Source organism: Hirundo rustica, chromosome 7, assembly GCF_015227805.2.
Source record: "Hirundo rustica isolate bHirRus1 chromosome 7, bHirRus1.pri.v3, whole genome shotgun sequence".
Classification (NCBI taxonomy): domain Eukaryota; kingdom Metazoa; phylum Chordata; class Aves; order Passeriformes; family Hirundinidae; genus Hirundo; species Hirundo rustica.
In genome coordinates this window covers 13443447-13515535 of record NC_053456.1, presented here as the reverse complement: position 1 = coordinate 13515535, position 72089 = coordinate 13443447, and the positions used below count along the sequence as shown (strand labels likewise).

The 72089-nt window shown below is 37.1% G+C and overlaps 1 long non-coding RNA gene across 1 annotated transcript; it reads left to right on the top strand.

Annotated features, from left to right (window-relative positions):
- The first annotated feature begins 12664 nt into the window (after positions 1 to 12664).
- LOC120754840 (uncharacterized) lies at positions 12665 to 51164 on the top strand. The gene is made up of 2 exons (XR_005701592.2): positions 12665 to 12818; positions 50472 to 51164. It is a non-coding gene; the product is annotated as an uncharacterized LOC120754840 (long non-coding RNA).
- The last annotated feature ends 20925 nt before the right edge of the window (positions 51165 to 72089 follow it).

The following is a 72089-nucleotide window of genomic DNA, read 5'->3' as shown; positions in this document are numbered from 1 at the left end:
GAAAATCTCAACTATGATGAGCATTTAGGCACCAATAAAACATTTACAGGAGAATGTCGGTGTTAGTGGTTGATGGCTCAGAAATTCATTGATAGATGGAAAGGAGTAAACACACTTTCTCTTTCTTCAAGGTATGCAAACCTAAAATCTGCCTTCCAGGAGACATTTCTGACTTAGAGGACTGTTTCTCACTTTGGGGAGAAAACAGAAAAAGAAAAGAAAGAAAAAAACCACTCCAACTTTTTTTTTTTTTTTTTTCCTTTCCTTTTTTTAATCACTCTTTGAGTTTCAAAAGTGGAATGGAAGAGGAAGGAAGAGGAGCACATCTGGAGAGGCAATAACTATAAGGAGTCCAAAAATTCTTATTTCTATATAAAATAGAAGCCAACAAGTAAGATGTGAGAAGAAATATCATCCTGTATCTGTTAACAGTCCAATAATACAGACAAGACATGAAGACATTTACAAAATCTTGTAGTGTAAATTTTCATTTTTACAGATTTTTTCTTTTTAAAACCTGAGCAACTTAGTAAAAATAAAATAATTCACTTAATATCTCCAAGTTGCAGAATCTGAGCTGTAAGTTTAATTTTTTCTTAATTTTCTCCACTAAAAATATTTTTCATTTGAAGCCCCATTCCTACAACATCAGCAAAGCAAGGGGAAAAGCCCAGAGTCCTACTTTGACAGTGTGTCTATTTCTTCATTTTGTATTTGGAACAGCTCTGATCTACGAACAGGCTCTGACTCTGTGAGCAGTGAAGATGGGACCTGGGGTAACGTGGGCTCTCTTTCCGTGCCGGCTGATGACAGCAGAGCCAGGTAAATGACAGAACTGGGGCCGGGAGGGTGACAAACACACGGCAGCGGCTGTCACGGGCTCCTCGCTGCCAGTGCATGCAAGGGACTTCAAAAGCGGGAGTTCTCCAGGGATTCCTTGAACTTGTCTTTGCTTTTCCTTTTTTTGTTATTGTTGCTCTTTCCCCATTCTTGACTCTCTGCTTGGCTTTTCTGTGTTGCTGAATTTTCATCTCATCCTTTCTAAGTCAAATTGGGAAGCTGTGAATATCTCCTGGTCTCATTTCTTTAGAGGATATGAATTTTTAGTCATTATTATTATCATCCATAATAATCATTATTTCATTGCATTTATGTAGCGTTGCTGGTCTGGCTGATGGTTTTAGAACACGAGGGAAAGGAAGGTCCTAGCCTAAAGGACTTTACAGTCTATTTGTGAGATGAGCAACATCGCAGTCAGCACAGTCTGGGAGCTGAGGAAAGCACTGGGATAATGAAGCCAGAGGAAAAGAAAGTATCATTTAGAGCATGTTTTCCTCCTAACTTGTCTGTTTATTGACTTGCCTTACCTAGCAACAAAAAACTTCTGCGGGTTTGTCTGGTCAGGCATGAAATTGGCAGCAGAAATGTAGAAAGATAAACACAAAGGCCAAAAAATCCCCAGACAGACTTCATGCACTTAAATTCAACTCAGACTGACACAGTCAGTGCCACCAGCCTTTTTTGAAGGTATTCTCCTTTGGATTTGTAAATTTAGGAAAGCAGAAATTACCAGTCAGGTGTGGAAGTCAGTCCATCTCAGCTAGTACCATGTCTTAGACCACTTGGTTTAGAGATGAGGACATCCCTAGTTGACAGATTTGCAGTTATCTGTCCTAAGAATAGGTCTGGTCTCTAACAGCTTCAGACACACAGGTCACTGCAAACTTTTAAATTGCAAAACACGTATTTTTTCGTGGTACCCATGTATACCTTCTGTCTTGTGACACTAGTGGTTATAGGAAATTGAATCAAACCACTTAGAAAGATATAATTTCCTTGGCTGATAGCCCCAGGACAGTGTCAGCACACACCCTGCTGGCACATGTAATCCACTTAACGTGAGAGTAACTACATTTTTGCAAATGAACGAGTCATTGGAATGAATGCAGGCATCCAGTGGTTGCTGTAAAATAGATGGACTGGAAACAATCAGTGTATTTGCGCTGAACCTTACATGGGAATCTCCTGGTTTGACCAAAGGGACAAGCTGGTCTAGACAGGGACAAGAGCTGCAGAAACATAATGCAATCCAGGAGAAAGTAAAAGTGTCTTCTTTCCTAATATGTTGGTTAGAAATTGAGGAGAGGTGATTTTTTTGGGGTTCTGTCTGAAGATCACGTGCAAATTTCAGCTGAGGAAGGAGATGGCTCTAACTGCTTGATGGAGCTTGGTGCCGTGAACAGATTAAACGCACTTCCATCTGTTTCTGGGTGCAATTCAGCATAATCTAAGGCAGAGCATGATCTTCTGTGTCATTCCCCCTTCCCCACCACACATGCAACTAAGCTCAATGGAGACTTGCAAAGGTTTTGATTTGTTAGAATTTGTGATGGCACTTAGACATTTTCCCAAGTAATGAATTATTTGACTACCACTTCAAGTTAAAATTGTAAAGTACTGATGGAAATCCTGATGGACTTTTTCTTTCCTTACAGAGAAGGCAAAGCTTGTGTACAGCAAGACAAAATAGCTTACAGAACATTTGTGTACAATTTACACAACATTGTGTAAAATTTATTCTGATTTTTTTCCACAAAAGCTTTTAAGAATGCCCCTTTTTGAAAGAATGCTAGGAGAAAAAGGTTTATCTCTGGGTTAGAAAAAAACCCTTGCATATTTGCTGAGTTTTCAAGATGCCCTCTATGTTCATGTTCTCATTCTTTAAATTATATTTCTTCTGACACACTCATTTTCAGTCACAGTAATGAGCAGATAAACAAGGGGTAGCAGTGGATAGCTGCAGAGTGAATAGAATAATTCAGAAGGGGAACTTTTTTCCCTGAAGAGCATGACAGCTCCTAAAAATTTATGCACTTAGCCTTGAGATATGCAAGCCATATGCATAAATAAACAAGCTTTTGAATGCGCACCATAGGTTTTGGCAGTTCTGGAGATACCGGATGGGAAGGAAACCTGAAAAAAAAAATTGATTTTTCCTGACTATTGAAGATGTACAATTATTGGGTGTAGTAATTAGACAATGAAGCTGTCCTTAATAAATCTGTCTTACGGCTCTTGGAACTTCCTTCGGTAACCATGAACATGAGGTTTTTATCAAACGCCTTGCACAGTCTTCTGCTGAGCACATTCTCAGCTTGTGATATTTTGAAGAGGGACATGACCATCCCATAACTTCACCATCAGAGGCAGAAGAGGCAGAAGTTAATGACATTAAGAGATACGTTGCCTTTTCAACAAACTAGATGTGATACATACCCAAATCTTCTAGCAGTGGTACCTTAAGCAGAAAAACTCAGAAGTCTCTTAACCACCAGACTCAATGCAAGGAACTATTTGGGTGCTTTAATTTAGAGATGTGTTTATCTGTTTTGTGGAACAGGGATCTTGAAATATTCTGCAATAGCTCTGGGACAAGATGGGAAGAATGTCTTTGTGGGCTTATGCATGTGAAATCTATTGCACTTTCCAGATTTGAGGCAATTTCTGTTTGGATGAATGTGTGTGGCTGGTGGCTGAGCTGTTGTGGTACTCGTGAACTTGCAATTATATAAGGCATTATCCTGGTTTTGGTACTACTAGTAGGTTTTTGCATGATGTCAAGTCCTGTAGGATTTACTGGCAGGCTGTCAAAATTAGGTGCTGTCTGAGGAGAGCAGTGATGGAGGTATTTGGGCATCTGTTTTGGTGGAAAACTCAACCACTTTCATTACTTTTATTGGAACAACTTCCATTCCTACAAGCCTGGTGTATAGGCATCTGTATTTGAAAAGAAAACTAAATTCACTCTTAATCTGGACTCAATTTTCTCAGCAGCTTTTGAGGGTGATTTCTGAAGATTAGGTATAAATATCCAAAGGATTTAGATTGACAGTAAGAGACTCTGGATTGAAATGAAAACAGGGAAAAATATAAAAAGATAAATTTATGATCTTATAATTCTGTTGAGTCCTAGCAAGCTAGAGCACATAAAATTTTAAATGCTAACATAGGGATTTTAAAAATCAATGGAGTGTTTAATAGAATTCTGTACAATGCATGCAAAATCGGGGAAATGTGGCAGCAGGCATATTTGGAATGAGTGAAACCTTGAATGTGGCTGGTTACATAATTAAAACTAGACAAACAAAGGAAAATGTCAATAATCCAACCGAGAAGTCACACAAATATAGATTGGTGTCTCACTATCAAGGAAAAAAGAAATAACTAATCAAAACAAGCCCACACCTTGGAAAGCAGATGGCATTTTGGGAACCAATAAGAATAAAAAGGATTTTAAGTAAGAGTCATATAAGACTTGCCCAAATTATGCACTGAACTCCCTAGCAGATGATTCAGTTGAGGGAGCACCTGGGATGACCATCCTGATACACACATCACATGTCTGCCCTCAGGGGTGTCCAGCACTAAATGTAATGTTATCCTTCCTAAGAGACTTGGAGCAGGGGATTAAGAAAAAAAAAAGTGAGAAATGCAGACATGATGCTGTCACAGCGAAGGAATTATTTCTTTGGATGACCTTGTCTATGACATAGTTGGGAGGTCTGAGGCTGAGAGGTTGACAAAGATGTCTTAAATTCAAGATATTTACATTTTGGCAAAACAAGAACAAACCCAGCAAGAGCCAACGGACCAAGTCTTTCCATCACAGAATTTATCTTTCCTACAGGAAGAAACATTCTTCAGCTTTTGCTGTAGCTCATGCCCCGATGTGCCTTTCCTAGATGCCTAAATGGGATGGTTTTCCTCTGGACCCTGTCTGGCCCCTATGACAACAGCAGATAGAAAAGTGGAATTTATCAGGTACAATTAGGTCCAGTTGAGGGATTGTCTTGCCATGGAGATACTGCCTCAGTTTCTGATTCAGCTACTGTTGTTATGGGAACAATACTAATGTTCCCAGTTTTTCCTTCTTCCTCTTGTCCTCTCATATGGCAGAGATTCACTCTCGCTGCGATTCAGCAGCACCTTCATCCAGGGGCATCTCACTGGAATAGCAGCTACATTGCAAACCTGTTCTGTGATTACAGTGACAGAAATGTGGCTGATCTTAAAAATTTTAGGAATTAAAATGTACTCTGCAAATAGGAGGTTTGAAGAATAGCTGTTTTCACAGATTATGGGGTACTTTAAAAATAAGTGCTTGGATTAAAGGAGTCTTGGTTGTATTTTAGAAGTCAAAGACATGTCATACCTTTTTAGCAAAATGTGATTAACACAAAATTTTACAGTTGATTCCTAGTAGTAATATGAAAAACCAGGGAAAAGTGGATAAAAATCCATCTGGATATTTTACTTCATCATCTATTAATCCCTCTCTGAAAGAGAGGCATCAGATGCAATTTTCAGGTAGCATCACGTGAGCTGGTATTTAACATTTCTCTTTTCTGACTGAACAGCAGTAGGTCTGCTAAGACTTACTCCAATGAATTTATTTCAGCAGAAGACTCCTAGGAAATGGCCCCAGAGGATTCTGTTTTTCTTGGAATTTGGGTCTCAAAGCATAGCTTCAGTGTGAATTCTTCGATGCCATATGAAGGCTGTATTTACATGGTGACAGTCTTCTGTAAGGTCACCAAGGATATCTACATGGTCCTGGTTCTTTTTGTGGTCCTGGTTCTTTTTACGGTCCTTTCAGAAAGTTGTTACTGTGAGATCTTTAGCTTCTGCCATGTTTGTAGAAAATTGCTCAACAAATCCCAAAGAAGAAATGGGTAAGGGCTGGTACCTCATCCCTACCCCAGACCACTCCAAACACTCTAAAACAGTCACACCTCTTCCTTAAACCAGATGAAAGGTCTGTACACTGTCCATGCTCATAATAAATTTATTTCATACAAGCAGTTTAAACTCCTAAAACAAACCAATTTTCTCTCCTGCCTAAAAATAACATTGTTATGCATCATGGCTAGCACTTCTTTTTTCCTCAAACTGAAAAATAATTAAGAGCTTCATCCTTTCCCTCCATCTCCCTGCCCTCAATCCATTTTTGCATTGCTATTACCAATTTTAATTCATCCATATTAATCCTGTGGTCACCTTCAACAATTTCAGTGCAGTCAGTCCATGAGATGAGCCCATAAGTCTCAGATGATTTGTAGGACATTTTTTGGGTTTTTTTTTCATTGCTGATGTTCTTAAAGAAAAATAGTATTTTGCCCAAAGAAGGATGAAAATACATTTTCCTGACAGGAAGAGAGGGAACATTTTTTTATGATTGAAAAAATCTCAAAAGTTGTGGGGATAAAAAAATGATGAAATTGGGATGCAAAAATAATTGAGAAGAGGTTAGGGGAACTCACTGCATAAGCAAAGTGCCAGTACTCTGGGTCTGTTTCTGCCAGCATGGATGTTTAACAGGGATTTTGCACGGTATGTTTCTGATCTCACTCTCATGCATACTGTAGCATTAACACATCAGAGCTTGTCCTTTAAGGCCCACGAATCACCTGCCACGATTACAGTGCACACAAGGAGAGGGGTGAATACTCATAGGGGGGTCTTTCTGTACCTTAGGGAGTTCACTGCCAGCAGCTGTGGGTAAGACTCTTGAGTAAGTATCCAAAAGATACACTAATAGGGATTCACAGGGGAAAGGGGACAACTCTCACTGTGGTTACTGGGAATTGAGAACACCACAGAATCCTTATGATGCCTCTAATTGAAGGAACAAATTAAAAAGTGGCTTTTTCTACATAAACATGCAAAATTAGACCTTTATTTATCTCCTAATCTAGGTATGAATCAGGAGTTCTGGCTGCACACAACGTTATAGTGTCCTTAAGAACAATGTCCCTTAATAATTATATATATATATATATATATTACATGTAGGGTCACAGAATGCAGTCAGTTACTCTCAGATGTGAGTACTGTTTAACCAGCAGGGATGCCAAAATCTGTCTGCTTATTCTGGCTCTCAATTCATGTTTGATCAAAGCCCCACTGATACATCTATCAAACTCTCTGCTAACTTAATCCCTACTGCTCTCATTTCAAGTGACAGAGTCATTTCCCCCCGTTATGTTCAGCCTGCTGTAAACACCAGCACTTTCTGTAAGTCTCTCTTTTCACCCTGCTGTTTAATAATCTCCCCAGGTTGTGTGGTTTTTTTTTTTTTTTTTTTTTTTTTTTTTTTTTTTTTTTTTTTTTTTTCCCATGAAAAATGTATTCATATTTCTGGAAATTTTCATGCTTATTACTTTTGTCATTTAAGCCCTCCTAGTCTGCTGCCCTCTGTTACTGTCTCTGCTGCATACTTTTGCCCCCATGATGTGAACAAATGCTCATCTCTCCAGATTTTCATGCTTCTTTTTCATACGTGCTTCTACTTACATCCCACAATTTACAAGTTGTCAGTATGAAAAATTATTAGATATAATGACTCTCTGTGATGAATTTTTCCCATTTTTGGGTTTAGACCAAATTTCTTCATCACATAAACATTTATGCTCCTTCATTCTCAATTTACTAAATAATAAGCCTGGTTTAATGTATGGATTCAATTAAGTATTATGTCCCTAGGCAATTTTTAAGGTAAAACTTGACTAATTATTTTCAGAGATGTGTGATACATCCTCAGGCAAAAAATCTGTTTGTATATTTTTTAAACTTCTGGGCCTTCATGCAAAGTTTGAGTGTTGCCCCTTAATCCTCCTCATTTTGCATCTTATTTATTTATGGTTGCCCAATAACTGCTATGTTATAAAACAGATTAAGAGCGGGCAAGAGTATTTTGAAGAACAGTTTAGTTAAAGACAACAAGAAAACCCATAAACCAGGGGTTCAGTTACAGAGATGCATTTATATATATATATATACACACACACACACACACACACACACACACTTATATATATAAATGTAGATTATATTGAATTATATTTAATATATAATGTATTTTATTATTACTGTTCTATTTTATTATTATTTTAGGGAAACAAGTAATCAATCAACACGTACGGTGTTGGGAATATATATAAGCTCCCTACAAAAATGATTGAGATTAAAAACAATTTAAAAACCCAAGAAATATAAATTCATATTATGACAATTGGATTTTGAGAGAAATCTTGTGTATTATTTGTTTTTCTTTCGTATTTGCAATGGCCAGAATGAAAGTCCTCATGATTGATGTTAGCTTTCAATTCTATGACTTGTTCCAGTTTATGTCACAATATTTGACTGATGTAGGAGTGTACTGTTCTTTGTTTGGATTTTTTTTTTACTCAGTGATGCGTGACAGCATCACTTTGAAATCAGTACAGAAGCAGGGCACCATGTCAGCTTGATTTATTTAGTTGTTTTTCTGTTAACACTCCTCATCATGTTGGTAGAATGATCAGGTAGCTGGCACTAATGTCATTATGCAAGGGGTATTTTAATCACTCAACAAATATATATAACATTGCAAAAAACCCCCATCTTTGGGAAGTTGAGTTCTCAGGAAGTTATCCAAGACATATCAATCAGCAAGAGAGTGGATAAGAGCAGCTGGATGAGTTATCTTATCTGATTTGATACCAACCACATATTTCACAAGGAAATACTGATTTCAATAGTAGCCTTTTACACAAAGTGAGTCTTCATTAGTTCTCCTTAGCTGACAGACTCCAGTACATGTAGATTAAAATTTTGTACTGCATTTCTGGCAATTACATTTCCCTGGACATCATGGTATCTGGATTACAAATTATTTACTGATATTACTCAGTAATTTAAATAGGGCAAAGAAAGCAGCACTTGAAGATCACTTCCCTGGTTTGGGTTCTTGTTATCAGTTGTCATTTTACCCAGGTCTGGCTTATATTGGCAGTTTATATTGCCACTGGTGGGCTTATTCTTGACTTCTTTGCACCAGCAATCATAATTTTAATTTTGACAATTTTCAAAACCATTTGATATTTTATGGGTTCTTTTAATCCTTGAATGAAAAATGCCTCCAGTCTTATGAAAGGGTTCATCAACCTTGCTGTATCCAAACAACTGCAGGTAGGATGATCTGTAAGTTTTGTTTGAAAGAAGGGGAAAGCTGTCTGCTCATTGCACTGGGAATATCTCACTAGTGTCACGTCTCCACTGAGTGTAAATTAAACATCAGTCTTTCTGATTAATTTACATAAGTGTCACCAGTTTGTTCAGGTTTTCAATTAATTCCTCCCACCACCTTCCATTCTAATTCCAAATGGCTAGAATTAGAAAACAGAATTTCCTTCTGAGCTGCAAATGCACAGCTCTTTGTCTGAAATGCCCAAGGGGGCAGGTAGAGGTGTCCATTGAGGAGTGTGCACATGAACTGCTCCACTCACTGACAGGAGTGTCCCACATTTCCAAGGAAAACCTTCAGTAATTTAATTTCCCAAACTCTTAAAAGCACAGAAGAAATTAGATGGAGGGTTCCCTTCACTCTTATTATTCTCTCACATAGTTCTTTTTCTTTGATGCTTCTGAGCCCTTATTAATGTTATACTGGGATAATTTGAAAGGATAATTTTTGTCTATTTATATAGAGACAGCATCATCTGATATAGTGCCTTACTACAATGGTATTAAATAAGAATTTTCAAAAAATCTTTTACTCTAAACTTTCCTCTTCTACCAGTGCTATGCAGTTTTTTTCCTTTTATTTATTTATTAAAAAAAAAAAAAAAAAAAAAAAATTCTTGATGGTAAAGTCTTTCCCTTGGGATATGAGAACAATTTTGAGAAAAACAAGAGAAGAATCTGACTTCACCTGTTTATTTTGATCATTTCATCAATCCTGTGGTGCCCTTGAGTAAATATTTTCTTTAAAGTGTTTCATTGCCATCATTCCTCATGTCCTCTGAAGTATGAGTTTTTCAGCTCTCATGAAAGCTTCATATATATTCATCTTAAAGAAGCTCACACTGCACCACTGATCCTTGCTTTGCTCTCACCTATAATTCTTTTACACTTAATAGATTTCATCCATGGACAAGAATTGTTTTAGGCTTTTTGCCAATGTTTAGTCCTGTGAGCCAATTTTCTACACAAAGCAGTTACAGCTGCTCTCTGTGAAGAATATCCTGGCCTTCGCTTATACTGAGAGATCTAAACTATCAGACCTGCATAGGGTAATATGTAGTGTTAAGAAGACACAAATCATTCTTGGACACAAACGAAACACTTTAAATTTTGTAAAGTAGTATTCAAGCTAGAAACTGTTGAGTTTCCACTTTTCTTTACCAAACCACTTTGAGAATGAAGGAAAGAGTCCACGTTTCTCAGACTACTTTGTCCCTCTGGCTGGTGCAGTGTGGACTTGGACATGTCTGTGCCATAGCTTCCTGTTAGTTCCTCACAATGAGTCATAGCCACAGTTCAGTTAACAGCATGGACAAAAGGATGCTGAAACCTACACACTCTGAGACCCTAGATGGATGTCCTTTTTATTCATACATTTATTGTGAGGAAGGATGGGGGGTGGATATTTTTTGTTTGCCTCCTGTCTGTCGTTTCTAAAGCTGATAAACTGAAAAAAAGGAACATGCTATTCCAAGGTGTTCCTCACCTCTCACATTAGTTTAACAGAACCTGAAAAAAACACTTTGTATAGCAGGGGGGGAAAAAAAAATCTAATCCTTAGGATAACCTGAACAACATTTCAATAGACACCGTATCAATAGAGTTGAAAAATATTTGGAAAAGCAAAGCTGCGAGTCATTTCAGAAACAGAGGTGATCAGAAAGCAGTGTCTGTCTGTGTGGATGGGAAGATCATCAGTTCAATCCTTGGTGTCTCTTCATTAGCTCCGGTTATGGGAGACATAACAAATATGGCAGGACGGGGGAAAAAAGGAGAATTATCAGAATTAAAAGGATGTGATATTAATGAAGAGAATTTTCTCTTCATTACTGGTCTACTGAGAAAAAGCAGAGATGTCTGCAAAATTTTTAGACTCAAGTTACTTCAGGCTTCAGAACGTAATGGCCAGGGCTGTTTTATATTTAATTTGCATTTTAAAAAATATTTTTCACATTAAGTACTTTACCAACTCATATGCAAATAATTCATCAGGGAGCTTTATCACTGTCAAGAAAGTAGTTTGATTTGAAGAACTTAAAAGCCCTAGCAAATTCGGAGAAGCCAGGATGGTGAGACCATAGCCAAACGAGTCTAAGCAGAGATTACTGCTCAGAGTTTCTGTGCTGCTTTATGGAGTGAGATGATGTCAGACAATGCCAAGGTCCCTCTTCCTCTTTTTCACCCTGAAAAACATTGATTTGGATTACACCATGCCTACTGTCCCTTGTGCTCCAGTCTGTAAAGATATCAGATAAAAGTCCACAGAGGTGTCTTCTGCTATTTGTAAAGCTACTTTAAATATACCACCTTCACCTATCATATTTGAAAGCAGACTAAGTACAAATTTAGATGAAGAAGAAAAAGAAAAAAATGGTGCAAATAGTTGACTGATATTTCTGTGAGTATGCTGGCACATATAACATGGACCTCAAAAGGGGAAGTTTCCCCATGGTAAAAAAAGAAGAAAACAGAAAAATAAGGCCTGAATTGCATATTCTCTTTCCTCACTGAGTTCTATGAGTTTTTACATCTCTGAATCCATTTCCCAAACTACAAAATGTCACAGATGTCCTCTGTTCGGACTCTGGGAAGAAATGCATCGACTAATACAAGCTATTACGATTTATCCTTTTTTTGTTGAGCTTTAGAACAGTTACGTAGTGATTGTCTCACCTGTTTTCAGGCTGGGTATATGGAGCCTCAGTAACTGGAGAGGGAATATTAAAAGCATGTGGCATTCTGATGGCAGTTATAGAACCAGGAGGCGTTTCTCTGAAGTTTCACTCTTTCCCCTCTAAAATAGTATTTTTGAGAGACAGATAGTAGTTCTATATATTTATATAGATGTTTATGTTTGAGCTAAAGAATACTCTGGATCATATCAATTATGAGAAATATATTAAATGTACTGGTGCCAAATTGATTTATGTCAAGTATTATTGATTTCAGTGAAGTTTCAGCTCGAGATATTTTTGTGGTTTATTTGTTCATTATTTTTACTTGTGGCATTTCTAAAATCTAATTTAGAAAAGGATTAATCTTTATGTCAAATAAAATGGGTTTTTAAAAAACATTTTTAGACTTAAAAACTACAAGTGGAAGACACAAATTGTGGAAAAAAATGCATTAATTATTTTTTCAGTGTTTCATTTCGACAAAATGAAACCAAGTATATGTACAGAATTGTATAGAGTTTTTTAATATAAAAGTGTTGAAAACAGCATGATGTTACAAAATGTTACATTTTCTACTTTCATCTGAAAGGAGGAAAAAATGAAAAGTGGTGGAAAATGTTGTTTCCTACTACCTTTATAGAAATGTGGTTCTCTAATCAAGCTGTTCAGATTCCCAGAACCATGGCAAATAGCAGTTAATTTCAACTCTGTTTAAAATAGGCTCCATATGATCTTTTTTGATCCTAAGAAACTTTTACAAACCTTGACCAAAATCACGACAGACCTGGTAAGTGTTTTTTCTCTTTTAGATTGGAGATGATAATTGACAACTAGAGGGGGAAGACCGGTTGTTATTAGAAAACAAGAATCAGCAGGAAGTTAAGAAAATCAGTAATTGCTTTTTTGTCCCAGAGAAAGTGCCTCCACCTGGTGTAGAAGCATACAAAGCACCATGGGAGAACAACTGTTTTGGAAGATTAGTAGAGACAGAATCCTTTGCACTTTTGGAACACTGGGTGTGCTACAATGCAGGATGTTTTTGGATCCTGACTATGGCTGAGGAATTCTTGGGGTGACAAGGTGAGTATTAATGAGTAGTCAGGGACTTTGGTGCATCAGGAAAAATCTATGGTCTGGCCTCGTGGGACAGACCAGCTGCCTTGGTGACCTGACCAGATGTGGCAGTCTGTGTGGTGGTGAATTCAGCTAGCCTGGTGAGAGGGTTGGGAGCCAGAACAAAGTATGACTTGCATGAGGGGGGAAAAAGTTTTGGAATTTCAGTCTATTTTTTTTTTTTTTTTTAAACTGTTCTTTGTTTTGCTGGCACTACCATGCATACCTAATGGCAAGGATTATTTTTGCTTTAATTCCAGACCAAAATGAATTAACTGTTGTAGCTTCAGTGGGATAGTAGGATATGAGTGAAACTCTTCAGAACTAGATGTGTGGGGTGTGGGGTTTTGTTTGTTTGTTTGTTTGGTTGAGTTTTTTTGTGGTTTGTTTGTTTTGGGGTTTTTTTGGGTTTTTTTTTTCCCTTTTTTATTCCTTTTTTTAAATTATTATTATTATGTAGTAGGTAGAAAAAAAAATGAGATGAACATTTTTCTGCTTGCTTCTAACCAGCTGGATTATTTCTAGTTGACTGGCCACGTCTCCTGCACCTAGTGATATAAATGATGGGCTTAGTTAAAATGGTCTGTGCTTTTTGATTTATTTTCCTTTTTTATTAAGACAATCCAGCAGATGGCTTTATTTTTCTTAACTGCAACAGAAAGAGCATGAGTGAACATGCCTGGACTCCTGGTCCCTGGAGAGAAATCACACATTTGTGCTGACATGCTCCTTGACCCTGTGTCAAAAGGATAATCCTGGAAAAACAGGGCAATGAGGTCTTTCATTTGTGTGTTTTCTGTCTCGTTGCGTTCTCTTTCACCAGGTTTGTGGTGGTGTATTTCTGGGTGCTTTTTCATACAGTCAGGTTGCATCCTCATGCATCTCAATCCTTTATATAAATGTGTGTATTAGCTGCCTCAGTGTACATATATATATATATTATACTAATATTTGAGAGTAATAGCTCCCTACTGCTTTTTATCAGCAACTATGCAAAGCTGAAAAAGGATACAGACCCTAAATTCTGCATCTCTTTCTGTAACAAGCCCTGTTGCAGAGGAGTTGAGTATCTGGCATGCTTGGTGTGGCCAGGTACTTCACAGTTTGGGTTTTGGAGGCTATGATCTAGTCAAAAATTTATCCTGTGTTCAAAATTTTCACAGGCGTGTGCTATATGGAGAATATTTCTCTTTTTGTCCTCCCTTTCTAGTTCCTTCAAAGTACTCCTTCCTAGTTGATTATTTCTCCCCAAACTTGTGTAAAACGAGAAACAAAAATAATATGGGTAAAGCAAGGGGAAGCTCCAAGCTCCTAAACAGTGTGTCAGACGGCAGTCGTAAACTGAAGAAAAATTGCTATAGTGTTGCAGTTTAGTGAAAAGTGTTTTTTGGCACAGAGTAGGAAAGCCAGAGCCTGATCTTCAGGCTTTTTTTCTTTTTTTGTTATTATTATTATTGATAGAAAGTCTTATTAAGAAAATGAAGTTTAAGTTCATGTGTGTGCATGCACATGCCAGTTCTGCCTGATAACTTTCAAACTTGCTGCCCAATTTCAACCAAATTTGATATTGGTAAAGATGTGATTTGACCATTTATGTGGGATTTTATAACTTTTTGGGGTTTGTGGTTGGGAGCATTGAGTTTTTTGAGAGGCGTTGTTTGTATGCTTTTGCGTTTAGATGTTTTATTTTGTGCTTTTCGTTTGTTTTTTTAATGGAATCAATCACTTAAAAAAACCGTGGAGAAGAAGAATAAATGAGTGCTTACCAGGAGAGAATAGCTAGAGGGGTAAACTCATCTGTGGGTTTACACACCAAAGAATCCCTGCTTTTCAAGTTCAGACTGTTCTTTGTCTCAGGAGCGTTCAAATGCTGGGATAATGGAGCCACCTTGTCTCCCTTTTGGGCTATTGTAGAACAGAACTGTGAAAATGGCTGCTTCCCCAGTTAATTGGCAATTTAAGAGCAAATTGTCCAAATTCTACAGCATGATGGTTAATTAAGGTTAAAGCAAATATAAATATATTTTAAAACCCCCTAACCCTTAATAAGTTTCTTACCAAATAATGAAACATAAAGTTGCAAATGAAAAATGAACTATAGTGTTCGGAGATAATTCTTAAGAAACCACCAAAACGATGTTTTTATCTTCAGATAAAAGTGTTGCTATATGAAAAGAATTGCCTGTTCCCAATGGAGGTAGTGGTGCCAGGTTTTGAGGTCAGTTTAACAAAAGTAAAACCACTTCTGATTTGTTTGTACTCTTCACCCCATCATAGGTAATTTTTTTGCTTTTGGAAGCCAGTAAGGAAAAAATCAGTCTTGTGCCTCAGCAATCTCCTAGACTTGACTCAATTTCTTAGTCAGAGCTCTTTCTCCACTCATGCCTTGCCATGAAAGAGCTCGAGGTTTCTTGAAACGCTATTTAAGGATTGGCAAGCAGTGAGGTTTGGGAGCCAGGAATGGTTGAGGAGAGCAGGCTTCGTGCATGGAAGTTACAGGGCTGATCTCTGTGGAAGGAACGCACAGAGATGATCTGTCTCCATTGATTCCAGAGTGTATCTAGAGAGATTAAGAGGTTAACCTGCCTGGTCAGTGCAATTGCTTATAGCTGAGATGTGTGTGCACTGCCCTCGGTATATTAAGTGTGACAGCTGATTACAATGTAAGGACCTGTGGCTTTACACAGCTCATTCTGCAGAGAGCAGGCTCTGAAAAGGCGCTAAACAGGACTTTGCTGCCTTACACTGCCCTGTTTAGGTCCACACTTGGGCACGTTGGAGTGTCCTTGCTGGCATGGATTACTGAGGAGGAGTCGGCAAGCTCTGGGGCTGAGAATAGAAGCTTTTTCTGCTTGCTCTCTCTGTTGGCGCGCTGCCTGCTTTTGCAACCAGCAAGGCAGGGACATCCTCCCCAGCAGCTCAGATCTAAATCCCAGATATGGAGATTGATTTCCAGCACAGCCTGTGCTGCGTATAAATCCTGGATCAAACAGGCTAATCACTGTTAATCACTGCTAATCAGCATGATGGTGCCTGTAGACTTTTGCAGCCCAGTTTACTGCCTAGGGGGGACAAACTGCCAGTAGATGCTAAATCATTAACATTTCTGTTGAATTTAAGTAGCTGGTGGTGTTGAATTTAAGTGACTGGTGCTACTGTCATAGTGAATGTCGTAATGAAATATTCCAGAGCTATGGCATCACTGTGCATTTTTCTCAGCACGGCTGTGAGTCAAGCTGAGAAGTGTTCATCTGCCTCAGCACATGAGCAAACTTAGTGGAAGAACTTCTTCCAAATAAACTATGGAGTGCTGTACTGCTGATTACTTTTGAGGTTTTTTTCATAACTATCATAGGTTATGTTATAGCACTCTGCTACCTGCAGTTTAGCGTTTACACTCCGCTCTTTGGCTGACAGGAAAACTCACACTGGATCTCAGACTCAGCTATCTGTCCCTGTTTACTGTATGGTTTATTCTTGGATAGCTATGGAATCAGGTAAACTTAGGCTACTGTGATTTTCATGTTTTTATTCATACTACACAGGTTTGATTGTCTTTTTTTTTTTTTTTTTTTTTTTTTTTTTTTTTTCTCCTTTTTCTTTCTTTTAATTTGCAAATTGTGTTTCAAAATAGCAAGGAAATGTGGCAGGTTGTATAGTTGGAGAGAATTATGGCCCCTCTCTGGTAGTTAATGTACCCTGAGCTTTTGGCTTAGGTGCCTCATAATGCCACATGAGGCATGTGGAAACTGCTCAGAAACACATTTGTTAGCTGTCATGTCAGTGCTTAATTATATCTTACTTCTGTTTCAGCGCATCATGCATAAGTCTGCTAAATGTTCTGTGTGAATCCAGACCTGATTTATAGGCACAAAAGTACCTTAGAGAATACCAGTGGAATAAAAGAGCTCCCTTTAATGTGCTTTGCTATCTGCAGAGCTCAAATTTAGTGTAACTCTGTTAATCTTTGAATCGGTAAACAATATTGCATACAGTGTGGAGCTTTAATTTAAGCAGATTGCTTACTTATGGTCTTGTTCTCAGGTGTGCCGTGAAAATTAAATTTTCTTTCTTTGCTAGATTGTAGGAAGAGTTGAAAATACGGTGTGTGTGTTTCTAGATTCTCCGCTGCTACAATTGAGGGCAGTTTCAAAGCCCTGACAATACCACTGATTTATACCATCTAGTGTTCAGAATTTGCTGCTACTGGTGATGGGAAACAAAACACTATTTTGAGGCTGCAGCTTTCTCCCTGTAAGTCCCTGAACTAAGGGAATAGGGAGGGCAGAAGGGAGGGGATTGTGCTTAGGTAAAGAAGTGAGGTCTTGCAGCTGTGTGCTGGGGTGTTGCTGCATTCTTCTCAAAAAATTATTTTAGTTCTCAGTTGGTGGCAGCAACTTCAAGATGCCATAAGTGCTTTTGCTCTGAAATGAGATTTACTGAGTGCATGAGCCTGGAGCCTGAGAGCTTTTGGAAGCTGCTGAATGGTTGCTCTCTGCATGAGTGGACTAAGGGCAAAGTAGTATCACAACATTTTGAGAGGGATGTTCTCATGTGTCCTGTGATGCCAAATAAAGAAGTTTTTTTCTATTTACCAGTGAGGATAATGCAATATCTCAATGCCTATCCAAACACTCCTAGGGGCACTGGATGAAGGCATGAGCCTTTTCTGCTTTGAAACTTGTGGGGAGCCTCATGAAGGGTTTCACAGGGAGTCTTGTTGCTTAGATTGTTAATACACAGGGGTTTCTTGCATTGATAGCTGAAGCCTGTGCCTCTTTGCATTCAGTCTTGTCTGATCTAATACATGTGAAAAAAGTAGGCCTGGAGTTTACCAAATACCTGGGAGCCCTAAAAGATACTTCTCAAGGGGCTGGGTGGTAGAACTGAAACGGCCCACCTCAAATTTCTTGGTAAAGGAAGACTATATACTTGATAGATTTTGGGACCAGTGACAATTGTGGAAGTGGGTTAGTGATTTTGGTTGAAATTTTATCAATTTCCTTGTTAGTGTTCTGATAAGAAACTTTTTTGGTTTGTGGATTCCTGCACAGCTTTCTGGTAACTAATTTCTCCATCAAATTCAAAGCATTTGAGAAGGTAAGGAAGACATCCAGAATGGGGATTGTCTTTCCTGAGAAACGGGTCAGCCATGAAAGCCTGTTGGGGTTCCTGTGGAAGGGATCAGGAGTCGGTGGCTCCTCTTGGAGTGGCATCCAGGTGAGCAAGGATATGGGGTGAGGCTCTGTCTGGAAGCAGGCTGTGGGAATACACACCCTCAAAGAAAACAAGAAGATTTCTTTCACACTATGAAAGTGAAGTTTAGACATGATACCAAGAAGTTACTTCCACAAATTAAACTTCATTTAAACCAATAGACTTTTGCAACAGCTCAACTGACCTGGAATTTTATTCCACAGAGCTCATGGCTATCAATGGTTGCAATGGAAGCAAGGGGAAATAGCAGCAAAAGTCAGAAATGGGCTCTTAAATATCAGCTTTGAATTGGAGAAAACTGTGGAGAAGCCAGATATTGCAGTTTCTTAGAACAAAGTTTGAAAACTTTAGATTATGATTGCACAGGCTGTTTTTGGAAGAGAGATGAAATGTGTTTAAAATGTTTTTATACACCTAACATATAAGGTTATGAAGCTTTTTTCCTTTTTTTTTTTCCTTTCATCATGGTTGCTTACCACAGGCATTTCCCTTTTTATACTTCATACTATAAACCCTGGTGCAGCTGCATTGTTGTTCACCTAGGCAAAAGATAAACCAGGGAGGATTTGCATAGCTACAGTTGCTTATCTCTTTGCTGTTTTCTCACCATGCCCAGCAGGCATAGCAGGAATTCATCATTTATGGTGACTTTATACAATCCGTGAAACCCAGAAATTTCACTAGGAGAGGAAGTAGCTGAAATCAGTCTGTATTGTTTGCAAGGCAGTTCCTCAATGATAATACCTGCAAGACTATTTAATGAGGATGCCTAGGTTTGGTTATATAAATACACACATGTAAAAACCCAGATGATGCCCTTTATCTTGTTAGATCATCACATTTGATTTCAGTCTGTGCAGTAAGGAGTGAAACACCATTTAATTATTGAGGAACAGACTGTTTCTGCAAATTAGGTCCTTTTAAAATTTAGAGCGGTTTAGGGCTTACACAAGGGTCTTGGAGTCATAATCTTCATGGCTTTCAAAGCTGCTAGGAGTTGACACAGGAAGAAGGAATCCAAAATTATTGCTGCAGTATGCCATCCAATGAAGTCAGCTGTGCCTAAGGCAGACACAGCTGCTAAAACCCTTGTGCTTGAATTCTGCATAGGCACCTAGAGATTCCAGCTATTTTAGTGCAGACTCAGTTTGAAAAGCAAGGATTTGTTCCCATAGACTCAGCTTCACAAAAGTCTTGATCTGTGTGTGCTGCATTCCCTACTTATAGCAGAGTTTCGATGAACTACCATCAACACATAGAACAGGGTAAATAAATTCAGGTTAAAAAGTGTATCCTGGGGTCTGAACATCTTGAAATTAAGACCTTTGATTCATATGTCTCAGATGAGTTCTACGAAATATTCAGCAGGGTTTTGCTTAGGTAGAATAACACCTCTTCAGGCAGTAGAGTTATTTTGGTGGCAAAATGGTTTAATGGATGCAAAAGACTAACAATGAGAGTAAACAATGCCAGTGTTATTAGAGAATGCCAGGACTTGAGTTCATGATTAAAATAAATCATAACTTAAAAATATTATTTTAAGATCAGCATGGAAAATGGGGATTAGGTTAATCTTTAAGATTGCATTCAGTTTTGTGATTTTTAGGTACCTGAGCTCCTGGAACTAAGGTAAAATTTGAATCTTACCAAAAAATCAGTGATCCACCACTGTGCTTTTTGTTTACCTTTAACAGATAGTATCTTTTTGTTTAAAGTTCAAGTCCGAAAGACAACAACAAGTGTTTTTCTTAAAAGAAATAATAAGTCCTGGGCTATTAAATATAACTGCCAGACATCTAAATGAGAATTTTTTTCTGTTGGATATCTTAAATTTAGACGTCAGGGTGTGTGTGTGAAAGAGGAAACTTTTGCTGCATTCAGTATATTGAGTGAAGGAAGATAATAAGAATGCAGTTGTTCAGGAAGCCTTTGGTCCTAAAATCTGCAACCTCTGTCAAACTCTGATCACCTCTGACAGACTGACCAATTTAGACCATTTCTGTCCCTAAAGAAAAGTTTATGGGAGCTTTGTGTTTCTAATTCACGTTATGTATTTTTGGTGATTGAGGAGAGTTGATGATGATCTTTCAGCAGCAATAGTTTCTGCTTCTTGAAGGACACTACTAAGAGATATTTTCTGCATCATTTTCACATAGCCTCTATGAGCATTCACCATTAGATACATAAATCTGAAATAAAGCTCTCTTGAGGAACATGCAGTGAATTCAGCCCATCTAATGAAAGGGAACAAGATATTCTCCAGATGGGATACTCTAAGGTTGGATTCTCCTCTGGAAGAGAGAGAGAAATTGACCTTTAGGGCATGGTTAGCCCTCGCTGTCTAGTGAAAGAAAAGAAATAAAAGTTGCCTACATAAATACGTTTTTTCTCTTCTTCCTCACAGGGACAGGTTGGGCTTTTCTGTTAGGTTTTTGTTGTTGGAATGTGGCAGATGAAAGAAAAATTGAATGGATAACCTTGGCAAGAAAACTTTGAATATTTAAAATAACTTCATGAGCTATTTACATCCTCTCTTGAATGAAGATATTAAGAAAATACAGGTATCACTGGTACTATGCACAGGAGTTTGTTGAACACTTACTGCATTTCAAGCATACAATTATTTATTGACTGTCCATTTTAGTTGGATTTTTTTAATTGCAAAAAGTTTTTGAGAGATATTTTTAGATTTAAGAAGCTTTCTAAGATAATCCCTTATCTACTTGGGAGACAGAAAGAGCCAAACCCATCAGCTCAGCATTGTCTCTGAGTTTTAATGGGTGCTTTATGATGTTAGAGTGTAATGAAGTTTTCCAGGGAAGGGTTGGATTAATCCTGTCCTGTAGGACAGCTCTGCAAAAATAAATCTATCCATGTGAGCAAATTTTAAATAAATGGGTACATTTGCCAGTCTCTGAACACAGGATTAATTTTTATGCCTGGTTGATTCATGTGGGATCTAAAAAACCATGAGCCTAAAGTGTTGGAAATGTATAGGAAAATTGTCATTTGGCCATAATTCACCTTGACATGAGTGATGGAGAATTCATATGGGTAAGTGAAGCCTTTGAGGGCATGGGCCATAGTTATTAAATCAAGCTTTTCTATGAATACAAGATTTCTTGAGGTTGCACTTGCAACACGCAACCTTTGTATTCAGGCAGACTGGGGAAGAAGTTAATAACTTATTTGTGAACATTTGTTTGCATGTGACATGGTTTCATTTAGTCAGACTTATTTATGGCTTCTCACTTGCCCTGCATAGGGTATGCAGGTAAACTGAATTGTGTTTGCTAATATTCAGACAGGGTTTTCTCTTGTTGCTTTCCAGAGTGTCTCCTAAACACAGATGTACAGCTGTGCTAATATCAGAATAGAAAATTTGTCACTGGTGTCCTTTCTTGATTAAGTTGCTGCTCACCCTCAGTAATAAAAGAATCTAAGCAGAAATTGTGACCTGCTGCATCTTTGATAGACAGAAAATCATTGCAGTGTACCTGCCTACAAAAACAAAGGGTGATTATTATTCATGTAGAGAAAAGTTGTGAATAAAGGAGATGTTTACAGAGATCAGAATGAGTTTGCAAAAGATTGCATGGGAGACTTGTTCCTTTTCTGAGTGCAGAATCTTGATTGTGCAGGAGCTTACTCGGTGACCCAATCATCTATTTAATTATATCTTGGATAAATTTGTTTTACAGTCTCATGCCCAAAATATTTAATTGGTTTAAGTTACAGAAATAGGATCAGTTAGCTGCAGCTCAGTTTTCTAGCTGTTAGCATTTTTACAGTGCCATTTATTGGCATAGAAATGTTGTCCTATATATGCTGCACACTTCTACAAATTATTTAAATTCTTGCTGTCTTTTTGACATATTTGTGACTATTTCAATGTACAATGTCTCTCCATTTCTTCAATTCTTAATCATATACAAAGAACGAGGCTTTCATATTTCTCTCAATATACTGTAAAAAAAAATTGTCCTTCCAGTATGTTTTTGGTTTTTTCTGATAATATGTAAGTGGTGATGAAAGGTAATCAAGTCTATTACTTGCAAAAAATCACACAAAGCTTATGCCTTTAAAAGTTAGGCATCTGACCAAAATAAGTGCATAACTTTGCCTATAGTCTTTGAAGATGAATTTGTCCCTGTGTGAGATAAATTGTGTGTCTGCTACTAGCCTCTAACAGATTCTTATTTTAAGTAAACACTTAAATTTTAGACTTTTTAATAAGTTCTCATAAGCAAATTCTTAATTAAGTTTGTCCCCCCCAATCATCTAATCCAAACTGTGTGGTCAATTGATTCCTACAATCTGTGTTGTATTAATTTTCTTGCTTGATTACAACTGCTCCTTTTTCCTTGGGGTGAAACTCTGGCTACCAGCTGGAGTGTTAGAAGAGACTTGAGTCAGCTCTCTCTGACTGACACAAATAGTCTTCCGATGTCCTTCGGCACTCCAGTGACTATATTGATTTAACTCAGCTGCAAGTCTGGCTCAGTGGCTGTAACCAAACTATTGATAAAATCCAGAAGTTCAACTAATGCAAAGAAATTGACTTTTTAATATACATTTCTATTTGAAGGGTGGTCCTTAGTCGTTCTTTGACTCTGAGTTGTAATCATATTCCTGTTGTTCAGATGATGTACTATGCCTGGGGTTGCAATACGTCATGAAAACCACATTGTGTTGGATAAAAATGCAATCTGCAGTTGAATAGGACTTTTTTTCACTGTTGTCTATCAAAATTTCTATTACTAGCTCAGTCATTCATTAGCAAAAATACAAAGCACTTGTTCTGAATTCTGTACAGGACCATCAATTATTCTAGTCTTGTAAAGAAGTACCGGCATTCATTTTGAACTGGACAGCGGATATTTTTTTCCCTTCTTTTCACAAAGCTATTTTTATTCTTTTTAAGTGGAAGCAAACATCCTAGCTCATCTTCCAGGACATGTCCCTGACACAAGACATGGAATGATTCATTTACAAAGAAGCAAAGCTGTACTTGAATCCAGAACTTCAAAATTTTCTTTCTTAAACTCGGCTCCTGAATTAACACTTCTTGAGAGAAATGTTAAGACTTTTTTATTGTCTCCAAAGAGCAAGAAATCTTGGACAGAGGTGTTTTTCTGTCTGTCAGAGAACTGCAACTTCAGTTTTCTTGTCAGTTCCTATCTGTGGCTATTTTTGGCAGACCAGAATGCTTTAGGATGTTAAAGATTTTTTTTTTTTTTTTTTCTGTATGGTTGGACCTTATTTCTAGACAGGTCAATTGTCTTTGTAAACTAGGTTATAAATTGCTCTTATCACTGTAGTAGATTAACTAAATCATCATCATTTGAGGGAAACATGATCAAGACCTTCGTCAACAATGGCTGATTAACGCCCAAATTATTAAATAGGTGGAAGTGTTGCTCCTTGAAATCATGACGGGAGAACAAAGCACCCAGTCTTAGTGAAGAATGATAGAAAAGAAAGAAAATATACCAGATAGCAGAAAATGAAAGTGCATAACATGCTAAGTTTTTCTAGATATTTTTCTGTACCAGGTTAATGTTTTATGGTTAGAAATTAATGATAATAACTTCTTTAAAGTTAGAGGGACTGAGTAGAAAAGCACACATTATTTTGAAATTGAAATCTTTGCCTATCTAAGAGCAAAAATTAGTATTTTAAGAACTGTATCACAGGTCTCTCTCTTTTTTTAAAAAAAATATTTTCTGTATGTAAATTGGAGCTTTAATGAAGGAGATTAAGTTGGGGGTGGGAGGGAAGTAAGAAGAGAACTTTTCTGTTAAAATTCACAGGTTTTCAGTGCAAAATCATAGTCTTAATAAATAACATTCTGCTGGAAGAAGTTTTCTAAACATCAGTTTTAAAAACTAGGGAAAAGTGGATAGGAATAGCCCATGCATAGCCCATTCATAGGCAAGTAGATTGAGAGGAAAAAATAGGTTAATGTGAAAATGTTTTCTAGGATTTAATCTTGTTGCTATTAAAAATGAGAATGCACCATTATGAATAGAATGGCTCACCACATTAATATTGTATTCCAGGCTTAGCTAGAAGCCTTTTAATGATGCATTAATAAGAATGTATGGGGATTCCAAATAAGCTACACAATTCTCTGTTTCACATGCTTGACCCTAATGTCACACAACACGACAGGAACACCACCAAATTTGTATGTTTACCAGCTGTTAGCAGCACCATCACTTGTATTTGTCTCTGTGCGCAGCTTGGTGAGTCTCTCTGCTTGTTTATGATCCCTGCTTGGCATTGCTGTCACATAATTCTTCCATCAATAATAATCACAGACAGGTTTACTTTAGGAATATGGGGAAGGAATATGCTTTACTTCAACCTAAGGGAAGCTTCATAAATAAGCACCTGTGAGGGAAATAATGAGCCTGCTGATAAACATATGTATTTTTTACTGAAGACTGTTAAGGCATTTACTCATGTGCTTTTGAAACCAACTGAATAAACACAGCTTCGTGGTAATTCTTATTTGACGGTGACTAGGATAACATACACCCTGCATACTCCTGTTTGTTTGTTTGTTTTCTCCTAAACACTTTCCTATAAATAATGAGCCAAAACTGAATTTAGTATGGCAAGTATAGATCATTTTGTTTATTGTGTAATATAATTTAGGATTTCTAGCCTAGCATCTTGCCCTCCCATTTTCTTGCTCTTACAATGCAGCTGGGGAAAAACAATCTATTTGGCTTCATTAATCCTTTTAATATCTGTTGTCTGAATTATTTGCTCTTTGTGGTTAGAATTAATATTTAACTTTCATTATGCAAAGTCCACTTAGCTGTATTAAATTCTGTTTGCTAGACTTCAGTGTCAAAGTGCTGCTGGGATGGCATTTAGAACCCAGTATCTCTTCTTATGGTAATGTTTAGGCAAAGTTGTGAATAGTATTTATTCAATTTCTTGAATTTCCTGAAGGAATTCTCATTCCTTCATCTACATAACTGATAGAGATGGAAAACAAGAAGTATCCTTTCTACCCTGTGTGTCTCCTTTGTAAACAATTACCTATTACAACTTGATTTCCAATATCTAGCCAATTTTCTACTCAACTTGCTGGTATTTTTGCTTAATTCTGTTACAATGGACTACAGGCACTTTTTTCTTTTCTCATATAAGCTTGTTTGCAGCAACTTGAAGAAACTAATTCTAAACCTTACTGTAGTTGTGAAGACCTGGATTGGGAAGTTATTTGTGTTCCCTCTTTTTGTATATTAATGATGGTTCTTAATGGGGCATTCTTAATTTTGACTGCAAACACATTGGGGAGGTGTCTCAATGTGATGTAACCTCTCCAGTTGCATGTTGAGTGGCCAAATTAAATGAGGACAGCACAGCTTAGGCAGGGATCTCATCTTGGTTACCAGAAACTCTTCAGGGTACTAAAAAACACAAAACACCATTTCCTGCATTGTGTGTGCATCAGTGAAAATAACCAACTTCCTTTTCACTTTGGAGAGAATATCAGATCAATGGTGTTTTCAGCTCTATGAGAATTTATATTCAGTTCTCCTAATTTCTCACAGACTAGTTGTCAACAGGTTTTATAGACGGGATTAATATAGCTGAGTAAAGACTCTTAAAATTTGCTTTCACTCTCTTCCCTGGAAATAAAACACAGACTCTGGATGAATGAAAAAAATTTTTAAACCACCCAAGCTTTGCTAAAATTCTTCAGTGTTGAGCCTTTTCTAGTGTTTATCAAACTAATTACTTGACCATCTTGTGTGTGTCCATAGTATGATCCTGGTCCTGTTCTTGTTTTGAAACTAAACAATATGAGAATTTTGAACAGGATATAACTCTGTTGGTTTTCATGAAGCACCATTTTAGTGTGGAAAAAATGCTTTCAACTTTTGAGAAAATCAAGGGAAATTGAAAAAACCCAAAACAACAAAACAAACAACAACAACAACAAAACCCATAGAAACCCAGGAAAATTATCCCTTTATTCATTTCACCATTTTTTTTATTTGGATCATTTTTCTCTCTTAGAAGTGTGTGATTTTTCAGAAAGATTGCTTTGGGATTTTTATTTTTACCAGGAAAAGTAGGGTTCCAAATACATCTGGAAATCACCAGATGGGATAGTAATATTAATTCTGACTCAGCATGGAAAAATATGAAACAAAAGTGAATACCATGGGAAAAAATATGTAAATAAATAATCAAGATCAGAAATCAGGAAAATTTGGAGAAAACTTCTTGGAACTTGAATCTAATGAGCAGCAACAGCTTCAGTGATGCAGTGTGAAATTTGGAAAACATGAAAGCAAAAGGATCAACAACTTTGTGAGTAGAAGTTTTGGGAAGCTGTCTGGGACCAGAAACTGAAGTTTTGTTGGACAATAACAGTAGAAAAAAAATTCCTTTTAGGTGACTGCAATGGGATCGTCAAAAGGATAGTGATCAATGAACACACTGGGGAGAAAACAGAGCATTGAGCAAAACTGAGCCCCTGTTCACAGACAGGAGCCCAGTGCAGGGGCTGCCCGCAGTTCTGAGACTGTCCCAAAATGCTTACTCCCCAGAGGAATCTCAAGCCTGTCTTTCAAATTAAAAGGAAGAGGAAACAGTTATAAAAAAGCCAAGCTTTGCAAAGTCAGCTCCAGCCTGCTGTCTTCAGTTTCTCCTTTGTCAGCAGAAGCTGTTGAGGCAGCCTGGCAGCCCGCCTGTGTTTGTTTTGCAGGTTATTAAATATCAAACCTGAGCCAAGCAGAGTAGAAGTTAGACAATACATTAGAAGTAATGGATGAACTTGTAAAGGATCAATTCCCACAAGTGTCACAAGACACATAGGGGGAACATGGTCAGTTAACCCTGAGGGATACTGACAGCTCTCCTGTGGCTGGTCAGGGTGTTATTGTTTCAGGTTTTCTAATATTGTCTTGGCAATGCTTTAATTAGTGGCTTACAGATAGGAATGCTCCTACCATTGGTAGGAAGCCACTTTTACAAGAATTGTGTTTTTCTTTACATACGAGAGACTAAGCTAACCTTGAGTTCTCTTCCTCAAGAAATATATCTTTATTTGTGTTTTACACTTTCTTGCCCAAATTGCCAGTCTTCGTCATGTCAATAGATCTTCAACTGGTGTAAATTGGGGCATCATACTAGTATTCTCACTATTTTTTTTTTTCTGGACCATGTGTATCCGTGCTGAACTCAGTCTTTAATGAGTGCTCTCTGGCTTGAAAGCACTCTGTTTGAGAAAGTGCCAGCTCTTCAGTAGGCTCCCCAGTATGAAGTTTTGATCTTTAATTCCATCTATAAGAATCTGAGGTACTCCTATTTGCACTATATGATAAACAAAGACTTTTAAATCAAGGTACTTCACAAAGTATGAACTGTCCTGCATCTATTTTGCAAACCACAATTTATTGGGTTTGCACAGCCATGTTTTGGTACTGGGGCAGCCACTGGGTTGGTTTCTGTGAGAAGCTGCTGGAAGCTCACTGCCTCTCCAGCAAAACCAATGCCAGGCAACTCAAAGAGGGATGTGCTGCTGGTCAAGGTTGATCCAATCAGAGATGGTGGTAAGGCCTCTGTGATAATGTATTGAAGAGGAAGAAGAAATTTTTTTTGCACATATGTAATTGCAGCCAGTGAAAAAACAGAGCCATTGCAAGAATAAGAATAAGAAAACACCCGAGGTTATGTAAGGAAAATCACATTCATATTCACTCACTCCAGCAGTGGAGCAATTAGTTTTTGTTTTACTCTTTTCTGGCTGGATGCATTTTTTTGGTGATTTCTCTTTTTGGTTTGTGGATTTCTTTGTTTTTTTTTTTTTCTAATGTAGAATCCGTAAATAACTTTAGTGACACAGACCGCATATTGCAAATATCCTTATCCTATGGAAAGCAGCTTTGTTTTAATTCTTGATTTATTTCAAAGGTATTGCAAGTAATTCTATTTCTTACTTTATAGAAACACAAAGCAAATGTATGACTGTGTTTATTCCCAGGACTCAACCAGGCAGGTGAAGTCAAGCTGGATTTGAGCTGTTTACTTCTGAGAGGCAAAAGCTGCATTTCTTACAAAAGTATGAGATAATATAAATTTCACAGTATGCTGTTGTGTGTTTTGGAAACTGATATTTTAATCAGAGTTTTAGAATTTCTTGGGAATCATTTGCTGTGTGTAAGAGAAAAAAGGTGGCTGCTTCCAGCACCCTCTTCTCCTCCACCTCCTTTGTGTAATGTATCTTCAGTGTAAATTGTTACTGTGGAACAAGAGAATAGCTTGAGTGGTACAGCTTGAAGATTTTCTCCTGATCCTTGTTCAAGCTGACAAACAAACAAGGAGAGCAGACTGAATAGGTTTTCCGAGATGATTTGCATAATGGATTTTTGAGCCTTGGCATGCTAGCCTGTAAACTGCGTGCTCCCTCCTTTTCTTCTCCAGTGTGGAAATGTAATCTGGACTCTTGTCATGCATTTGGGAGATAGACTCATACTTGTGATTCAAGGCAATCAGGATGCAAATCGTGTCCTATGGCCTAGTAATCTCAGCTCACCAATATGCGAACAATAATTCTGACAGAAATAATGATATTAAAACCAAAGTCCCACTCTCTGCTGTGCATGTGAAAAATCAAGGAGGCAATAGATTTATTCTTGTTCTCTGAGAGTAGAATTTGTCTGGGTTTCATTACTGTATTTCTGTTTAATTACAAGTTTCAGGCAGTGCTATAGAAACGTTTCTTGCACTCAAAATACAAACTGATTTGGAATTTGTCATGTTTTCTGATATGCTGGCATTTCCAGCAGGTATTTGTAACATGAAATTTTAACAAATCCCAGCATGTGAGGATTGCTCTTACATAATTAGGTCATGAGAGATACTCCAAGGCAGCTCAGTTGGATGACTAAAGCTTACTGAGGGAAGCTAGAAACTCTGTAGTTTTGACTTTCCTAATGCTGAAAACGTTGTTGAGCCAGGACTGTCAGTATTGTGACTTGGAAAAGGAAAGAATCAGATCAAGAATATTTCAAGTATTGGTCTTTTCCTACCAGTAGTGTTCCTGCTGCTCTTGCCTCACAGACTTGCCTTTGCCAGTGCCCCAGCACTGAGGGAAACATAGCATGCAATGGCCACCTAGTTCCCCTAGAAAAGCAAATTATGCTCACCTTAGGGACTACAAACAGTGAAGTTGTGTCTGGCTGCCTCAGTGGCAGTCAGGCGCCTTTGAAGAATGCATTCCTTAGGGTTAGTCTGTACCCACTTGCTACTCACCAGGAGCTGTCTGTGATAAGCAGAAAGCCTGGCTGTTACATCTATTTCTCTGATGCCTTTAGTACTTGAAAAGTCAGAAAGGTGACTTTCCAGAGAGCATTCAAACTCTTCCTGAGGGTCCCCTTATAGCCCTACATTAATTGCCTCCTTCAGCTCAAAGTGTCTTTCCTCCTTTTGCATGGCTGTGTGGCAGAATCTCCTCTTATGCTGCATTATTCAGTATCTCAAGTGTGGGCACTGTGACTTCAAATGCTTTGAAGCCTCCAAGCCAACTTGGATTATGTAAAGAAATGGGGGATTTCTCTGTGAATCTGAGCGACCAGGTTTTAAGATTTTTTTTTTGTTGTTTTGTTTTGGGTTTTTTTCCCCTTTAAATACTGGACTATGGATAGCAAATAATCTGCCTGGATAAAATGAGGATGTTCAGCTTAATTAACAGACAAAACCCTTCTTCCTGTCACTTTGGCTTCAGCCCCTCCTCCAGAGTTCCAGTGGGCCCATGTAAACAGCTCCTCTTTGGCCACACAGTTCTTGACTTAATCTGTGTGAATCACCACTTAACACTAGCACTAATTCAAATGTTATGTTATGTGGAGGTGGGAAACCACGCAACTCATTAGTGAGGGTGGTAACAGTGTTTGGGGGGGGTGGGTTTAGGGTTTACTTGATTAAACATTAAGCGCAGCACTGCAAACCAACAAAATCCTCCCTTCTGATGGAGTTCTTACCTACTGAATATCAGATTCTTTTGGTTATAGATTTCAGTTCAGATGTCAAGGGACTTTTTCAGATCTTTTGCATGGAAATACTTTGCTGATACTGTAGCTTTTTTCTTTTTTAATTTTCATTGATTTCTAATTTACAGATAAGCTAGCAATCCATGAGGAGAACCTTTGCTATGATATTTGTATACCTCATCAAATACGATGATCAGGACGGTGCTGAGAGAGAAGTTTAAGTCAACTCAGTTTAACTTCAAATTTAACAGCAAAATCTTCTCTTTCATTCTTACAGTGAAGACACTTCTGATGGTCTGGGTTTTTTTGATACCAAATCAGAAAGTGTACATTTCTATTATTGATCCCTGAAAGTTATTAGAGGTGTCCTGAGCTATGTATGCTTTTTATTGGTGTGCAAATAACTTGTTCCTCGCTTTTGATATGAAGAAATGCTAATCTACAGTGGGAGCGCTCAGACTTCAAAGCGTGCAAATTTGGTAGGATATAAATACTGTTAATATCCATAGTGTCAAAGATTAATTATATTAGTTTTCATTTGCTCTACAAACAGGAGAAACTTCTCATTTAAATTTAACCAAGTAAAATAATCTCTTTGACACTATGTGAACATGTCACTGAAAACACCCAAGTAGTGTAATTTATTGATAAAAACTTATGAATACTTTAACAGTACTTGTAGGAATTTTTGTGGGGATGTATATTCCAATGACCTAGTAATTCAAAGGATACAAAATTGAAACCTCAGTATTCCAGATGGGTTCAGGAGGGATACAGCTGAGAAAGAATTTTTAGACACATGTCCTAAATAACATGTTTATCTCTATGACCTGAAATAGCTTGAAAAGCCAGTGACTATTAATGCTGGTCAGAAACACCCCAGATCTCTAGTTTATTACTTTATCTTTGTCTGGAAGAAAATGGGAGGCATTTGATGTTTTCTTTTGTATTATCTGATTTCCACAGGGAAACTACTGATTAAAAGAAATAATGGGAAAAAAAAGTCCCAGAAATTTCCATCGAATTTCTGGTCTTGCCTGGCTGTTCATTGGTGTAGAAACTAAGTGTTAGAGACATGATTCTGGGGATATTTCTGGGGTACCTTGCCTACTTGTCTACAGATCTTGATGGAAAAAAATGATGTTTTTTCTTTTGTTTGATGGCTTTCAAGGGCTTGCTGCTTTGAAGTTAGAGGCATAGCACTTTTTTTCCCCCTCTTCCAGTTTTCAGGTTCAAAAGCACTTCCACAATGCATATAGATGCAGGTTTCATGCGGTTTGATTTCTGCAGTGGTGAAAAAGGCACAGGAGAAATCTGTGAATTTTCTTGCTTTGTATCTTCACTGTGAATAATTTGGTGGTCTTGTTGAACACTTGAAATGTTGGTAAATCACTAAATTTTATATATTATAAAACAAACAAAAAGAAGAAGAAGAATCCTATGATTTAACTCTTTGCTAATTATCTTGGGAAATACCTGCATTTCATACTTATGCCAAACTACTGAGACCATCCCCTTAAATGTGACTTTGGTCTGTTTGTGGGCTGAAAGTACCAAAGACACACAGTAATCCCCCTGCTTAGAAATGAGTGATAGCAATGCCAAGATACAAAAATAAAAATGTATTTAATTTAGCATGGCTGTCAATTTTTAAAATATATTGTATGCCAGGATTATGTGAATGTACTTGAAGCTTGTTGGAGTATACAGTGTAGCTCCTACTTCACTAGAGGTGATTTCAGTTGTAATTAAAGATGTATTACTGTATTTAAATATGAAAATCAACAACCATCAGTCAACAGATCTGGTAAAATATCTATCAGAGGTCGTTATCCAAAATTATCTATGAACTGTGTTTTATCCTTTAACATGTTTTGAGTATGGATTTTTCATAGCTAAGAAGATATAAAAAGTAATATTGCTCTAAGAGGTACTCCTGAAACCATTCAACGCATCTCAAACCTGTCAGGATTGTATGTTTCAGCAATCTAAAAACGTATCATTCTCATCAGTCTGTTTGATGAAATGAAATCTGCAAGTTGGTTGCTGGATATAAATTACCTGGGAGTCTGAAGATTAAAAGTAGGCCCTGAACAACTGGAATGAGGGGGAAGGAAAAAAAAATAAAAATTGAGCCACATTACCCCAGCTCACTGGATTTTTATATGGAAACCTATTCCCAGGCAATTGATTTTACATTATTCATTATTTGTTTGAGATTTGAATGGCAGCTAGAATATTATAAAAAGTAATGAAACCCTCCAAAGGCAGTGGAAGTACAAATTCAATCCCAGTTACAGGTATATGGCTCAAAGAATGCTCCTATCATTGAAAATGAGCTCCATTTATTTTCCATACACTGAGTAAAAACAACTTCATTTGAAAACTCAGTGTTTTGTTCATTAGCACTTTGTCTTACCTGTCTTCTTTTAAGCTCCCAAATCCTCTCACTGTCCTGATTATTTGCCTGATAGGGTGTGATTTCAGCTGAAATTTAGGAGATCAGGAATAGCCAACCAGGTAATTTATTCTTGAAGAGCTACAGGGATTGCTTGGGAGGGAACTCAATTAAATCATATCCATGCAGGTAGAAACATCTTAAGCTGGGGTAAGGGGAGTTTGGACTATGCTGGAATGCTCCATTTTGCCGTGCAGATAGGGAAAGGCACATCACTTCCCAAAGTTCTGATACTAAACCGAGGCTGTGGTCTGTGTGAGCAGTGCCACGAGCTATTGCCAGACCATTTCTGCAGAAACAACTGTGATGTTGTAAGAGTATTCCTTCCTCCCTCTTCTCCCATCAGTGCCTTAGCACTGTTCTGCTCTCAGCTATTACCTAGGCAGCAAAGCTGAGGAAAGAGAAGCACAAAGGTTTAAGCTTCTTGAAGGATCAATGCCAGGTAGTTTTGTATTGCATCAATAAAACCTTATTTCTTTTTAAATTGTATGTTTGTTCTTGGAAATTACAGAAGCACGTTCACTGATACTTTCTCAATATGTTTTGCCTGAGGTAGAGACAAACGTTGGGAAAATAAAGCCCAGGTTTACATGTAGCAAAGTTAGAAGCAATCAAAATGTCCTGTGATCTATCAGGCAGAGCCTGGTATTGGATGTTGCTGTCACCTGTGAGAACAGGCAAAGTGTTAAACACCCAAAATGACCAGAAGTCTAAAAATGGCATGGGACTTGCTCCTCTCTGCTCACAAAAGCAGAAACTTTCAAATAACAACTGATCATTGCATTCAATGTATATTTTTTTGTTTTATCATGTTGAATCCTTCAGAGAAAGCTTTCAAATGTTTTTAACAGATAATGACTTTTAAAGTGGTGGTGGAAGAGGCTGGCACTGATTTTAAAATTTTATTGAAACGTATTAGTTTTGAGGAATTTTAACCACATGGAAACAAGGCATTTAGAAAGTTAAGTAATTCGGAAGTCTGTCAGTCACAAGTAGCTTGGTGGGAGTAATTGTCCCCTGTTCTGCAACACAGACCTTGTGTGGCAGGAGCTGACAACCCTGAACAGGCAAAGTGTCACCAAAAGACATCCTGGTCACTTACTCCTCTCACACTTCCTGTGCTGAGTCTGTTGTCTGCTGATGATGTGATTACTTGCTAAGCTAGACTGAGGGATTGATTCAGCTGAAAACTTAAAGAAAAAAGAAAGTAAAAAAGTTCTTCCTTGACTCTTTGAATAATTTCAGTCAGAAGAAAGTATTGCTGTCTCTAAAACAAACAAACAAAAAAACCAGACAAACAACAAAAAAAAACACTTAAGAGGAAAGCCTTTCCCAGCTCTAACTGTAGTGATGGATTGGTTTTTCTACAGGTTTCTCTCTAGGGCTTTTACAGCATTAATTTTCATAGGCAGAAAGGCTGCATTAGGACTTAAAATTACTCAGACCAAAGGGCTTTTTTGTGTTGTATTTTTTTTTTTTTTTTACTTCCCTTTTCAAAGACATTACTTTGTTCATGATGAATCCGTGGAAACTCAGTCTAGATTTGTTTGTTACCCAGAGGTGTGGCTTAACCCTGCACTACACACTGGGTGATATAAATGATGTTTATATGATTCCAAATGAAGTAGAAATTGATGTCAAGTCTTGTGGACAAGTTTTGTCACATAATGAGGGAACTAGAATAACCAATGCATCCAGAGATAATATGGGAATGATAGGTGTTTCAGATTTGAATATTATTCATGCTCATATCCAAGGCTTACGAGACATCCTGTTTAATCCGTACTGAAGTTTTGTGTCTCTTAGGTTTAATTAACCCTGATGTAACTCTGATGACTTCATTAAAGATGGACGAGAACAGTGTCTGGATCATTCACAGGAGCAGAAATATGGTATTTTAAAAATATTTAAAAACCCCCCCAAATCTGTGGCAAGAATCTTCAAGAGAATTAACTTTGACTGGATGACCCAAAAGTACTGAACAATTTCTGTATTTATATCCATGTTAGTGGGTTATATTTCAACAAAGACTTGTTGGATTTGTTACAAACTCATATTTGTCTCGACCAAAGAACTAAAATGGCGTCTTCAAGAGTAAATCCCAAAACTATCAGATGGGTTAATTAAGTAGGATCATTTTTGACTTTTGTTCAAAGGGACCGTTCATTCCTGTAGATGATTATTTAGGTCAGCTCTCAAAGGTACCCTTGAAAAAGGCATTGCTCGTACACACCATGTGTTCTTTTACCCCCTCCTTGTCTCCCAAGGGTGTTTCTCTGTCAGTTTCCTGACAGAGTTGCAGAGCTCCTGGACTTTCTCTGTCCTTAGATGGGTTATTGAGAAGAGTGACTGTAGGGGGCTGGAAAAGTAAGTGAAAGCAGGGACAGACGCATGACAGGAGATGTGAATAAGCCTCTTCTAGTGAGATTCAGACAACTCCCCACAGTCAGTTTTGCTCTCAGAGTACAAAACCAAGTATGAGAGGGAAATATCCACCAGATAATAACCTTTTACTCAGAGAGTCATCCTAGGCAAATTTTAGTCAAGTGCTGGCTAAACTAATCCAGCTTGACACCAATAATAAATTGTGCAAATTCCTGTGACCTTCATCATTCTTATTTTGTATTAAATGTCATCTTGTTAGATCATGCATGAATGAATGGCACAATATGATAGATAGCATGAATTATTGTTCACTAATAGATTTTGTTAAAGCGTCTCTCTGGGCTGGTCCATGAGAAATATGCTCAAAATTATTTCTTAGCAGCCCATGGAAATCAGAGTAGAGGACTTCATAGGAGTTGAAAAAATGGCTTCTGGTTAGTTTTGATGTGGATTTTTTTTGTTGTTTGGTTTGGGTTTGGTTTTAGGGCCTTTTAGGGTGGTTTTTCTGGTTGTTGTTGTGTGGGGGGTTTTTTGTTTTTGTTTGTTTGTTTGTTTGTTTTGTGTGTGTGTGTTTTTTACCATCTTGTTTTTTTTTCCCCTCTGTTTAAGTCAGCTTTTTTCTGTGTTACTACTACTACATGCTTGTGGACACTTGAAGTGATGGACATAAATGCACAAGCTTGACTTGGATCTGATTCTGTAGGTCATGGTCATCAGAAACTTGGAGAAAGCAAGACAGATATACATCTGACAGAAATACGTGTATTTCTGAAATACACAAGGAACATCACAGACTAAGCAGGGTGGTGATTAAACTGAAAGCAGGTGAAAACAGATTTCTGTTTACAACTGCTTAAGGCCACCACTTCCCACCTGGGCTGTTTTCTTGCTTCCTGCAAAGCCCTGCCCCATGGGTGCTGTAGCCATGGAATTAATGGGAGTAAAATGGGATTTTTGCTTTCCCCTGGCATGCCAAGCTGCCCATCAGCAACCCTTAAAATACCATTAAAACAAATGCACTAGAAATGTGTTTGCCTCTGAAATGACAATCCAGGCTATTGAACGACAAAAGTATTTCCTTAATAGTTTAGAGTAATTAGGATGATACCCAGGCTGATCTGATAATTTTGTCTCCAAAATGTTTTTGACCCTAGACATTTCAATCTATCTCTTGGCACATAATCAAATTTTTAAGTTTACTTTTCATTAGACACTATTGATAAATATTTCTAATATATTTCCAGAGGTTGTCAAATAATAAAAATTTTAATTGCTAGCAGTTTTCTTAAAGAAACAAAAATCCCCTAAAACTATCATCTTTAAGGCCTCAATATTGCACATAATTAAATGTGATCCATCTTTAGCCCAGCTCCTTTTCCTGTCCACAGTTCTACAGAGATACAGCCAGATAAAGTTTAATATACCAAACCAAATTCCACAAGGTAAAAGACGCTGCTCTCTGGTTTAAATCCCTTCTTTCCAAGATGATGGATTTTGTAACATGGTTGTGTGTCTCAGGGTGTGGTTTTAGTCTGAGCCGTTTTCCTTCACACGCATGTGATATCTCTGACATACCTAGAGGCACTCCAAATGGGCGTTAGGAAATTGAGACTGACTACAGTGTCAAGTTTTCAGATGCTTTTCTCTCCCACCTGGGGTCATGTTTTTCTTGCCAGCCAGCATAGTTTGAAGTCATCTTTAGGCTGCTTTAAAAATGTAGGTGTTCAGAACCGATACCTGTAGTTCAGATGGAAAAAAACTTAACTAATATTGAACTTTTGATTGGAAGGCGGCAACAGCAACTTCCATAACTGAGTAAAATTCCTTATTAAATTTTTCTGCATATCTAGAGTGGATTTCTGTCAATGGACTCAAAAATCCTTGAGCATTTTTAGCCTTGAATAAGCAGCATGTTTTTATTCTAACAACTATATTCCTGTAAAAATCTTCTGATGTGTCATTAAGTAGCAACCCATTTTGCACAGGATGTTTCCCTCTTATCCTGCTGAATAATGGAATTGTCTTGGGCTCTTTCCACTCAACTGCACTTTAATTGGGTGTCACAGAAGGTAGGTTGAAAGCCTAAGAATGTTCCATCTGAGTAAACTTCAGAAAATTTGGCTAAGAGCAGAAAAGAGCAAAGGGAACATAATGGTAGGCTCCACAGTGGCTGCAGCTTGTCTGGGATAACAATATAAAATCAGATAAATCTTGGTACATAATGTGTCATCACCCTGGGAAAATGACCATATAATTGGAGAGATGGGTTTCTCTGCCTCAATGTTGTTCTTGGTCTTAATCTTTTTCTCCAACTTCTTCAGTCATTCTACTGTAGAAATACTGAAAATTATTGTTAGAGAAACTTCAAGAAAGTGTCAAGAAGATGTTATTTCTGAAGTATATTTCTTCAGTCATGCACATCTTGCCTGAAACCTTGAATATAATCATAAGGACAGTTATGTAGAACAGAACAACCAATTAAGACAACTGGAAAGGATGGAGTGCTGTGTTGGTATTTTTGGTGCTAAATTTTGCTTATCAGTCTCTATACTGAGGTCCTTTTCTGTTTGTTTTTGATAGGTATATAACAGAGTTGTTAGTTTACGGGGTGTTTTTAGTGGTGGTTTTTTTTTTTTTTTTAATCTCCAGAAACTTTGTTGTGTTTTGACTTTGATATGTTGCCAGTTTGATTTAGGTGCATCCATTGCAAAAGTAAAATCATGACTAGAAAAAGTTACTAGCTAAATTGTTCTTTTGAGACTAAGCCAACTCTAAATAAGGTCCAAAATCACCTTTGCCTTGAAGGCAATACCCTCTTGCTGAGATTTTTCCTATGTGGAGAATGAAAAATAAACTTCAAAAGGTGGGTACTCAATTTAGTCTTCTTTTGGCAGGGATAGGATTTATCAAGACTGTAGCAGGTGTTTTGTAATAATGGCTGACCTGAGACTGAGAGTTGACATGCCAGCAAGAACCTGCAGTGCATTCACTTCCCTAAGATTTCAGCAAATCCGATCCAGACACATGTGTGTGATTTCCCATGAACCTTCTGCTTCTGGGACTGAGATGCTCTCTGATTTTTCACTTTCCAATGTCTCATTGAGTAAGTCCTTCTCTCAAAAAGGGGTATTTGTAAACCTTTACTTTATTCTATCATATAAAGTAAGATCAGTCTTGTTGAAATAAATGTGAGTCTAATTCAAATGATGCTTCCAAGGAAGAAAATCTTAAAATCAAGTGTTTACATGACATAACAGTCTAACATTTATACATATCATGTAAACAAGAAGGATTTGGGAAAATTAGGCATGTTGATGTATGAAAAATAAATTTCATCCTGACATTTTTCAAAATTTAGGATTTCTTAGCATCAGAAACAGTCTAACCTAGCTTTAATTGGAACACTGAAGAGATAAAGGGTATATAAAGAAACTCAACTGGTCCCAGATTTTTACAGCCTTTCATAATTAAAGGATGTGAGGTCACATGAAGATAATCATGGATAAATTTCAAGCAAATGAAATTAAATATTTCCTCACAAAGCACTTAGATTATGTTGGAGGTCAGAATTAAACAGTGGAGCTGCACTTCTATAAAACACCAGCAAACTTTATGATCATCCATAGAACTTTAATTTACCTGCTAGTCTGAGTTCCTGACTCAGGGCATTAACAGATTACAAAGTGATTAAAAAATATTTTTCTTTTCCCAATGCAAAACATAGTCTTTTGGCACAGTCCATAAAAAATGGACCCCCAAAACCAACCCAACCAAAATAGCCTTTATTTTAACAATGCTTTGGAGTAACAATACGGACCAAAAATGTTATGTATTGTTGAAAGAATGATGCATGTTGCCAGGTGCAATTTGAATTGATTTTACTTCAAACTGTTCTCAGAGTATATTGAAGTGACATGATGCTTTTTATTTGAGCTGATGTCACATACATCTCTTGTCCTGATAAAATGATATCCATGTGTGTGTTGCTCTAGCTTAGCATGAATTAAGATACTACTTTTGTTCATCTTATTATTTCAGGTTTTATTAGGGTGTACTTCAGGTTTAATAGATCATCAGCACAACACTCTTTTTTTCACATTAATATGGAATGCTTTAAAGTCTTTCCCCCTTTAAGAAACTCTGAAACCTTCAATTCTCCTGAAACTACTATCCCTTTGTAAACCAGCTTTAAGTTGTCATCTTATCCTCTTGCAATATGTGATCCTACTGGGTCTGTAGGACTAGGGAACATTTCATTCAAAGATACTTTGTGTCATTAAAGCAATACCATAATGGCACTGAAGTTCAGAAATTATATATCAAATCTAGTTTTAAAATATATGAAGCTGAAGGAGTTGGAAATAGACTGGAGTTTATAGCCTGGATTACATCACCTCCAATATGTTCCCAGGTTTACCAAAATCCAGGTTGTTTCACTGCATGCCTGGGTGAAATAAGGTCCTAGGAACGGGAATGCTGTGTGGAAGCTGAACATGAGTAAGATTGTGAAACAAGAGGTGAGTGCCCAACCCTTTTACTCAGTGTAAGATAGTGAAGAATAATTATCAGGATCAGTTTCCAGAAATATTTATAACAGTAAAAAAGACTTTACAAACCTCCCCCTTAAAAATCCAACCGATCCCTAAGGTCCTATAAATAGGCCATGGAATCACTGTTGACTCGGAATTGCTGTCAGCAGGGAAAGCAGTGGCAACTGCTGGTGAAACTGCAGTAACCTTGATGGAAAAGATGCAGTAATATCTGAGACCCCTTCACTGTAATATGGTTGGAAACACAAAAAGAGGGATTGTTTTAAGTGGTAGGACACTTAAACTAATCAAACATTGCTTAGTTGTGACAATGTTCTGACGTTCAACAACAATCTGTAACAGTTCCTGGGGGGGTTGTGTTTATTTCCATCAGAGTGCTCTCAGGTAACTTAACTTTGGGCCCTGACCTGCTGTCTGTGTCCTCCACCTGTGAAATAAACGCACTCCTGTCTGCAGTGAATTCCACTGCCTGCTTGGAGAGTGGTGACCTTCCCTGTTGCGTGTTTGCTCCTGTGCTGTAAGCAATAGAGGATGCTGCAAAGTAGAGAAAGGAAAGCAATGAGGGAGGGGAAACCCCTCAGATGCGTACCCGAAGTGAAATGTTGACGAGGGCGCAGAGAGCTGTTTTGTTTCATAGTGGCAATTTTTAACCTGCAGGAGTGCCAGGTAAGTGGGAGAAAAGTGACCCATGAGTTTGAGACTGAGCAGTCTTCTGTTCTGGGGTTACCATTTAAACCCTTGAAGGAAAATTTAAAATTGTGAGTTCCTCAGCTAATTCCTCAGTGAGGAGGGAAATTGGAAAAGAGTATCTTAACAACATGAGAAGATCCTGATTTTTTTTTTTTTCTCGAGGCATATTTGTTTGATCATGCTGGAGCTTTGAGGCCAAATAGCCTGCAAATTGCTTTCTCATTTCAGAGGTTTCCATTGCTGGAAAACAAATACTTTGTTTTGCAGCTTTTAAATGATCCTCCCAAGCATTTCTCCTTATTATCCTGTTTCTCTTCTTTGCTTCAGCATTTTCACTACTGTTGCCATTCATCTGCATTTCTTTCTTCTTTGATATTTATGAACTCACCTTCAGCAGCAGAGTTCAGAAAAAACATCCCCTCCTCTGTGCAAAACAAGCCATGTAAAAATAGTTTACTCAAATGAAGGAAGGAGACCAAAAAAAAAAAAAATCTTCTTGGTAAATCAGGCCCTCAGGCCAAATTTCACTGTGATGTGGGGAGTATTACTTAGTTATCTCCTAGGAGAAGTGGTCTGGAATTAACCTACCTTCCTTCTGAGATGTGGAAAGACGTCTCAACTTAATTTAAACTCTTCCTAGGAGGGAGAGTCCTGTGGGAGTCTCACAGACAGGACAGACTTCAGCAGAGTGAGGGTTTTCAGTGGCTGAAGGGTTCCAATCCATGAGACCTCCCTGGTCTCTCATATTCTTTTAAATAAGTTTGTCCATCTCTGTGCCACTGTGTCTTTTCTCCCACTCCTATTTCAATAACAGACTTGGACAAACACTTGTGGAAAGGTCTGGGTTTGAGTATTTCTGCCTTAGGTCTACCTTGAAGCCACGTTAGTTCTGTTGTAACTACCATTACTTTCATTGCCAAGGTGCCCAAGAGATACCCAGTCTCCATGTTAGTTTGATGTATGTTTAGAGATCTACTTAATTTTTTTCTTCTTGTATTCTTTCTTTTTGACTCTGGGATTATTTTCCAGCCTGTAATGAATACAAAGAATATCCTAGATTTGCATGGGCAGGCATCCCCATTGGAACTGGAATTATGAGAAGGAAAAGAGAGAAGGAAGTTTCAGAAATTGGAATAGGACAATCTTTTCTAGTTTTGTTGTAATTTGGTGTTCTGTTGTTTAAATTAGCATTCACAGTGAACAGGCTGAGCTCCCAGAAAACAGGAGTGTGACAAACATTCCTATCTATAGGTAATAAGATCATTTTCTCTGAAACACCCCTCCCCTAGCTGGAGGGCTTGAGGCATATGCTGCACAAAGGGAAACTGGCAGTGTTTTCTGAAAATTCTTCACTGACTTTGATTTTTTTATTATTTTTCTTTCTGAATGCTTGAATTATTTTAAATATTCTGGATAGCTAATTTCTGAGTTTGTGTATCTGTGTGTGTATGTGTGAATATGAAACCTCAGAACACTTTATTTATGCATAAGATTTTTCTCTTTCTTCCACTGCTAGAATTACTGGATGAAATCCAGACGAATGATTCTGTTACATGAGACATCAGAATAAATAGTGTGAACAATCTCTTGCAGCTTTAAACATCTATGAATCAAAATCTATTTGCTCTCTTCATTGTTATATTCCTACACCTCGATTAATGAGATTTCTGAACAACAGTCTGGGAGTAAGAGATTTTAATAGAGTAGATAAACTGAAAAAGTTTAAAGGAAAAAACCTGAGTGGGAATGAAAAGGGGCTGTCTCCATCTCTTGGATTGTCAATATGCCTTTTCTCTCTAACTTCTTCAGACATTCTTCTTGAGATCAATTAAGTTTCATTTTAAAGTTCACATTTCCTCACATTTTGTTTTTCTTTCTGGTTAACACTTCACAATTTCAGATTTATTACCTGTGTCCTGAGTGATCCTGTGTCCTTCTCTTATTAGTTATGTTGCCCTGAAAATAATGCTTGGACTGTTTGTTGAAAAGATATTAACCCTTTAATTTATCTAAGGATGTATTGTGAGATTAAAGACATGGCAGAAATCAGCCTGGACCCTTATCAAGCCACACAGGACTGAACTAGAAGGAAAACAATATCCCCATCAATCAACAGTAGGCTGGAAAGGGGGATTGTAGGTGATGCTGGGAACCACAAATAAATGTTCAGGCTGGTCAGCATGGATGGCCCAAGCTGTATTTGATGGTAGACAGTGTTCCACTCTTTTTAGTTTAACTTTATAGTTTGCTTTTATGTGCAAACATCTTGCAGGGACTAAGGAAGACGTTAAAGTCTCCATAATGTTGGCATGAAGGACCCCATGCGCCTGAATGCTTTATCAGTTTGTGTCTCTTCTATCAATTACTGCTCTTTGTGACGGGAGGTCTCCCTGTTCAAAATCACCACCATAGCTATTGCTGTGCTAGAGTTACTGGTCTGAGCTGAGAGCAAGTTAGGATTTAACTCTGTTAATGTAAAGTCTTTCCTCTCTCTCTGGAAAACCCACAGGCTGCATGTATTGAAATAATTGAAGTCCTTTTGTGTGTTTCAGAGTGCGATGGAACAGGGAAGCCTGTTGTCTTAGGAAAAGAAGCTTTTTGTGACCAAGCTGTAGGGCTGGAAGTCCCCTGAGCCCTCTAGTAACTTACATACTTATTAGCCAATTTCAATAAGATACAGCAGATCTATAAGAGAGTGACTTCCTACAAGTTTTATGACAATCAGGTGCTAGAAAGACAAGGGACACCTGCAGAGAAGGATGCAGGCAGGTCTGTTCTTAGTGATTCTTGCCTAGTTTGCTCAATGGGAATTGCCAATGCATGAGTCAAAATGCAAAAATTCAAGGCAAGCCAGAGCAAACTGGGTTTATTTTTCAGCTAAGGATGTGAGGGAGAGATGAAGATAGGGAGGGGGTGAGATCCTACCAGAGATCCTACCAGAATCTTGGGTATTGGTGGGGGTGCTTTAGTGACAGGAGTCTGAGGAGGAGATTGCAGTCTGCAGAAGAACTTGCTAATAGGTTAATGAATACAAACAACAAAATTTTAGGAAAAAACTCCAACTTTTCTGCGACCAGTATAATAAGTTGTATTTCTGGCTAATCATTGATTCTTGTTTATAATTTTCACTTCAAAATGTAGGGTCCAGCTCTTATGGGTAAAGGTGAATCACACTGCTTTTGTTTCCAGATTGTTTTTCAGCAGGCAATTAGAGACAGTATAAGGAAACAGTAATAAAAAAATACGGAAAACTGCAGGCATAGAAGAATCTGGAGGATTAGGTATATAATTCATATGGACATGTTTTCAGAACAGTAATTCATGTTTTTAAACATCTTCTGGTGTTCAGTGGCTTACAATGGGACAAGTTTTTAATTAACATTTCTGACATTTTCATTGTAAACTCCCTTAGATTACAGTGTCTGTGATTTGTGTTATTAAATTTCAGAAACCACGTTGTAAGATGATGCAACCACCATTTCCAGGGCTGAAATAATGAGAGGGAGTTTATGAAATCCTGTGACATTTCTGAATCTTCTAGAAATGTGATGAAAATGAAAACAATTGATGCCGAGATTTTTTTCTTTCCCCTAATATATTTTAACGATCTATAATTTCATATAATTTCAGATTGTTACAGTCTATCTGGGAGAAAGAAGAAATGTGACTTCAGATTTCAACACCATGTGAAACAAGGACAGGATAATTGTTATTATAACTTAGCCAATGATTAATCCATACACAAAATGTCATGATAAACAGCCTTCTATGAAGTGGTCCGTGTTCTTCAACTACTTCCCCTAGCACCCATTTGTTTTATTTGCTCCTCCCAGTAATCTTGTGTTTTTCTGACTGTGTGAAAATTTCTTTCTCTAGTTCATACCTTAGGTTTCATCTGTCTGTCTTTTCCTTTTTTGGCTTCTTCCATCTGATAAAAATTATGTTCAGCAAATTTAAAAATATACTTAAAGCTCACCCCAAAAAAGCAAGGAAATAAGCTAAAAAAAGTTGCTGGCTTGAATAAATTTTGTTCCAGCATACTGAATTCTATGAATTTAAAAAAAAAATTCTGAAACACAGGATGGAATATATTAAAAAAATAAGAGCAAAAGTGTGTGCTGTGGGAATTTTGTCCACTTGCTTTGAGCAGGGAGGTGATTCAATATATGGCCATAGGCAAGCACATGGCTGAGCTTTTGTCATTTGTAGAGATTTCTTTTTTATTCTTCATTTACTCTAAAAAAAAAAAAAAATTAAAAATTCAGGTTCTTCAAAATATGTTGAAAATACTTGTCCAAACATTAGGACTTCCTAATAAGGTAGAACTGGTTTTCAAGTAAACATAACTGGAACTAGGTACTGCTTTAACTCAAAAGCAAAATCTGTTTTTACCCCACAGGGATATGTTGCTCTTACACATAGTACCAGTAGTTATGAAGGTAATCAGATTTTCACCCAGGAAATCAATAAAAAGCTTTTTTATCAGCTATTGTGTACTAACAAATGGATAACTCGAGCAGCCTGTTACCACCTATCTGCTTCTGTGTTGAAAAGGAATACATGCTTTGTGAGTATTTCCCTGGAGATTGTTATGTCTAGATTCTTCCTGAAAGGCATGCAATAAATCCTTCTAATCGGCAGCCTGCAAGTGTTTGATTTCTGCATACTCAGCCCAACCCAGCCCATGAAAGGTGAATGCAAAGCTATGAGCTAATGAATCAAACAAACATTCTGCTTTTGTTGGAATTTGCATGGTGGTAATATTGGAAGAAATGATAAATTCCAAATGAAATTCAATGAGACTGAATCAGCCTTTCTGAGATTTATCTATCTGTCTTTTTCTCCTTGGAAAGTATCCAAGAGCAAAACGTTTTTTTTGTTGTTGTTGTTACATTTGTTTGGATTTGTTGGATTTGACCCAAGTTCCACACTGGGCAATATTTTGCCTCACCATTGACCACTGACATAGACTTCAGAATAAGGCAAAAGAGATCTGTAAGAAACTGTCATGGGAGTCTTGCTCTCTGTTTTATGATGTAAGGTTATCCCAAGCTGCAGACCACTGAAGTTCCCCCTGATTATATATTCAGTGGTGTTCTTCGCATGGAGGTATTTTCCCCAAGCAAGGAAGCTCTGGAAATCCCAACACAAATGACATTTAGACACTGGCTTCCAAGCTTGTTGTATGGGTTTTCTCGCTGGTTGATAGAGAAAGATGGGCTCTTGTAAGATGCAGTTTGTCTTGCTGTAAGGCAGACAACCAAGAAATCTGTCTGGTGCCTAGGAGAGACATCCGATGAATTGTATCTTATCTAAGTCCACTTCTTTCTACTGATTGCAAAAGCAACCTGCAAAACTAGCTCAGAGGTAGAAAACTACAGCTGTGTGAGATTAGTCTCGCTCTTGTCAGCTTGAAATATGTAGGTAGGATGTGGTGTTGATTTTTTTCAACTGTAAAACTTATTTTATCCTTTCTTATAAAATGCTGTTAGGTTAGGAGTTCAAGAGTTATTAGAAACAGAAGACCACTGGAGATCTCCAGGGTTGAGATGACAGTGATAATAATGAGTATTGATGCATATACAAAAGCCCAGCTATTTGCAAGCACAGGAGTGCAGATGTTCTCCAGTTGGTTGGTTCAGCGTCTGCTGCATGTGACATGCAGATAAAAACAAAAGAGGTAGGAGAGGTAGAACACAAACCATGGAAGGTGATGAAAGTGTGCTGGAAATCTTACTCCTCCTCCCTGATAGCAAGATATATGTGAAGATAATGGAGAAAGCAAAGGTTAAATAGTCCCTGGAGATGAGCACCAGGGACTAAAGAACAAATGTAGCAAGTAGTTGGGTGTGTGTGGAAAGACAAGCCTGGTTTTTGAGAGGAGAGAAGACTCTCTTCTTTAAGTAGTATATATAAAAATTTCTTAGCTTTTTATCAAAGCCTTTTTGTCACCGTATTTGGAGGGGAATTTTTTAATGGCGAGTTACCAAACTGCAGCTGACTCATAGGACTGGAAGAGTCACACTCAGAATCAGAGAGAAGGTTTTTGTCTCCCTTTTCCATTTCTTCTTCTGTGTCAAAATTTGTATCTCTAAAGAAGAGTATTTATGTAGTTGTTTCAATGCTTTCCTCTATTCACTTAACAGTTTTATTTAAAATCCACATTTGGGAAACTTGGAAAGGGAATCTGCTTTATCTTGGGAGATACTTAAATGTTTGAAGTGATTCTAATAATCTTTTTCTTCTTTTTTCTTGCATCGGACAATGCTTTCAGCAGGCAGACAAAAAGATACTCCAAGCTTTTTATGGAGAAAATCTTGCTAGATACTTTATGCAACACTTCATCACTGCCTGTGTACACAGAATTCAGCTAACTTTAGGATGCAACATTTTGGTATCATTTTTTCTAACAGGACATGTCCAAATAAGAAAATAATTTATCTTTTCAATCTTACTCTCATGTATCTTTTCCATTTTGGTTTAGCTTTCCATTCATCATGTGGCACTGGTGCATATTGTATTAGGGTATTAGATCAAACTGTCAAAAAGCTGACTTTTTTTTTTCCCCCTAAGCATATGCATTTTTGGAATAGAAATTAATCCAACCAACTGAAAGTAAGTAATTAGTGGCTTTTTTCCTTGTGCTTATTGCAAGTTTTGATATTAAGCATTTTTAGAAGGCTGCAGTTCTAACATCTAAAGAACCCTTGTTTTTTTTGAACCTTGGTTATGCAAGAAGAATGTGTGATCTTAGGGAGTATATTGACACATGACGCTGAACATGGTTTTTGGGGGGAGAAATGCCTAATGACCTTAGGGAAGAGCCTTGGGGATTACCAATGGTTGTCTGCATAGGTGGTTTGATTATTCAAGACTTCATGTTTTATAATTATAGCCAACTACTGTGACCACACGTAGGATTAGTGTGTTCCATTCCTGGAATTATATGTGCTGTAGGTGACAAAAAAGTTACTTTAGATGAACTCCATGAAAAGGCTGGCTGTATGGGACCGGTGCGATTGTGACTGATAAGCAGCAAGATAATAGAATCTAAAGCAGAATCATTGTGCACTGAAAGGACTGGTGAAGCTGTGCGCAGGAAGGTAAGGCTGACAGGGCCATGTACAAATATAGCAAAGAGATGTACACAACATAAACTGAACCCACAGTGATATAAACGATGGACTTGAAAGAATGAAAAGCTATGGAAAAATCATTGACCTATTGACTATGATGGTCAGTGTAGAGTATTGTTGTTCAAGTGGTACAATAAATAGGCAGAGGACACAAATCCTCTCATCTCCACTTCCATTCAGATCTATAAATACACAGAATATTTAACCGATGATTGTCTGGGCTGAGATGTGCTCACCTCTCCCTTACTGTGTGTTTCAACCTGTGACTTTGGTGTATTTATACCACAATGTGGAGAAACTTGAAGATGGTGAAGATGAGTCATTATCTCTATACTAAAAAGAGAAAAATTTTGACCCAGATAAGATCTGTGATTTCATTTCACATGACTTGAGATTGCTTAGTTTTGTTTAGCGCAGCAAAGGCAAGAAAGGAAAAGAAAAGCTTTATTTGAGGTGTTTGGGGGGGTTTGCTTCTATTATTCTCAACCATGTGATATGTGTTTCCACACCACATGACATGGTCCCTAAATACAAGGCTTTATTCTCCCTTTACAATATTTACTGAAAAAAGGGTGGGGTTATTTGTTATTGTTGTGGGGTTTTTGTTTGTTTGTTTGTTAGTTTTTGTAAATTTGTTGCTAATCTATAACCTGCTGAAATAATTTCAAATACCTGTTTAGGCTCCATAAATGCTGAACAAAATCCCCACCCTGTTTTAGCAGTCTGAACATGGAGTGAAAGTTATTTTGAAAAGGTTTTCATCTTCATATCATATTTACCTGGCCTCAGACCATTGGAGTCTTATCCTTAGTGAATAACTGGACAGTTCTTTTATGTGTCTAAAGACAGTTTAGTGATTTTTCATTTGTTTGTTTTTTGTGTCTTTTGTTTTGTTTAAGCTTTTTGTGGTCTTTTAGAGATCTGAGATAAACTGTTAAAAGAATAAAGGGTCAAATGTATTATTTCCTTTTACAAGGAGGTAAATTAAGGGAATGAGATACTCCAGCTTCAAAGGGCTGGGTCTTCCAGCTGCTTAGCTGGCAGAAAGTAGATAAACTGTAGTCATTTATGAAAAAGTAAAAAGTGTGAACCCAAGGGTTTGTCCACCATTGTGCTCCTCCTCTTTTACCCCCCACATGAGTTGCTGCATATCAATGGAATTGGGATAATAGGTTATCCATGCTTCTGTAAATCAATGGGTTATTGACTTTTTTCCCCAGTATGTAGGGAGCCATGTTATATATAAGAGTAAAACATCCATGCATGCATGTATATGTGTGTCTGTGCAGAATTGTGTATTTGTACAATATAATTCATGTTAATATGTATGTAGTGTTATTCTTCTCATATCCCTTGTCTGACCTTGTCTAGAAAACAACAAATATAATATTAACCTTGCTGCTTCTGTGATTTTATTAACTTTTTCTTGCTGTTTTAATTTTCTTATTATTAATACCTCCCATAATTCAGGCACAGAACTGCCCAATTGCATGGTAATTTGGAGCAGGGGGGAAGTCAGGCTCTTTAGTGACCTTTTCACTAGAAATTTCTCATGAAAGCAACTATTAGCAAGTTTGGATATGTCTTTTTATAACCTTTGCAGTTCAATGTGTGTTCGTCTAATGAGCTATTCAATATCTCAGTGCCTCAGCTCAGCTAATACTAATACATGTCATACTTAACATGTTGTGTGGCTCTGAAATTCATTTCTTTTCCAAGGCAATGCTGAGAGTCTGGAAAACAGTTTGTACTAAGTGTTTTGTTGCTGGGAACACCTAAGATGCCTCTAATTCAACTCTAGAAAAATAGACAGTAGAAAATGCCTTCACATCATCTTATCATATGAATAAGGCAAATAAATAATAATTCTTACATTCTCTCCCATCTAATCTTACCAAATATTTAGTGATCAATATCTAGTAGAACTTGATTATAGTATTTTTCTCCCATTTATCAAATTAGGTTTGAAACAATATGAGTTTTGAAAATTTTCAGAATTATTCTCCTAAATGCATGTCACCTTAACTATTTTGTTGGTTTTGTACAAATAAGTAAATATGTTGGACATTTTTATTCCCCCATCCCCCCATGGGTCACCTTTTTAGCCATTACAATAACTTGTTACAGAGCAATGTTTTTTCATCATTTTGTGTCTGGCTGGTTCTGCCCAAGGGTTCTTGCTGAACAGAATACTAAAAATCTTATCCTGATCCTCTTAGAAATATTAGTGTGGCAAATTTTGCTGCTTGCCAGTTTCTTTCTAAATTTAATAATTTTTGGTGTACTCCAAAATAGTCCATCTCTGGTGTAATCCGAGCTTGGTTTTTATGTGGGAGCACTGATAAAGACAAAACAAGGCTTTTGAACTTGACATTTAATCAGAGTTTAAAACACTGAACTGTAGCTAAAATAATTTAAGTTTCATTCCTAACTTTAAAACAGTTTCCTTATTTAATATGAAATTTTTCCTCACCTGCTGTATTTTTTCCAATAAGGCCAATGGCAGTTCCTTAACCTGCAAGGATATTGCAGTAATAAATTTCTTAAAACATCAAAGGAGCTTGGATAGCAGGTTACTGAGGGCTGATGAAGTATCCAAGAGGAGCAATAGAAATCAGTTACATGCACACTTTTCTCCGCATGGTATTGCAATAGCTTTTTAGAAGTTTAAAAAACAAAAAGAAATTATTTTACCAAGTAGTATTGGTAACTTCATGTTTCTCCACCATCCTTCTCTGCATATCCTGTTGTCTGTAGCAATCATTTCAAACATAAAAAGGCCCAGAAAAGTGCAACATTTAAGAACTGAGCTTCCAGTCATGATATTTTGGTGCTTTTCTCTTAGGGTGTTTCTGCTCTGAATCACAAGCAGCATTTCAGATTCCTTATATGCTTATTTGGACCTGCTGCTGTCTTTGACACAGCCTCTGGTCCTAGCTGAAGAGTTTTATGGTGGTCTCTTATTTTTCTTTTATTTTTTGAGGCAAACTTGCAGGTGTGAAGGATTTCTTTTGATGAAGAACTTGTAACACTTTGAGGTGATATGCACCCATGGGTCCCTTATCAACAAAAACAACCAACTAATGACGAGGAAAAAATCATTACTGAAACCACAGCCCAGTTGTTGAAATAAAGATGTTCCTCTCATTTGTTCCATTTAGGACAAGGAAGAGATTTCTTCCCTCATTGTCTGCTGCTGACTAGAGGTTTCACTTGTCAATCTAGATGCATCACATGGTGAAAAGATGGTCTGGCATCTTTATTCTGGATAGTTCAGTGACTTCTTTGAAGAAACTGGAGGGTTAATGTTCTGTGGAGCAGGGAATCATGAGGGTACTCAGCCAGTATAAGATGTACAAGACCCATTTTCTCCTATGCTGAATACCTGCTGCTGTAATGAGGGAACATCCTGGACAGAAATGCAGAAGAACCAAAGGCAGGATTTCCACATAGCACCCCTGCCCCCTCCTTCTCCTGGACAGAACTGATCTGAATCACTTCCTTGAGAGGAAACTTTGCTATTCTAAGCTCATTCAATCTGGAAAAATTCTCCTCTTTCATTATTTACATGGGGGCTTTATTGCAGGAATGGGCTGGGCATGTTCATGAGTGATGACAAATAGAATGTAATTTCTTAATTGGTTGCTGTCTCTCACTCCAATGGAAATACAAAATGTCTCTCAACTACTTTTTATTAGGGGAAAGTACAGGTACTGAATCTGAAACAGAAAAGTGGTTTTTTCCGTATAGTCTTCTGGCCATTTTTGGATTATTAATCCCTCTGTGTGAAAAAGCAATCTGGATTAAGTTAGATATTTTATTCAGAATAGCTAATGCAAAATGAACAGCTCTATCATCTCTATAATCTTTTCCTGGAATCCAGCCAGATTTCTAGCAGTGTTGTCAAATAATATCTACTCTTTCAATTAACATCACATACAGTGCTTAGGCTAAATTGCAAGTCACTCAGTCTCTTCTCTCCAAAATCAGAAAACTGCAATTTAACCACTAACTTCAGGCAGAAATTTTTTTATCTGGGAAATTATATCTATATTTTACAGACTCACCACCAAGATAAACACACGTGCTTTTTTTAATTCTGTCTGTGGGTTGTCAGGGTGTTATATGAGCTGAAAACGAGGTATGGGGTCTGGTAAATAAAGACAATGCTGCTGGAACACAAGTTGTCTGGAATGCTATTTATCATAATACTCTTTCTTTAGTAGACTTGTTATTTGAAGACTACCTGTAAACCCACAGATACTGAAATTTAAGAACAACTTGTTGTTACACCTGTTACCGATAAAGAAGACCCATTTTGTTTGTGCTTTCAGCCTAGGTTCTAGTCAAAAAGCAAATCTACTGTGCATCTGAATTCGCAGGTGCAAAGTTTGCTTGCTAAACGCGAAACTAGGTGAGGACTTGTGTAAAATAAAATGTCTCACTGCCCCTCACAAAGAAGAAAAAAATCTAAGGTAACATGAATTTGTTGTTGACTTCTCAGCCAAAGGTAGCAGGGAAATCTGTAGCAATAAGTATATTCACCTAGAAGCTCTGTATGTAAAGGGCAAAGTTACACAGATGACAAGCTAGATGTTTTGAGATGAGTTTTGCTGCTGAAAAGCATAAAGAGCGTTAGGACTTGTTATATTTTTTTCTGAAAAACAACTGGTGACACACTCTAAGGTCAACATGTAATATCTTTTCCATGCTCTTCTAAAAAGTCAGATTAGTCCCTTCAGCAGTAACCTTTCTCACACTGTGTTTGCTTTCCTGCCTTCAAAATTCATCTTCTCTATTTGTGATTCTGACAGCTTGTAGGCTTACATTGTCTATATATCAATGTATATATGCCCTCTTTGTGATATTTTGATTAAAAGAAGTATACTTTTACTTATGTTAAGATAATATAGTGTACATCAGATATATAACCCTTTAGCAAAGCCTTTTTTTTCTTTTTTGTGTTTTTAAAGAACTTTCAGATGCCACTTAACTATTCAAGCTCAATATAGTAATACTAAAACAGGATTTGAGGAGTTGAAGAAAAGATTCTCTCTTAATCTTTAGATAGATTAAAGGAAACCAGGGAAATGTGAAATAGAAAAGGCCTTGGGAAAACTTGAGTAAATATGTATCACATCCATTTTAGAAATGATCCAATAAAGATGAGTTCATTGTTCTCATTGTCACTTACTTTATAATAGATAACACTTTTCACTTTGAGGGCTTCCACATCCTAGCATAAAAGCTATGTTTGCACACAAACATGTTTGTGGAATGTGAATCTGAAAGAGACCTCCTGGGCCACTAAGTCCAGTATATTTACTTTTTTAAGCAACTATAAAATTTGCGTGGTCTGTTTGGTTTTCAAGTGATTATCAAAAAGAAAAAAAAAAATTTGTTTACTCTGCTAGCACAATACATTTTTAAAACATATAGCAATATATTGTATTTTTTTATTAAAAAATAAAATTACCAAAGTAAGACATTGTTTAATTATTGTTGCTCTGAGGATATTTATCTGATTTGGAACACTAGCTACCTTTTTTTATTTAGTTCTTCCAGCTGAAGGAAAAAAAGTGTGAATATATGGTGCGAATGATAAGAAAACATCTTTTGTTTTAACTAATTTTATGAGCTGTGTCCTAGTTTCGAAATACCACTGTTTGTCATCTCTTTTACTAGGACTGAATGATATTACTGTTGTTATTTTGCAAAAAGGTGTTAAATACCTAAAAGAATTGTGATTTTTTTTGATTGTACCAAAGTGATAAGATACTTAACTGGAAGCAGCCACCCTGATGACCAGTTGTGTTCTCTGTCTTTTGGGGAAGATGCTTTCTTTCTACCTGCTTTTCTCTGTCTTTTATTGAATTCTGTAGAAGGTTTTCAGTCACATGAATGGTTTTAATTATGGGGAGCTAAACAAATAAGGCTTACTCTGGGTCTGCCCACTATCCAAATATTTTTGAATCTATTGATCAGCTATCACTAGATTCAGAATTAGGTGGATGTCAGCAGTCTATGAAGTTTTGTGGTAATGTAGGATTGGGCAGGTCCTACATTATCCTGATTTTACAGTTTTGTGGGATTCTTCCCACTAAGTGGCTGTTTTCTGCCGTAGAATGAGTGAGCTTTTCCTTGATACCTTCTCAAGAAGGCTGTTGCAAAACTTTCCAAGCTTACAGACCTTTTCTCTTCATTTTCTCTGTACTTTTCATTAGGTCTAAGCTGTGCTGCTTTACTTCCTCGCTAGCAACGACCTTGAGGTTTCAACATTCTTTTACCTTTCAGTCCTTTGTTATATCTGAAGAGAGCTCTATTATCACCACTTTCTTGGCTAATCAAGGTGAGATCTTTAAGTCTCTACAATGGTTTCTAAGTTCCCTTGGGTATTCTAATGGCCAGTCTCTTCATCTGTTACCATTTGAACAAATTTCTCTCAAATATAGATGGCCAGAATTATGTTCAATATTCTGGATGGAGGCTTTTACAACATCCTTAGTAATGTATCACTACTAGAACTACCTCATCTTTTTGATCCTAGCAGTCCTCTAAAGATCGTAGTGGTGATTTAGCTTTTTTGTGGTCACACCAAATTAATTGCTTCTCATCATCCTCTCATTGATAAATGCACATCAGGTCTTTCCCCTCTATTTTTTTTCTAATTGATGAGAAATCAGCATAGATCATATAGTCTTGATATTAGTCCCTATGAGTATGTCCTTGTACTTTATGATAACACAGTCTACACAGAGATTATTTATGCCACAGTTTCAGATCATAAGGATTATTAATTTAGCATATGCAGGCCTGGGTTTACTGGGGGAGAGGGAGGAAAAGCATCCCTGCTCCCATCTTTGCTAGCACCATCTATATTGCGTGTGCTTTCACATCATTGGCCGTGAGGCTGCACAATCCTTCTGCACAGACTGAGATTGTGTTAGCCCTTGCATTCCCACTTGCAAGGGTGACCTGTATCTCTCCCACCTTCAAGATGACGAGGTTTGTTTTTTGGTTTTTTTTTCCCCTATATTTTCAGTTCCTCTCTTATATTAAAATCAGGATCATAGACCTTGGAATAAGATTGTTTGTTCCCTTGAGTCCCTTCAGACAGGAGACACCCTCCAAGAGGTGATGATTTTGTCATTCCTTAAGTATAGGAGGGATTGTGGAAAGACTGCTACATATTTGGAGAAAAGGCTAAGGAAATGAGACGAACCTACACAAGATCCTACCGTAAAAATGAACTAGTCACTTTGTCCTGATGAAATGTAGGCTTTTCATGGGGACCAAAGTGTTTTCAATTTCATTGGATTTTAGCATTTGTTGAGCTTTCCCTGAGTGTTCATTAATCTAATTGTGAGGCAAATGCCAGCTTCAGACTAAAGGTGACCTAAATGTCGCACCACTTTTAGCACTAAAATAAAGAGCGTTCAAGAATTAATGAGTGTAGTGGTCACATTTCTTATGCACAGCAACTGGTGACTCTCAGCTCGTGCCTCTTTGGCACAAAAATGCTCCTCAGTCAACTCTCTATTTCCCAGAAGAGTTGCTTCTCTTGCACTTGTCAGATAGCTGTTTTTTATCAGTTTATGACAAACCACAGGGGCTGTGGATAATAGGAGCTGGGGCTTTTGATTAGTTCTATGCAATATGAGAAGTTTCCTCTCCTTCAACAAAATCTGTTCAGCTTTCATTTCAGTGTTTTCTCCAAAATTACAGGATATACTTAACTTTCCCCTGAGATACTTGAGAATAGCAACCTGACTCCTTTCACTTCTCTTTTCAGATATAGTATTTCTATTTTCTTTCCTCTTTCATCTTGGTTTTTATCCTTTGTGAAATGGCGAAGGACAGTGCTATGACTAACAGGGTAGAAAGAAAAAAAAAGGAGAAGTCATTTTGAGGGGTGATGTGAATTACCCAGCTAACAGCAAGGCTTATGTTGGAATAGTAATAAGTCTTAACCATTTCTAACATGTCTGTGGTATATATGAGAATGAGGAATTTGGGCTATACCTGCAATTACAAGAGGGAGACTTTGGTTGGAAAGGGAAGGGAAATTCTCACTTTAACTGAGTGTCTGAGTAGACATTGTTTGGGGGCAGCTTTAACCAGTGCTAGGTGGGAGCAGAGCTGTAGGGCAGCATTTAACAGGAACCTGAGCAGTTATTCCAGAGACCCCATTCCTTAATGGTAATGACCAGTCATCTCAGAACCTGTTGTTTTATTGGTGAAGCAATCATAAGGCCTTCAGCACTTCCATGCAGTCTGCCACCTTCTTTACCACAGAATAATTTTTATTGGCAGAAGACTTTGACATCTCTCGCTGTGGACTCCACCACAGTGGCCTTGGGCACGAGTGTAATTTTTAAGTTCTTCTGTGAAATACAGGAATTTAGTCCTCAGTAGATTCCAGCGATTTACGAATATTTAAGTGATTGTATTGATCACTTAGTGTTTGGGTAAAATTCCCAGTAATAACAAGAAAAAAGTCTTTTTGGCACTAAATTTTGTGAAGCTGTAAAATACAAAATACCCCAGGAGACAATAGTGAGCATCTGACATGTGAGCCTTGGTTTTCTATGTACTTATTTCATATGTCCTGTGTCTCTGCACTGCAGTCATTCCAGCTTCCCATATCTTCTGTAATCACCATTATTAGAGTACATTTTCTGTCCTCCTATGTCTTACAGGCTTACAGAACATTTTTTTTGTCTGGTTAAGAACTACATATGCACAGATTGGCAGGCTGCCATGCATGCCCAGGTGGCCAAGCTAGTTCATGCATTTTAAATGTTCAAGGCTTGAGTTTGGTCTGTCTTTTCCTCAGCTAAAAGAACAAATTTAGAAAAGTGATGTTAATCAACTGTCTAACTGTTTGACACGAGTGTAGAAAATTATCCAGGGTACTTCTATTTCTGATTAAAATTCCTATAAGAAGAAAAATTATTAAAGACAGATAAGTGGATAGCTAGTGCAAGAGCACAAACTGTGCTGGTTTAGGTTTGTGCAAGGAGGTGGCATCCTATCCCCAGGACCTGTTCAGTTAAGTGTATGGAGGAATCTAGAAGATATCATACAGTGAGGGTTTAAGGATTGGGAAATGAAGGCAAAGACCGAAGGGGACCGATGTCTTGCATGAGTAAGGATGCAGCTTCCTATTGTAGACAGGAGAGGACTAGGAAAGAATGATGTGGTCCAGAAGTGTCAATGTTTCTGAGCTTGAGGACATCAGCAGGTTTTGAGCTCTTTCTACTATATCTCACTCTTATAGCATTCCTGCGGTATTTGCAGTCTCCACTTGGACATCATGCTGTGTGTGACTGCAATTAAACAGTTTATACTGCTGATTAATAACTCTCTCACTCCTCTGTCATTCAGTACAATTAATATGTGCCAGCCTCAACTTTTGGTGTCCTTTGCCATGGCTTTGTTAATTCTCCAAAACTCCTTTCACATCCTTGGAGAGAATGCAGTCAAGAGTTTTGGGGTTTATTAAGGGTGTTTTGCCACTGAAGTTCTGTGTGCAGTGGCTGTCCCAGCTTCAGAGGAACCTCTGACAGGCAGCCATATTTGACAGCTCTATGGCTTAATGAGTGTATAAGTCTTGTAATAACTGATTTAAGCTTCTAACTCACACTGCCCAGGGATGTCAAATAAGAAAACAGCTTTTAAATTGTCATGCTGAAAAATATTTGACATTGTACTATCATTTTCTTCTACCTTCAGCCTGTCAGCAAAGAACTGTGGGGAAATTTAGCCATCTCATTTTAAGTTTACTATCAATATAATCCATCTGTTTTCCATTTATAATCCATTTATTTTCTATCAAATGCATATCATAGCATTTTGCAGTTGTAGCATCATAATATGTGACATTGTAATTAAAATTTAATAGAGCCTTTGATCTTTGACGGAAAAGAATGTTGATGATGGTGAATTGCAATGATACAGTCAAGAGTTAATCTGAGAATTTTTTTTCTCAATATTTTAATTTTTTTTCTTCGAATTTATGTGATTTTTCTGACAATATCACACTATGAAATTAACATTAAAATGTGTGTTAGAGACTTAATAGTATATGGGTTCTATGTTATTGTGATGATAAAAAGTAAGAAATTTCAATAAATATCCATACTCACAGTTATCTAGAAATACAGTACCATCAGTCCACAGTCATTTCAAGTAACATGTTCTAACTTCTGAATTTAGGGGAATCTGACAAAGTCTCATGCTTTCATAAAATTTGGATACCACTTCCTCCCTACAAGTGCTTAGCTTAAAAATTACCATATCATTACTGAAATGGCTGCCCTTTCAAGGTCTGTCTTTTTATTAATGTGCTTTTCTGGTAGCTAGCTGTTTAAATTTGGCCAGGATGAGCTGTCTTGCAGTGCAGTAAGTGGATATTGCAGTTTTCTCCCTCCCATCTATGCAATACTTTCCAGCTAGAGAGCACATGAGATTGAAAGGGATTCCTTGGCAAGAAAAAATGAAATAATGGTGTCTGAAGGATTTTCAATTTATTAGAGAAAAGGCATAATGAAATCCAATAGCTGCAAGAGAAGGAGGAGACAGACTTACTATAAATAGGGTGTACTATGATGGATAGATGTCTATTGGGAAAGCATACCTAAAAATGCAGCTACCTGGAATCTTTATATATAAAAAATGATGACTTTTAAAAATATACATTTTAACTTCAGAGAAAAATATGAGGCTCTTGTTGATTTTATTTTTTAAGTGATCCTTAAAAAAAGGATCCTCTGTTCCTTTCAGTAGATGAAAAAATAAGGGATAACAATAACTGCTTTCTCATTTCTTAGCTGATAAATATATGTTCTACTGATTTTCAAAACTTACATTTTTGAACAAAATCAAGAGGGAGTGTGGGGGGGGAACTCTAGCTGCAGTATGATATGTCTTTATATTTTTAATATTTTTTTTAATCCTATCTCTTTTTGATCCTTTTTGCATGCTGAAAAGGAGATAGAGAACCCTTCTTAACCCAGAAAAAAACCAAAAACCTGATGATGTCTAAAATAAATTTTAATTTAGGAATAAGGGAGGAAAACAAAATAGAACACCCAACCAAAACTGTTTTAACTAGTCTTTTATCATATTCTTTTCATAATGACCCGGCACAAACTAATCCTAAATATGTGGCGGGTGGCTGACTGGGACCTCTTAAGTACCTAGTCCAGCAACTTCAAAGAGAAGTGATAAATGTTAAATTCTATCTAACGCATGGCAGAAGAAAAGGTGAAAATTCACTAAATACTCACACACCGTTTGATGAGAAAGGAAGATGGCCTTTCCTACCTCTAGTTCAGGATTTTTGTTGAAATAGCATTTTTGGAAGGAAAGGTTAATAAGGAGAGAGGATGGGTTTTATCAGTGGTATTTTTCTGCATTTTTTTTCTTCGTTTCACATGTCATGCCTCCAGTTGATTGTGACTGTTTGAAGGATTACTTTATATGTACAAAATGAGTTATCTGACTTTGTCTTTCCTTCCTTTTTGTCTAGAGATCTGGTCAAGACTTTTGCACTTACAGAAATTTTCCGTTGATTGCGATCCACAGTCCATGAAGGAGGGGAAGTTTCATGGGTCTATTGAAGCATTTTCATGGTAAATTTAGAGATTGCTTCCTATAAGAGGTATATCTATGAATGAACCTGTGATCTTTACCCTTAATTTTTTGATAGGTAAACTCATCCACCAGACGAACAAGAGATACTATTGCTGAAGACATAGGCCACCTACATTTTTTTTTACTTAATGGCTTAATATGTTGGGCAGAAAAAGTTTTTAGCTTTTTTTTTTTTTTTTCCAATTCTCTTTGTCCCAGATATGCAAGTACCACCATTAACATGTATATGTACTTTTATAAAAGGAAACTCCAATGTCAAATTGACACATTTATTGATATAAATGAAACAGGCTGATAGAGGATAATTTTTTCCTTACTGAAGTGCTAATGCAAATTTTACAACGTGTTTCTGTAAAAAGAAGCATTTTGGAACTTGGAGTGGTGTGAGTCATGTCCCTCTCTCCCAGAAAGGGAATGCAGATAAAGGACATATCTTTAATTGCAGCTTGAGATAACACTTTTCAAGCGCTACTGGGCAGCCAGGCTAACATGGAGGTAATAGCAGGTGGCTGCACCAGCTGGAGTAAAACTGCCACCTGCTGCAGCATCCACCATTAATTAACAAACTCATCAGTAATTGCATGGCCTTCTAACTAAGATCATGTGGAATATCTGTATGCTATCTAATGAAATCTATGCTTCTGAATGATAAATTTGAACTCTCAGGGGGACTGATTATGACCTAATGCTGAAGACACTGGATGCATGTTTAGAGAGAAGCCAAAACCCCAGAAATGTGGAGTTCACAGAGCCAGATCTCAAGCTGTTTTGTTTGGGCACAGTCCCAAGTCAGCTGCCCTTTGGGGTCAGGGGGCAAAATCAATTTTGTCTTGCTGAGAATCCCAGTCTGGAGGCCTGTGCTGAATGCAGCTTCATCCCTCTATGGATGATCTACTTCTCCTGAGACAGAAGGTGATTATCAATCACAAAAGGACCTCAATGCTCTGCAGTTCTTTACTGTAAACTCTAATCAATAGTAACTCTATTGTTAGCAACCCAGAAATTTCTTGTCTCTTGGCTTTTGTCAGATGATGAACTTTTTGTGTTTTTCCTGTACCTGCTACTTAGGTTACACCTCTTTTTGTGATGAGTTTCACCCATTTTGAAGAGCAGCATGAGTCAAAGGAGGAGGGGTTGAAGTACCAGCAACAGGCATGGTGTTGAAGCTTCAGAATAGCAGTTTGAAATTAGTTTGCTAATTTCTAATACAGCTCCTTAAATTCTACCTAAAAATTAGGTTTGTTGTTCCTTAAATATTTGTTGATAGAAGGACAGGGAAGATCTTCATAAACCCAGGTACTGATGCAGCACTAGTAGTGACTGAAGACAGAATGTCTAATACATTTATCTTTCCAAAAAGGAAGATTTTTGGCATTTTGAGTAAGTCCAGTCAGTGTTCATCTACTGTATGAGCAGCTGAGATTTCTTCTGTGCAGTACTCATGAAAGAGAAATCCAGGGAAAGGGAGTTTTCTCTTTTTTGTCTATTTAGGCATTGAAATATTAACTGATATGGCTGCAAATTGGAAACTACTCAAGTAAACTATCAGTGTAACCCAGTATGTTTGGAAGTTTTAAGACAATATTTTTTACATTGGGCCTGCATGATGTAAAGTCAGCATTTTGGGTCCAATCCTACTGCCTATGTAAATCAAGTTCAAGTGCAAGTGGGAAGTTATTGCTAGGGGCACTTAATGCAAGTTTTCTACTTGGTAATTTCTATGATCTTTTTCTGGCTCACAATCAAAAGCAGACATTGTGGTTTCACTGGAATAAATAATGTAACATGCTTGACCAGCTCGGGGAAATGGCAGGTTTCTGCATTTCAGGTTAATCTCAAGCCAGTAATTCATTCTGATTCTTAGCTGCTGTTCTTGCTATGATGCCAAAATAGCAGTTCCTAGGCTGATATATTCATATTCTAATTTTCCAGTAATTAGTGTCCTCCTGCAAATGGGTTCTTTTTACTTTATTTTCAATCACAAGGTTTAATTGAAATTCAGAAGGGAAAGGCTGCATCATATTTATGGATTGAAGAGTGGTAGACAATTATCATAATTTTAAAATACAGCTTGCTTAGAAATAAAAAAAAAATAGGTGTTCTGAGTTTGAAACATTCTTTGAATTTGAAATGGAAATTATTATAAATATGCAAAAACTTGAGAATACAATGAAATTAGTTTTCTGTGTTTGTCATTAAAAAAGGAAAAATGAAGCTCAGATGTTAAATGTAATTATTTTTAAAAATTAAAAAGAAAGTACTAAACAATTGCATAAAGCAAAAATTGCAAAAGAAGTTGATCAGGAGAACCTCACAAATCCAGGTCACAGAGAAATCCTACATGAAAGAGGAATTTTATTTTTATGTTTATTTAAAAGGTCTTTAAATCTACAGAGCCAAGGACAATGCTGCTCACTGCAGAACCAGTTTAAAGAGGAGAGAAAAGCAATTGTCTTGATGCAGAGCATTTTAATGCATGTTTCTACACCTTTTACTTCTGACCTCAGTTAAATTGACAAGCAAGATACTGAGGCTGTTCAAAGCCCTTAACATGGGGTAAAGAAACAAGACAATTATTCTGATTTGCTAACGGAATAGGTGTTCAGACAAAAAACCTGGTGTTTAATGGAAAATGGTCCTTTCTCATTCTCACTAAAAATGGGTTTGTGCATCTTTCAGAAATGTGCAGCTTTTTTTGAACAGCAGCAGTAACAATACTAATAACGTGCCTAAGGTGAAGGAGCCCACTGTATGGGTTTGGAGTATTTCTTTTTGTTTTAAAATCAGTGCAATTTTCATAAGAGAAAGAAAAAAAGATAAAGTGGAATGTGCAGAATGTCATAAAGCTGTTTTCTATACTCAGGGTTGAATGACATGATGTGGTCATCAATGGGAGGTTAGTGGAGATACTTTCAAGACAAGTTATTTTTGTTCTCACACTACAATGCCCTGGTATTTCTGTAGTTAAATCGGAGGAGATCTAAATGATTTTAACAATTGATGGAAAAAAATAATCCTAATCCCAATTTGGAATTTTTTACTGAATGTCAGAGTAAGAGCAGAATAGGCAATCCCTTTTGGGAACCATTGCAAATCTGAACTCACAAAGATATATTATTTAATCTCAAAAAAAAAAAAAAAAAAAAAAAAAAAAAAAAAAAAAAACCAAAATAAACAAAAAACCTCACCACAAATGGAATAAACAGGTCCTTTAATTATCCTGTTTTATCATATTCAATTTCACATGGTCCCTGTTTAGGTCCAAGTTTGCCTTTTATTCTCAGCATTGCCAAACCTTGATATTTTGCTTTCAGATTTCCATACATTATGCCATTTTTTGTAGCTATAATTCATAATCTAGCCTTGGATCCTGCCATGTTATGGCATCTCCCACCTTTCATAGGGAAAGGATTTATTTCCTTGAAAAACAAGTATTTTCAGCTTTCCTGGTGATATAACCTTCACCCTGATACTCCTCTAAAATTGAGGAGTAAATATTCTGAGACATGATTTGAAGATCTTTATGGCTGAGGTTGCTTCTATCTAAAAGAAATCTCCTCATTTTCTTTTCCAATATCCACATAGCACCTGGGAAATAGCAGTCTTGGAGTACCCTGTGTTTTATTGTAAAAATGCGCTCCACTAGATCTATGCAAAGGACTTCCTTTTATCATCATTTGGACTTGTCTGTTGCTCGTCTCCTTTAAAACACTTTCAACTCTACTTTTCAGCAATATGATTAGGCATATATTATTATGAGACAAAATGTTAATAGAAAAATAAAGGTTGTTTAGATGACATAGGACTAATTTATTCCATTAATTAGTGTGAAATTTTATGCAGTTATTCAAAATAAGTATACATGCAAGTTATTCAATCACTTAATAAATTACCATAAAGTCTACTCTAAATCTAATATCTTTCAATTCCTCTAAGATGAACATTCTGATATCAACGACTTTAATAAATTCCACACAGGCAACTTCACTTTAGCATAAACACAAACAGTAATAGAGTTAATAGGAGGTATGTTTCTGTACCAATTAAATTTGACCTTGAGGACCAGAAAGTCAACTGATATGAGGTGGTGTATACTGTTTTTAGGATATTTCATACTATTAAATCTTAAGATGGTGTAAATGGAGTCCACAGAGAAATAACCTTTTTCTTTCTAAACCCAGGCTGATAGATGATTAGTTCTACAAACCTTCCTAAAATTAGTTAAAAAGTTCTCATTCGGGACTTTTGTTTTGACAGAAAAGGACATTGAGAGCTACCGTGGTTATATATATTTTCTCAAATTATTTTCTGTTAAAAATGAGATCTTCATAACATTTACTTTCAAAAGTCTCCATCATCATGATTTTTAAAAAATAATTTATTTTGTTTCTGTATAAATGACTTATTTTGATCTCTCGAAATTAGAAAAAGATATTTCATTCTGTTCTACAGAGTAGCTTCCTCTAATAGTTTTATATACAATAATAGAGGGCTTCAACTATTGCAGTCATTAAACATCTATTTCTGTATCATGTCTTGAAATTGTATGTCAGTAGAATATGCTATGAAATAAATGGAAAAATAATTCTATGTAGGAAGAATTTTTAAATTAGTTCCTTTTTGAAATGTCACATCTTAGCGGCCGACTTTTAACAAGCTAGGTTTTTCCACAAGTTCCTGAGATGTTATTTTTGTTCTTGGCAATTTGACACAAAAATAAAAGTTTGAAACATTGAGATTTTCAGGAGAGAAGGCAGGCTTTGGTTATGCTTTGTTTTTTGATCCTCTGATCTTTCTGCAAAGCTTTGTAATCTCACAAATCCAGTTTTGTTGTCAGTGTGAAAAAAATCACATAAATGTTAAATTAAGCGTTTTACATGGTTTAAATCTTGTGTTCAGGTAGTGGGTGGCTGCTGTTGCTTGTGTGAATGATCGTTACTCATTCTTCTCTCAAAGACCAGCTCTTGTTTAGCACAGAGGATGGCCCTATCAAACCCACAGCAGCAATGAATGAGTGGCCTTTCCAGAACCTCCTGAGCTCAGGTTTCTTCAGCTTCTTCTCTTTCCTTAAGTACCAACCTTATTTCCCCTGAGTCTGAGAATTGAGCATCTGTCCCAAAATTAAATGGGAAAAGTCTTTAATATATTACTGAAACATAAATTAATAAACACGTGGTGCAACACTATTGTCTGGTGTTAAATGCTGGTCCAGCTATTAAGTTAATGAAAGTACTTCAGCTCTTGCCAACTTATCAGTGTCAGCTGATTGTTTTCTGGGTTCAAACCTCACAGGCATTCAGTCTGGAAAACAAGGACTAAGGCAACAACTGGATTTAAAACTGAATGCTGCAGGCTAGTCATTATTTTTATGTTGCGTGCCTTCATAGCAGTAGGAAGATAGTCAGCAACAGTGATAGTTAATGTACATTCTTCTCATAGTTTTGAAATATATTTCAATAATCAATATAATTTCCATATTTTCACAAGATATTTTTTGTAATAATGATATCATATTTTTCCCTTACTTGTCAAAATGAGTTGCTCTCATATGTTTTATGAATGAGGCATCCTATTTAAGATGAATAATTATTTAGAAATACTTTAATATAATATTTTCTCTTGTGTTAATTTAATCAGAAAAACTGATTCTGACTAAATCTGAGCTCTTCAGAGAAAATAACATTTCCTGAAAAAATTGGATTCAGCAACTGGTATCACTTGTGTTATTTTTAATTTTTCATTGGACTAGTATTATCTGTAAACTAATAAGGGCTTGTCTGTGAATCAATACTGAAGGTAGGTCTTTGAGAACAAGCAAGCCTGCTCATTTTAAAGTGTATTACTAACCTGAATTAAGATCATGAAACAATACTATCAAAAAGAATTAAAGCTATTTTAAATTGGTTTAACATAATTCACTTTGGAGGAAAACAAAATTAAATTTTGTTGAATTCAGACTTCTTTATTTAACCTCGATGGGCCTGTCCAGAGCAGGTCTCCAGTGACAACAGCTGTTAGATACCCTCTGATTTAAATGGGCAAAGCAAAATGCAGAGCTGTGGCAACCTGCTCCATGGGTGCTGAAGGCCAGGGTCCTCTTTCTCCTCCCTGTCTGATCCTCCCAGGAAGGAGCTCTCTGCCCACATTGGTGTTCTATTTCCTTCACCTGTGGCTCCAGCTATGGAAAACACATGGAGGGAGGTGACCTTCCCAGCAAGACTGTAAAGCTTTCCTTCAGCTCTGTGCTTGGATGACAACTGTATACAGAAGTCTTCCCATAAATTGTGAGACCAGTGGATTTAGATGCTCCCTCAAATTCACCTAATAAATCAGTGAAAGCAGCTTTCCAAGACACGTGCTCCCTGCTCTAAAACCAGGCTGAACTCTGGCAAAGTGGTTAAGTGCAGATTCTCCGTATGAAAGGGGAGATGGAAACGAAAAGCATGTGACAGGAGAGGATGGCAAGTGGGGTCCCAGCCTGCTCTACGGGTGATGGATGACAGACAGAGATGGATGAGAAACAGCAGAGCTGTGAATGTTCTTCCTGGCCAGGATAAATAGCTCGGGAGTCGTGTATTGAGGGCAGCCAGAGGAGATGCGGTGATGGGAGGAGTGAATGAAAGACAGATGCACCACCAACCCCTCTCAAACGGCAGTAGAAATTTCACAGGATTTCAGAGCTAAAACCAAAAGTTTTTTGAACTTTTTTTTTTTTTTTTTTAGAAAGAATAACTTTTGATGTGTGTGCGTATCTATCTATCTATCTATCTATCTGTTTGTGTATGTACTTATATATATAATCCCCTATATTTTCTTCTGGAACTTTGAAGTTGGTTTCAAACAGTAATACCAGAGCTCAATTTTTTTTATTTATTTTTTATTTTTTATTTTTTTTTTTTTCCCCTCAGCTTTCCTCTCCTCAGAGAAAAAAAAAAAAAAAAAAAAAAGGGAGTGGGAGGATACTAAGATTGAGTGGTGAAGGGACTCCTTTTCCCAAAGCAATTTCTTAAAAGATACAAAAAAAAAAGCTAATAGTGTTGAAGTTTGATATTAATTCTAGGAGAGAAAAGCCTCCAAATAATAAGAGCAGCCGGGAGTTAATTCTACTCTAATTCAAATTGATATGGATAAATAAATAAGTCACAATGACAGAGTTTTAGCTATTGAAGGAATCTACTGGAGGAAATTGCAAATTTTGTTGATTTTTGAGTCTGCAGACAGGGTTTGTTAGCAGGGTTTTTCAATGATCTGTCCTATAAGCCCTTATTTTTTTGAAATAATTGAATTTCACATTGTTCTGAAAGTAGAAAGTTTTGGAAATAAACATGCCAGGTGCGATCAAAACCACCTTGGCAGTAACAAGCAAGTGATCAGGCAGCAAACAGGACCGGCCTTTGTGAATTCTTTACCAGCCAAGGCAATTCTCCAGCCTCTATCCACAAATTTCTTGGACAGAATATTACTGGGGTGGAGGCAGAGGAGGGTATAAATGCCTGACAGAAATTGAGAGGGCTGGGGGAGAGGAATGGCAGGCTGGGCAGCTGCAGAGCAGAAGACGTTCAGGGAGAAGAGTTGCTGCATGCATACCTCTAGAAACTGAGCATGGAAACAGCCTGGCAGTCAGACAGGAGGCTGCAGTACTGTGTGGCACATACTGAAATTTAATTTTTCACTGTGTTGGGTTATTTTGTTTCTTAACTCAGCTAGCAACTTTCCTTCAAGGCTGGGTGTCTGTTGGTAAAAAATGAGTTTTAGTTAAACATCAGTTAGTAAAACATCTTTTTTTTTTTTCATTTTGAAGCTCACTGAAGGTAACACAGTAAAAGGTAACATTGTCTGGCATGTTAGGTGGGAAGGAAAACTTGATGAACTAGTGAACCCTTCTAGCCTCAAATCTATGAATCAAGCTTGAATTATCAAGATTAAATATTTGTTTGCCCTCCTTTTCTCTTGCACAGCAAGAGCAGTAAGGGGAATATTCATTGTGTTTGGACTGCTGGGGAAAAAGCGTTATAGAATTACAATCTCACTTATCTTTTAATTTGCTTTATCCCTGATTTTTCTGGAGCAGTGTCTTACTATAATTACAATTAATACTGTTCTGAGTAAAAATTGCATAGCTGCAACTAGAATTTGGGAAACTGTAACAGCAAAGGCTTGTCAAGTGATTAATGCATGTGTGAGATTTAGGATGGCACATTTTTATAACCTGTCTAGGAAGCACTGACACTGGTGGATAGCAAGCTCTCAAAGAGCAGTCGAAGATGATTATAGATAGGGTCGCCATTGGTTACAATGATGGAAGTACCTGATTAATGACTTGCAACAGTAAAGAAAGACCACAGATTAAAGTAGGCAAGGCAGTCAGCCTGTGCTGATGGAAGACAGATGGTTTCAGGAGAGATGATTTTTGTAACCCAAAAAATATATGTGACTGAATATGTGTGATAGCGAAACCGCATAGAATTAGATTTTTTGTGTTGAATGATCTGTATCGCTACTGTGGACCTAATGAAAGATCAATGAAGGTAACACAAATAAATGTATCTTAAATAAGAAATTGCACTTTCTGAAAATTAAGCTGGCATCCTGTAGGAATCAAATGTTCACATGATGGAAATCGCTATAGTGCAGTGCGATAATATTTGCTCATAGCGTTGCAGAATCTGTTCGAGACTTCAAGACTCCTTTAGCATTTGCATCCTGTTTTGTTACCCTCCACATGAAATCAGCACCCACTAAGTAAGATAAGCTGGTCTCTGAGGGAACTGTAGAGCATTATTAACATCGGCATTACAACAAACTTTTACTTACTTTGTGATTTTATTATCAATCACTGCAATATTCCCCATATTTGCTTAGTACCTATTCTAAGCAAGTGAATTCCCCTCTTGAGTGAACTCCATTCTTGAGAATGTTGCTCATTTTGTCTTAATTTCAATAAACGTTTATGCTTCCCTGACCAAAGCCCCTAAGAACTTCCCTGTTCTGAAGAGTTTCTGATCTATCATGGAAAAGAACTTAGAATAATTGTGCTCTTTATTTCCATTATATCTAACTCAAGAAATTGCCTATAGAAAAAAAAAAAAAAAATGTGCAGTTCCTGCTCTGATTCTAGGTACTTTATGGTGTTCTTTATTTTTGCTATAAATTTGGGATAGCTGATTGGTAAGCCCCATTCATCCTTGAAAAAGTAACTTGTGCATTTCAGTGCAAGAGCTACAAGGATGTGATAGCTTTGCTAGGAAAGCAATGTGTCAGGGACAATCTTGTCAATTATCCTACAGTCCTTACTCTCTCAATATCAAAGGAAATTATTGAGGAAGGGGTGAAACTTGAACACCTCAGGAGTCCTTTGCCTTCTCTAGATCTGATTTTAGCAAAGATAAGTTATCGACCATGTGCCAGACATGCCTTGTGGAAATGACAGAAGATAAAAGCCAAGACAGTGATTTCTGCTTGTGCCTTCAACCTTTCAAAGTGGTAACAAAGCTCTCTATATCAATGGGAGACATTTTGTAAAATTTATAAAACAATTCCATTTTGTGTGTGAATACTGAAATTGCTGCAAATCCATCTAGTTGTAAAGCAAAGGTCAGTATTGCTAAAAGGTTTTTGGTTTTCTGGAATTCAGATTGAGCTTGACCTTTTTTTTTTTTTTTTTAACTATTAGCAGTTGTTCTGTGTGGTCATTATTACTTTGCTGTGCCTTGTGTAATTTGATATATTATATCATAGCATCTCTGGTCATCTCCTGCTGAATATGCGCATGCTTAATATCTGTTTGTAACCTCCAGTGTTTGAGTAAGGGTTATTTTGTTTTCCATATGACCTAAGGATTTATTGCATTTCCAAGTGCCTTTCACTCATGCATACACGCAGAAATAGTTAACTACTAAAACTTACATTGTTGTTTACATATGTCTTTGGAGTGGAAAGAAAACCAACATAGGCCTAATTGTAAAAGCAGTGACAACCCAAAGTTTAAATCCAGGAGATTACCTCTGACGGATGGTGTTAAAGCCTTTTGGATACAGAGCCATATGTGCATTTACCAGTACACGCACTTTTTCCATTTGCCAGAGCCCATGTACCACCTTGAGTAAAATCATGGTTAAATGGGTTAAAGGATGGGAGAAGAGCTACAGGTATGAAAAATTTTACTTGCTTTAAGTGATAGATCAAAAATTATGGTCAGTACACACCTACGCTTCACTTTTTCTTGAGGATCAAGGAAAGGAGGTATTACAGGAGAAAATGGTGAAAGCAGTATAATTTTCAGTATTAAATTATGTGTGTTCAATTGATGCATAAGAGTTGAAGAAATGCATTGGCCCATGTTAAAAGAAGTAGTTGCATTCTGCTACTGAATATATATTGATGTGCCTGTGCTTTGAAGCAAAACCAGGGATGTGTTTTTAGAACTCTCTGTGATACTGGTTTACATATGTTCCATAATTCCTTAGATCTTTAGCAAATAAATCCCACAAAGAAAATGTGTTCCAGTCCAAGGAGTGCAAGAGCTGCAGCCCCCAGGGATGCTGAGACCGTGGTGAACATGGACTTGGGCACGCTGGATGAAGAACACAGTCTCTCTAGCACTCTGTAGTGCAAATTTCGGAAGGTGACTAAACAGGCCAGGAGGATTTTTGTGCAGAGTGAAAAAGTGGCAAGATCAGGATTTGAAGTTTTACAACATGGGTTTAAAGAAGGGATATCTGAGATTCATTATTATAATTCTTTATTTTCTGCTTTGAAGATTCACCCAAGCTTTAGATATTTGTCCAAAACACCTGCACACTTATCAGTGCTTTGTCTGCCCCCAGTACTTCTGTTGGATCTTGACAGTTCTCCAAGCATATGCAAAGCAGTTTTGTGTAAGAGTGGCAATTCATGAAAGTGTGGGAGTTTTGCCTTCATGTGAACTCTTCTATTGATTAATGTAGGTGTAATTAATCTGATCTTTCTGAAGATCACTGTGTTTACTTAAGCGTGTATCTCATAATTCTATCCAGGAAATTCAGAGCATGCACTACTTCTAAAAAACTCTTTAATAGTCTTAAGTTTTTTTAAGAGCATTCAAATTCTAACAAACATCCTGCACAAAGAAACCCAGCAAATCATGATTATAGTCTGTGATAAATCACAAATGCAATGAGACCACTAGCTACTGAGGGAAAGGCCTTACATGATCTGCCATCAGAAAGGATTTTCTGTAAGTGTCTACACTAAATTGTGCTTCAAGATAGGAAGGTTTTCTTTGATCTGACTCTGAGCTTCTCCTAGTGAGTTTTATAGACCTCCTCCAACTTATATATGAAATAAATATTTAAATGAGACATTGGAGGAGGTGATTTCATAAAAAAAGGATAAATCTTAAGGAACTGGTTATTTGAAGAACAGACCATAATGTATGCCAGAATCTGCAGCTTTTTTCTTTTGGAGACTCTTTGCCTGTCCTAAATTCTGGGACGAACTACATATACTCTGTTCCAGCTCAGGTCATTAGTAGCCATTTCATCAGCAGGTTTTGTGCTAAAACTTTTAAGAATCTTTCGTACTTTTTCGGACTCCTTTCTTTCTTGTCTCTCAGGCTCGGGATTGATACCAAGGTCTATTTTGTTTGGTTTGAGGTGGTCTTTGTTGCTGCTTGTTTTTCTATGTTTATTTTCTAAAACAGCCACCTCACTAACGTAGCAGTTAGTTTTTATCTGAGCCAAGAATAATGCCAAAAATTTAGCCAATATAACAAGATCCAAAACACATAGCAATATCTTTTGAAGCCTCCCTGCATATTTGTCTCCATTTAACTCTTTCTCAACTGATCTATTCACAAGCTAGTATTGTATCATGTATAACAAAAAGAGCAATATTATTCTGGTCAGAATGGCATGCAGAAGTGAAAGGAACTATCTATCCTGCTAAGTTAGCCAGTTGAAAGAATCTCTCCAGCTTAACCCGTCTTTTTCTCTTTTCAAGGGATATCCAGTTGATGTCTGCAAGATTGTTGTACTCCCTGGTGTTAGTGCCTACCTCTGAAAATTTCACCAAGCAGAATTTACAGTCTTCCAGAGAGAGATAAGACCAGCCATCACTGCAATCTTTAGAATGCGGTTTTAGCTGTTACAGATTCAAAGTTGTTGGTCCTTTGCCAACCAACACATTAGCGCAAACTTTATGCATTTGGTGTTTGCAGCAAAACAATTCAGACTTGAAATGTATAGATCTTCCAAGAGGAAGTTTCCTTGATATTTATGTTACTAACCTTTGCAATTTTGTTTTGCTGTTTGAGAGAGTGTAGTCTCTATAAATAACAGAGATAAAGCTCTAGGCTTGTAATCAGTCAGCTGTTATTTAAAGGAATTGAAAAGTGCTGGTTTCAAATTCACCCCAAAATAAGTATTAGTGTCAGACAAAGCAGCAAGATTTCCTGCAAAGCAAGATTTAGTGTCTTTATTTATGACAGTAATTTCTGGAAAATTCTAGACAAAACTGAGCTTAAAAGACCACAGTTAATTTGTCTATGAGTTGCAATATTCTCAGGGACCTCTTTCTCTTCTGACTGTGAGTCTACATGGGCATATCTACAGCACATTTAATAGAATGTCAATTGACATGGGAAAAATGATTTTTTGACCTTTTATTGTATTGAGAAGTATTTCTGACATATCAGTGAAAACTGAATTAGCTTTTTCAGTTTAATACAGGCAGATTCATAAAGCTGGGTGATAGTTGAGGCTGATGCAAAGTTTTGGCAGACAGCTTAGCACTGAAGATACTCACTAGAATCACTTCATGAATGAAGCAGAAAGTATTAATGCAGTTTATACAGAGGTTTTCTTTTCCTCCTTCCTAAACTAAGTGGTTTAATATGGCCTTAGAAGAGGATTTTGTATATATGTGGCAACTCCTGTGTCTTTTTTATCAGTGGTATTTTTTCCAGTCAAACGAAGCTCCTTTTTTTTTTCAATCAGTCAGAGAAGGAAGAGTCATAATTAACCACTTGGGTGTCTCTGATGCTCTGACACTCTGCTTTCCTTCCTTTAGTCAGGTTTGAGGATATTTATCAGGCTCAAGTTTAGCCCACAGAAAAATGACTGAAATTAATTCTACTTTTCCAC